Here is a 72,089-nt window from a genome sequence, read left to right on the forward strand (position 1 = left end):
CCATCCCTAACAGCGCAGTGGGTGTACCTAGACCAAAGGGGACAGAATCCTGGAACACCCCACCTAACAGCTCCGTGGGTGTACCTACACCACAGGGGACAAAATCCTGGAACTCCCTCCCTAACAGTGCCATGTGTGTACCTACACCAAAGGGGACAAAATCCTGGAACACCCTACCTAACAGCACCGTGGGTGTACCTACACCACAGGGAACAAAATCCTGGAACTCCGTCACTAACAGCGCTGTGGGTGTACCTACACCACAGGGAACAAAATCCTGGAACTCCCTCCCTAACTGCGCTGTGGGTGTACCTACACCACAGGAACAAAATCCTGGAACTCCCTCCCTAACAGCGCCGTGGGTGTACCTACAACACAGGGGACAAAATCCTGGAACTCCCTCCCTAACAGCGCTGTGGGTGTACCTACACCACAGGGGACAAAATCCTGGAACTCCCTCCCTAACAGCGCCGTGGGTGTACCTACACCACAGGGACAAAATCCTGGAACTCCCTCCCCAACAGCGCTGTGGGTGCACCTACACCACATGGACAAAATCCTGGATCTCGCACCCTAACAGCGCTGTGGGTGTAACTACAACACAGGGGACAAAATCCTGGAACATCCTCCCTAACAGCGCTGTGGGTGTACCTACACAACAGGGAGAAAATCCTGGATCTCACTCCCTAACAGCGCTGTGGGGGTACCTACACCACAGGGGACAAAATCTTGGAATCGCCTCCCAAACAGCGCCGTGGGTGTTCCTACACCATTTGGATTAAATCCTGGAACTCAGTCCCTAACATCGCTGTGGGTGTACCTATACCACACAGGGGACAAAATCCTGGAACTCCCACCCTAACAGCCCGTGGGTGTACCTATGCCAAACAGGGGACAATATCCTAGATCTCCCTCCCTAACAGCGCTGTGAGTGTACCTACACCACAGGGGACAAAATCCTGGAAATCCCTCCCTAACAGCGCTGTGAGTGTACCTACACCACAGGGACAAAATCCTGGAACTCCCTCCCTAACATCACTGTGGGTGTACCTACACCACAGGGACAAAATCCTGGAACTCCCTCCCTAACAGCACTGTGGGTGTACCTACACCACAGGGACAAAATCCTGCAACTCACTCACTAAGAGCAATGTGGGTGTACCTACACCAAAGGGACAAAATCCTGGAACTCCCTCCCTAACAGCGCCGTGGCTGTACCTACACCGCAGGGGACAAAATCCTGGAAATCCCTCCCTAACAATACGGTGGGTGTACCGACACCACACAGGGGACAAAATGCTGGAACTCCCTCCCTAACAGCACCGTGGGTGTACCTACACCACAGGGACAAAATCCTGGAACTCCCTCCCTAAAAGCACCGTGGGTGTACCTACACCACACAGGGGATAAAATCCTGGAACTCCCTCCCTAACAGCGCCATGGGTGTACCTACACCACAGGGGACAAAATCCTGGAACTCCCTCCCTAACAGCGCTGTGGGTGTACCTACACCACATGGACAAAATCCTGGAACTCCCTCCCTAACAGCGCTGTGGGTGTACCTACACCACAGGGGACAAAATCCTGGAACTCCCTCCCTAACAGCGCTGTGGGTGTACCTACACAGCAGGGGAAAATATCCGGGAACTCCCTCCCTAACAGCGCTGTGGGTGTACCTACACCACAGGGGACAAAATCCTGGAACTCCCTCCCTAACAGCGCTGTGGGTGTATCTACATCACAGGGACAAAATCCTGGAACTCGCTCCCTAACAGCACTGTGGGTATGACTACACCACAGGGGACAAAATCCTGGAACTCCCTCCCTAACAGCGCTGTGGATGTACCTACACCACACAGACAAAATACTGGAACTCCCTCCATAACAGCACTGTGGGTATACCTACACCACAGGGGACAAAATCCTGGAACTCCCTCCCTAACAGCGCTGTGGGTGTACCAACACCGCAGTGGAAAATATCCGGGAACTCCCTCCCTAACAGCGCTGTGGGTGTACCTACACCACAGGGGACAAAATCCTGGAAGTCCCTCCCTAACAGCGCTGTGGGTGTACCTACATCACAGGGACAAAATCCTGGAACTCGCTCCCTAACATCACTGTGGGTATAACTACACCACAGGGGACAAAATCCTGGAACTCCCTCCCTAACAACGCTGTGGATGTACCTACACCACACAGACAAAATACTGGAACTCCCTCCATAACAGCACTGTGGGTATACCTACCCCACAGGGGACAAAATCCTGGAACTCCCAACCTAACACTGCTGTGGCTTTACCTAAACAGGGAGAAAATCCTGGAACTCCCTAACAGCGCTGTGAGTGTACCTAAATCACAAAGACAAAATCCTGGAACACTCTCCCTTACAGCGCTGTGGGTGTACCTACACCAAAGGGGACACAATCCTGGAACTCCCTCCCAAACAGCACTATGGGTGTACCTGCACCACAAAGACAAAATCCTGGAACACGCTCCCTAACAGCGGTGTGGGTGTACCTACACCACACAGACAAAATCCTGGAACTCCCTCCCAACCAGCGCTGTGGGTGTACCCACACCACACGGACAAATTCCTGAAACTCCCTACCTAACAGCGCTGTGGGTGTACCTACACCACACGGGACAAAATCCTGGAACACGCTCCATATCAGCACCGTGGGTTTATCTACACAACATGGACAATATCCTGGAACTCCCTCCATAATAGCTCTGTGGGTGTACCTATACCAAAGGGGACAAAATGCTTGAACTCCCTCCCTAACAGCGCTGTGGTTGTACCTACGCCACACGGACAAAATCCTGGAACTCCCTCCCTAATATCATTGTGCGTGTACCTTCACTACAGGGACAAAATTCTGGAACTCCCTCCCTAACAGTGCAGTGGGTGTACCTACACCACAGGGGACAAAATCCTGGAACTCCCACCCTAACAGTAGCGTGTGTGTACCTACACCAAAGGGGACAAAAATGTTGAAAACCATACCTAACAGCACAATGGGTGCACCTACACCACAGGGACAAAATCCTGGAACTCCCTTCCTAACCGCGCTGTGGGTGTACCTACACCACAGGGGACAAAAACCTGGAACTCCTTCCCTAACAGCACCGTGGGTGTACCTACACCACAGGGACAAAATCCTCGAACTCCCTCCCTAACAGCGCTGTGGGCGTACCTGCACCACAGAGGACAAAATCCTGGAACTCCTTCCCTAACAGCACTGTGAGGTGTACCTACACCACAGGGACAAATTCCTAGAACTCCATTCCTAACAGCACCGTGGGTGTACCTACACCACAGGAACAAAATCCTGGAACTCGCTCCCAAACAGCGCCGTGGGTGTACCTACACCACAGGGACAAAATCCTGGAACTCCCTCCCTAATAGCGCTGTGGGTGTACCTACACCACAGGGACAAAATCCTGGAACTCCCTCCGTAACAGCGCTGTGGGTGTACCTACACAACAGGGAGAAAATCCTGTATCTCACTCCCTAACAGCGCTGTGGGTGTACCTACAAAACAGGGAGAAAATCCTGTATCTCACTCCCTAACAGCGCCGTGGGTGTACCTACACCACAGGGACAAAATCCTGGAACTCCCTCCCTAATAGCGCTGTGGGTGTACCTACACCACAGGGACAAAATCCTGGAACTCCCTCCGTAACAGCGCTGTGGGTGTACCTACACAACAGGGAGAAAATCCTGTATCTCACTCCCTAACAGCGCTGTGGGTGTACCTACACAACAGGGAGAAAATCCTGTATCTCACTCCCTAACAGCGCTGTGGGGGTACCTACACTACATGGGACAAATTCTTGGAATCGCCTCCCTAACAGAGCTGCGGGTGTACCTACACCACGGGGACATAATCCTGGAACTCCCTCCCCAACAGCGCCATGGATGTACCTACACCACAGGGACAATATCCTGGAACTCCCTCCCTAACAGCGCTGTGGGTGTACCTACACCATGGGGGGCAAAATTCTGGAACTCCCTCCCTAACAGCGCTGTGGGTGTCACTACACCATTTGGATAAAATCCTGGAACTCAGTCCCTAACAGCGCTGTGGGTGTAGCTACACCACATTGACAAAATCCTGGATCTCCCACCCTAACAGCGCTGTGGCTGTACCTACACCAGAGGGACAAAATCCTCAAACTCCCTCCCTAACAGCGCAGTGGGTGTAGCTACCCCACACGGACAAAATCCTGGAACTCCCTCCCTAACAGCACCGTGGGTGTACCTACACCACAGGGACAAAATCATGGAACTCCCTCCCTAACTGCGCCATGTGTGTACCTACACCACAGGGGACAATATCCTGGAACACCCTACCTAACAGCACCGTGGGTGTAACTACACCACAGGGGACAAAATCCTGGAACTCCCTCCCTAACAGCGCTGTGGGTGTACCTACACTACAGGGACAAAATCCTGGAACTCACTCCCTAACAGCGCCGTGGGTGTAACTACACCACAGGGACAAAATCCTGGAACTCCCTCCCTAATATCCCTGTGGGTGTACCTACACCACAGGGGACAAATCCTGGAACTCCCTCCCTAACAGCACTGTGGGTGTACCTAAACTACAGGGACAAAATTCTGGAACGCCCTCCCTACCAGCGCTGTGGTGAACCTACACCAAAGGGGACAAATTCCTGGAACACCCTACATAACAGCACCGTGGGTGTACCTATACCACAGGGACAAAATCCTGGAACTCCCTCCCTATCAGGGCCGTGGGTGTACCTACACCAAACAGGGGACAAAATCCTGGAACTCCCTCCCTAACAGCACTGTGGATGTACCTACACCACAGGGGACAAAATCCTGAAACTACCTCCCTAACAGCACTGTGGGTGTACCTACACCAAAGGAGACAAATTCCTGGAACACACTACCTAACAGCACTGTGGGTGTACCTACGCTACAGGGACAAAATTCTGGAACTCCCTCCCTAACAGTGCCGTGGGTGTACCTACACCACAGGGGACAAAATCCTGGAACTCCCACTCTAACAGCAGCGTGTGTGTACCTACACCACAGGGACAAAATCCTCGAACTCCCTCCCTAACAGCGCTGTGGACGTACCTACACCACAGGGGACAAAATCCTGGAACTCCTTCCCTAACAGCACTGTGAGGTGTACCTACACCACGGGGACAAACTCCTGGAACTCCATTCCTAACAGCACCGCGGGTGTACCTACACCACAGGGAAAAATTCCTGGAACTCCCTCCCTAACAGCGCTGTGGGTGTAGCTACACAACACGGACAAAATACTGGTACTCCCTCACTAACAGCATCATGGATGTGCCTACACCACAGAGAAAAAATCCCGGAACTCCCCCACTAACAGTGCCATCTGCGAACCTACACCAAAGGTGACAAAATCCAATGAATCCCTCCCTGTCAGCACTGTGGGTGTACCTACACCACAGGGACAAAATCCTGAAACTCCTTCCATAACAACGCCGTAGATGTACCTACACCACAGGGGACAAAAACCTGGAACTCCTTCCCTAACATCACCGTGGGTGTACCTACACCACAGGGACAAAATCCTGGAACTCCTTCCCTAACAGCACTGTGAGGTGTACCTACACCACAGGGACAAATTCCTGGAACTCCATTCCTAACAGCACCGTGGGTGTACCTACACCACAGGAACAAAATCCTGGAACTCCCTCCCAAACAGCACCGTGGGTGTACCTACACCACAGGGACAAAATCCTGGAACTCCCTCCCTAATAGCGCTGTGGGTGTACCTACACCACAGGGACAAAATCCTGGAACTCCCTCCGTAACAGCGCTGTGGGTGTACCTACACAACAGGGAGAAAATCCTGTATCTCACTCCCTAACAGCGCTGTGGGTGTACCTACAAAACAGGGAGAAAATCCTGTATCTCACTCCCTAACAGCGCCGTGGGTGTACCTACACCACAGGGACAAAATCCTGGAACTCCCTCCCTAATAGCGCTGTGGGTGTACCTACACCACAGGGACAAAATCCTGGAACTCCCTCCGTAACAGCGCTGTGGGTGTACCTACACAACAGGGAGAAAATCCTGTATCTCACTCCCTAACAGCGCTGTGGGTGTACCTACACAACAGGGAGAAAATCCTGTATCTCACTCCCTAACAGCGCTGTGGGGGTACCTACACTACATGGGACAAATTCTTGGAATCGCCTCCCTAACAGAGCTGCGGGTGTACCTACACCACGGGGACATAATCCTGGAACTCCCTCCCCAACAGCGCCATGGATGTACCTACACCACAGGGACAATATCCTGGAACTCCCTCCCTAACAGCGCTGTGGGTGTACCTACACCATGGGGGGCAAAATTCTGGAACTCCCTCCCTAACAGCGCTGTGGGTGTCACTACACCATTTGGATAAAATCCTGGAACTCAGTCCCTAACAGCGCTGTGGGTGTAGCTACACCACATTGACAAAATCCTGGAACTCCCACCCTAACAGCGCTGTGGCTGTACCTACACCAGAGGGACAAAATCCTCGAACTCCCTCCCTAACAGCGCAGTGGGTGTAGCTACCCCACACGGACAAAATCCTGGAACTCCCTCCCTAACAGCACCGTGGGTGTACCTACACCACAGGGACAAAATCATGGAACTCCCTCACTAACTGCGCCGTGTGTGTACCTACACCACAGGGGACAATATCCTGGAACACCCTACCTAACAGCACCGTGGGTGTAACTACACCACAGGGGACAAAATCCTGGAACTCCCTCCCTAACAGCGCTGTGGGTGTAACTACACCACAGGGACAAAATCCTGGAACTCCCTCCCTAATATCCCTGTGGGTGTACCTACACCACAGGGGACAAATCCTGGAACTCCCTCCCTAACAGCACTGTGGGTGTACCTAAACTACAGGGACAAAATTCTGGAACGCCCTCCCTACCAGCGCTGTGGTGTACCTACACCAAAGGGGACAAATTCCTGGAACACCCTACATAACAGCACCGTGGGTGTACCTACACCACAGGGACAAAATCCTGGAACTCCCTCCCTATCAGGGCCGTGGGTGTACCTACACCAAACAGGGGACAAAATCCTGGAACTCCCTCCCTAACAGCACTGTGGATGTACCTACACCACAGGGGACAAAATCCTGTAACTACCTCCCTAACAGCACTGTGGGTGTACCTACACCAAAGGGGACAAATTCCTGGAACACACTACCTAACAGCACTGTGGGTGTACCTACGCTACAGGACAAAATTCTGGAACTCCCTCCCTAACAGTGCCGTGGGTGTACCTACACCACAGGGGACAAAATCCTGGAACTCCCACCCTAACAGCAGCGTGTGTGTACCTACACCACAGGGACAAAATCCTCGAACTCCCTCCCTAACAGCGCTGTGGGCGTACCTACACCACAGGGGACAAAATCCTGGAACTCCTTCCCTAACAGCACTGTGAGGTGTACCTACACCACGGGGACAAACTCCTGGAACTCCATTCCTAACAGCACCGCGGGTGTACCTACACCACAGGGAAAAATTCCTGGAACTCCCTCCCTAACAGCGCTGTGGGTGTAGCTACACAACACGGACAAAATACTGGTACTCCCTCACTAACAGCGTCATGGATGTGCCTACACCACAGAGAAAAAATCCCGGAACTCCCCCACTAACAGTGCCATCTGCGAACCTACACCAAAGGTGACAAAATCCAATGAATCCCTCCCTGTCAGCACTGTGGGTGTACCTACACCACAGGGACAAAATCCTGAAACTCCTTCCATAACAACGCCGTAGATGTACCTACACCACAGGGGACAAAAACCTGGAACTCCTTCCCTAACATCACCGTGGGTGTACATACACCACAGGGACAAAATCCTCGAACTCCCTCCCTAACAGCGCTGTGGGCGTACCTGCACCACAGAGGACAAAATCCTGGAACTCCTTCCCTAACAGCACTGTGAGGTGTACCTACACCACAGGGACAAATTCCTGGAACTCCATTCCTAACAGCACCGCGGGTGTACCTACACCACAGGGAAAAATTCCTGGAACTCCCTCCCTAACAGCGCTGTGGGTGTAGCTACACAACAAGTTCTGTCGAAGGGTCATGAGGACTCGAAACGTCAACTCTTTTCTTCTCCGCCGATGCTGCCAGACCTGCTGAGTTTTTCCAGGTAATTCTGTTTTTGTTACGGACAAAATACTGGTACTCCCTCACTAACAGCATCATGGATGTGCCTACACCACAGAGAAAAAATCCCGGAACTCCCCCACTAACAGTGCCATCTGCGAAACTACACCAAAGGTGACAAAATCCAATGAATCCCTCACTGTCAGCACTGTGGGTGTACCTACACCACAGGGACAAAATCCTGAAACTCCTTCCATAACAACGCCGTAGATGTACCTATACCACAGGGACAAAATCCTGGAACACCCTCCCTAACAGCGCCGTGGGTGTACCTACACCACAGGGACAAAATCCTGGAACTCCCTCCCTAATAGCGCTGTGGGTGTACCTACACCACAGGGACAAAATCCTGGAACTCCCTCCGTAACAGCGCTGTGGGTGTACCTACACAACAGGGAAAAAAATCCTGTATCTCAATCCCTAACAGCGCTGTGGGGGTACCTACACCACAGGGGACAAATTCTTGGAATCGCCTCCCTAACAGAGCTGCGGGTGTACCTATACCACGGGGACATAATCCTGGAACTCCCTCCCCAACAGCACCATGGATGTACCTACACCACAGGGACAATATCCTGGAACTCCCTCCATAACAGCGCTGTGGGTGTACCTACACCATGGGGGGCAAAATTCTGGAACTCCCACCCTAACAGCGCTGTGGGTGTCACTACACCATTTGGATAAAATCCTGGAACTCAGTCCCTAACAGCGATGTGGGTGTAGCTACACCACATTGACAAAATACTGGAACTCCCACCCTAACAGCCTGTGGGTGCACCTACACCACGCAGGGGACAAAATCCAGGAACTCCCTCCCTAACAGCGCTGTGGCTGTACCTACACCAGAGGGACAAAATCCTCGAACTCCCTCCCTAACAGCGCAGTGGGTGTAGCTACCCGACAGGGACAAAATCCTGGAACTCCCTCCCTAAAAGCAACGTGGGTGTAACTACACGACAGAGGACAAAATCCTGGAAGTCCATCCCTAACAGCACCGTGGGTGTACCTACACCACAGGGACAAAATCATGGAACTCCCTCCCTAATAGCGCTGTGGGTGTACCTACACCACAGGGGACAATATCCTGGAACACCCTACCTAACAGCACCGTGGGTGTAACTACACCACAGGGGACAAAATCCTGGAACACCCTCCCTAACAGCGCTGTGGGTGTACCTACACTACAGGGACAAAATCCTGGAACTCAATCCCTAACAGCGCCGTGGGTGTAACTACACCACAGGGACAAAATCCTGGAACTCCCTCCCTAATATCCCTGTGGGTGTACCTACACCACAGGGGACAAATCCTGGAACTCCCTCCCTAACAGCACTGTGGGTGTAGCTAAACTACAGGGACAAAATTCTGGAACGCTTTCCCTACCAGCGCTGTGGTGTACCTACACCAAAGGGGACAAATTCCTGGAACACCCTACATAACAGCACCGTGGGTGTACCTACACCACAGGGACAAAATCCTGGAACTCCCTCCCTAGCAGCGCCGTGGGTGTACCTACAACAAACAGGGGACAAAATCCTGGAACTCCCTCCCTAACAGCACTGTGGATGTACCTACACCACAGGGGACAAAATCCTGAAACTACCTCCCTAACAGCACTGTGGGTGTACCTACACCAAAGGGGACAAATTCCTGGAACACCCTACCTAACAGCACCGTGGGTGTACCTACACCACAGGGAACAAAATCCTGGAACTCCACCCCTAACAGCGCCGTGGGTGTACCTAGACCAAAGGGGACAGAATCCTGGAACACCCTACCTAACAGCTCCGTGGGTGTACCTACACCACAGGGGACAAAATCCTGGAACTCCCTCCCTAACAGTGCCATGTGTGTACCTACACCAAAGGGGACAAAATCCTGGAACACCCTACCTAACAGCACCGTGGGTGTACCTAAACCACAGGGGACAACATCCAGGAACTCCCTCCCTAAAAGCACCGTGGGTGTACCTACATCACAGGGAACAAAATCCTGGAAATCCGTCCCTAACAGCGCTGTGGGTGTAACTACACCACAGGGAACAAAATCCTGGAACTCCCTCCCTAACAGCGCTGTGGGTGTAACTACACCACAGAGAACAAAATCCTGGAACTCCCTCCCTAACAGCGCCGTGGGTGTACCTACACCACAGGGGACAAAATCCTGGAACTCCCTCCCTAACAGCGCTGTGGGTGTACCTACACCACAGGGGACAAAATCCTGGAACTCCCTCCTTAACAGCGCCGTGGGTGTACCTACACCACAGGGACAAAATCCTGGAACTCCCTCCCTAACAGCGCTGTGGGTGTACCTACACCACATGGACAAAATCCTGGATCTCGCTCCCTAACAGCGCTGTGGGTGTAACTACAACACAGGGGACAAAATCCTGGAACATCCTCCCTAACAGCGCTGTGGGTGTACCTACACAACAGGGAGAAAATCCTGGATCTCACTCCCTAACAGAGCTGTGGGGGTACCTACACCACAGGGGACAAAATCTTGGAATCGCCTCCCAAACAGCGCCGTGGGTGTTCCTACACCATTTGGATTAAATCCTGGAACTCAGTCCCTAACATCGCTGTGGGTGTACCTATACCACACAGGGGACAAAATCCTGGAACTCCCACCCTAACAGCCCGTGGGTGTACCTATGCCAAACAGGGGACAATATCCTAGATCTCCCTCCCTAACAGCGCTGTGAGTGTACCTACACCACAGGGGACAAAATCCTGGAAATCCCTCCCTAACAGCGCTGTGAGTGTACCTACACCACAGGGACAAAATCCTGGAACTCCCTCCCTAACATCACTGTGGGTGTACCTACACCACAGGGACAAAATCCTGGAACTCCCTCCCAAACAGCAATGTGGGTGTACCTACACCAAAGGGACAAAATCCTGGAACTCCCTCCCTAACAGCGCCGTGGCTATACCTACACCACAGGGGACAAAATCTTGGAAATCCCTCCCTAACAGCACGGTGGGTGTACCTACACCACACAGGGGACAAAATGCTGGAACTCCCTCCCTAACAGCACCGTGGGTGTACCTACATCACAGGGGACAAAATCCTTGAACTCCCTCCCTAACAGCACTGTGGGTGTACCTACATCACAGGGAACAAAATTCTGAAACTCCGACCCTAACAGCGCCGTGGGTGTACCTACACAGCAGGGGAAAATATCCGGGAACTCCCTCCCTAACAGCGCTGTGGGTGTACCTACACCACAGGGGACAAAATCCTGGAACTCCCTCCCTAACAGCGCTGTGGGTGTACCTACACCACAGGGACAAAATCCTGGAACTCGCTCCCTAACAGCACTGTGGGTATACTTACACCACAGGGTACAAAATCCTGGAACTCCCTCCCTAACAGCGCTGTGGATGTACCTACACCACACAGACAAAATACTGGAACTCCCTCCATAACAGCACTGTGGGTATACCTACACCACAGGGGACAAAATCCTGGAACTCCCTCCCTAACAGCGCTGTGGGTGTACCTACACCGCAGTGGAAAATATCCTGGAAATCCCTCCCTAACAGCGCTGTGGGTGTACCTACACCACAGGGGACAAAATCCTGGAACTCCCTACCTAACGCTGCTGTGGCTTTACCTAAACAGGGAGAAAATCCTGGAACTCCCTAACAGCGCTGTGAGTGTACCTAAATCACAAAGACAAAATCCTGGAACACTCTCCTTTACAGCGCTGTGGGTGTACCAACACCAAAGGGGACAAAATCCTGGAAAACCCTCCCTAACCGCGCTGTGGGTGTACCTACACCACAGGGACAAAATCCTGGAACTCGCTCCCTAACAGCACTGTGGGTATACTTACACCACAGGGTACAAAATCCTGGAACTCCCTCCCTAACAGCGCTGTGGATGTACCTACACCACACAGACAAAATACTGGAACTCCCTCCATAACAGCACTGTGGGTATACCTACACCACAGGGGACAAAATCCTGGAACTCCCTCCCTAACAGCGCTGTGGGTGTACCTACACCGCAGTGGAAAATATCCTGGAAATCCCTCCCTAACAGTGCTGTGGGTGTACCTACACCACAGGGGACAAAATCCTGGAACTCCCTACCTAACGCTGCTGTGGCTTTACCTAAACAGGGAGAAAATCCTGGAACTCCCTAACAGCGCTGTGAGTGTACCTAAATCACAAAGACAAAATCCTGGAACACTCTCCTTTACAGCGCTGTGGGTGTACCAACACCAAAGGGGACAAAATCCTGGAAAACCCTCCCTAACCGCGCTGTGGGTGTACCTACACCACAGGGGACAAAAACCTGGAACTCCTTCCCTAACAGCACCGTGGCTGTACCTACACCACAGGGACAAAATCCTCGAACTCCCTCCCTAACAGCGCTGTGGGCGTACCTACACCACAGGGGACAAAATCCTGGAACTCCTTCCCTAACAGCACTGTGAGGTGTACCTACACCACAGGGACAAATTCCTGGAACTCCATTCCTAACAGCACCGTGGGTGTACCTACACCACAGGGAAAAAGTCCTGGAACTCCCTCCCTAACAGCGCTGTGGGTGTAGCTACACAACACGGACAAAATACTGGAACTCCCTCCCTAACAGCACTGTGGGCGTACCTACACCACAGGGGACAAAATCCTGGAACTCCCTCCCTAACATCGCCGTGGGTGTACCGACACAACAGGGAGAACATCCTGGAACTCCCTCCCTAACAGCGCTGTGGGGGTACCTACACCACAGGGGACAAATTCTTGGAATCGCCTCCCTAACAGAGCTGCGGGTGTACCTACACCATGGGGACATAAACCTGGAACTCCCTCCCCAACAGCGCCGTGGATGTACCTACACCACAGGGACAATATCCTGGAACTCCCTCCGTAACAGCGCTGTCTGTGTACCTACACACGGGGGGCAAAATTCTGGAACTCCCTCCCTAACAGCGCTGTGGGTGTCACTACACCACATTGACAAAATAATGGAACTCCCACCCTAACAGCCTGTGGGTGTACCTACACCCAACAGGGGACAATATCATAGATCTACTTCACTAACAGCGTCATGGGTGTACCTACACCACACAGGGGACAAAATCCTGGAACTCCCTCCCTAACAGCGCCGTGGCTGTACCTACACCAGAGGGACAAAATCCTCAAACTCCCTCCCTAACAGCGCAGTGGGTGTAGCTAACCCACACGGACAAAATCCTGGAACTCCATTCCTAACAGCACCGTGGGTGTACCTACACCACAGGGGACAAATCCTGGAACTCCCTCCCTAACAGCACTGTTTGTGTACCTAAACTACAGGGACAAAATTCTGGAACGCCCTCCCTACCAGCGCTGTGGTGTACCTACACCAAAGGGGACAAATTCCTGGAACACTCTACCTAACAGCACCGTGGGTGTACCTACACCACAGGGGACAACATCCAGGAACTCCCTCCCTAACAGCACCGTGGGTGTACCTACATCACAAGGAACAAAATCCTGGAACTCCGTCCCTAACAGCGCTGTGGGTGTAACTACACCACAGGGAACAAAATACTGGAACTCCCTCCCTAACAGCGCCGTGGGTGTACCTACACCACAGGGGACAAAATCCTGGAACTCCCTCCCTAACAGCACTGTGGGTGTACCTACACTACAGGGACAAATTCCTGGAACACCCTACCTAACAGCACCGTGGGTGTACCTACACCACAGGGGACAAAATCCTGAAACGACCTCCCTAACAGCAATGTGGGTGTACCTACACCAAAGGGGACAAATTCCTGGAACACCCTACCTAACAACAATGTGGGTGTACCTACACCACATGGAACAAAATCCTGGAACTCCATCCCTAACAGCGCCGTGGGTGTACCTAGACCAAGGGGGACAAAATTCTGGAACACCCTACCTAACAGCACCGTGGGTGTAACTACACCACAGGGGACAAAATCCTGGAACTCCCTCCCTAACAGCGCTGTGGGTGTACCTACACCACAGGGGACAAAATCCTGGAACTCCCTCCCTAACAGCGCCGTGGCTGTACCTACACCAGAGGGACAATATCCTCGACCTCCCTCCCTAACAGCGCAGTGGGTGTAGCTACCCCACTCGGACAAAATCCTGGAACTCCCTCCCTAACAGCACCGTGGGTGTAACTACACGACAGAGGACAAAATCCTGGAACTCCCTCCCTAACTGCGCTGAGGGTGTACCTACACCACAGGAACTAAATCCTGGAACTCCCTCCCTAACAGCGCCGTGGGTGTACCTACACCACAGGGGACAAAATCCTAGAACTCCCTCCCTAACAGCACTGTGGGTGTACCTACACCACAGGGACAAAATCCTGGAACTCCCTCCCTAACAACGCTGTGGGTGTACCTACACCACATGGACAAAATCCTGGATCTCACTCCCTAACAGCGCTGTAGGTGTACCTACAACACAGGGGACAAAATCCTGGAACATCCTCCCTAACAGCGCTGTGGGTGTACCTACACAACAGGGAGAAAATCCTGGATCTCACTCACTAACAGCGCTGTGGGGGTACCTACACCACAGGGGACTAAATCTTGGAATCGCCTCCCTAACAGCGCCGTGGGTGTTCCTACACCATTTGGATTAAATCCTGGAACTCAGTCCCTAGCATCGCTGTGGGTGTACCTACACCACGGGGGGCAAAATTCTGGAAATCCCACCTTAACAGCGCTGTGGGTGTCACTACACCATTTCGATTAAATCCTGGAACTCAGTCCCTAGCATCACTGTGGGTGTACCTACACCAAAGGGGACAAATTCCTGGAACACCCTACCTAACAGCACCGTGGGTGTAACTACACCACAGGGGACAAAATCCTGGAACTCCCTCCCTAACAGCGCTGTGGGTGTACCTACACTACAGGGACAAAATCCTGGAACTCACTCCCTAACAGCGCCGTGGGTGTAACTACACCACAGGGACAAAATCCTGGAACTCCCTCCCTAATATCCCTGTGGGTGTACCTACACCACAGGGGACAAATCCTGGAACTCCCTCCCTAACAGCACTGTGGGTGTACCTAAACTACAGGGACAAAATTCTGGAACGCCCTCCCTACCAGCGCTGTGGTGTACCTACACCAAAGGGGACAAATTCCTGGAACACCCTACATAACAGCACCGTGGGTGTACCTACACCACAGGGACAAAATCCTGGAACTCCCTCCCTATCAGGGCCGTGGGTGTACCTACACCAAACAGGGGACAAAATCCTGGAACTCCCTCCCTAACAGCACTGTGGATGTACCTACACCACAGGGGACAAAATCCTGAAACTACCTCCCTAACAGCACTGTGGGTGTACCTACACCAAAGGGGACAAATTCCTGGAACACACTACCTAACAGCACTGTGGGTGTACCTACGCTACAGGGACAAAATTCTGGAACTCCCTCCCTAACAGTGCCGTGGGTGTACCTACACCACAGGGGACAAAATCCTGGAACTCCCACCCTAACAGCAGCGTGTGTGTACCTACACCACAGGGACAAAATCCTCGAACTCCCTCCCTAACAGCGCTGTGGGCGTACCTACACCACAGGGGACAAAATCCTGGAACTCCTTCCCTAACAGCACTGTGAGGTGTACCTACACCACGGGGACAAACTCCTGGAACTCCATTCCTAACAGCACCGCGGGTGTACCTACACCACAGGGAAAAATTCCTGGAACTCCCTCCCTAACAGCGCTGTGGGTGTAGCTACACAACACGGACAAAATACTGGTACTCCCTCACTAACAGCGTCATGGATGTGCCTACACCACAGAGAAAAAATCCCGGAACTCCCCCACTAACAGTGCCATCTGCGAACCTACACCAAAGGTGACAAAATCCAATGAATCCCTCCCTGTCAGCACTGTGGGTGTACCTACACCACAGGGACAAAATCCTGAAACTCCTTCCATAACAACGCCGTAGATGTACCAATACCACAGGGACAAAATCCTGGAACACCATCCCTAACAGCGCCGTGGGTGTACCTACACAACAGCGACAAAATCCTGGAACTCCCTCCCTAATAGCGCTGTGGGTGTACCTACACCACAGGGACAAAATCCTGGAACTCCCTCCGTAACAGCGCTGTGGGTGTACCTACACAACAGGGAAAAAATCCTGTATCTCAATCCCTAACAGCGCTGTGGGGGTACCTACACCACAGGGGACAAATTCTTGGAATCGCCTCCCTAACAGAGCTGCGGGTGTACCTATACCACGGGGACATAATCCTGGAACTCCCTCCCCAACAGCACCATGGATGTACCTACACCACAGGGACAATATCCTGGAACTCCCTCCCTAACAGCGCTGTGGGTGTACCTACACCATGGGGGGCAAAATTCTGGAACTCCCTCCCTAACAGCGCTGTGGGTGTCACTACACCATTTGGATAAAATCCTGGAACTCAGTCCCTAACAGCGATGTGGGTGTAGCTACACCACATTGACAAAATACTGGAACTCCCACCCTAACAGCCTGTGGGTGTACCTACACCACACAGGGGACAAAATCCAGGAACTCCCTCCCTAACAGCGCTGTGGCTGTACCTACACCAGAGGGACAAAATCCTCGAACTCCCTCCCTAACAGCGCAGTGGGTGTAGCTACCCGACACGGACAAAATCCTGGAACTCCCTCCCTAAAAGCAACGTGGGTGTAACTACACGACAGAGGACAAAATCCTGGAAGTCCCTCCCTAACAGCACCGTGGGAGTACCTACACCACAGGGACAAAATCATGGAACTCCCTCCCTAATAGCGCTGTGGGTGTACCTACACCACAGGGGACAATATCCTGGAACACCCTACCTAACAGCGCCGTGGGTGTACCAACACCGCAGGGGACAAAATCCTGGAACACCCTCCCTAACAGCGCTGTGGGTGTAACTACACTACAGGGACAAAATCCTGGAACTCAATCCCTAACAGCGCCGTGGGTGTAACTACACCACAGGGACAAAATCCTGGAACTCCCTCCCTAATATCCCTGTGGGTGTACCTACACCACAGGGGACAAATCCTGGAACTCCCTCCCTAACAGCACTGTGGGTGTACCTAAACTACAGGGACAAAATTCTGGAACGCCCTCCCTACCAGCGCTGTGGTGTACCTACACCAAACGGGACAAATTCCTGGAACACCCTACATAACAGCACCGTGGGTGTACCTACACCACAGGGACAAAATCCTGGAACTCCCTCCCTAGCAGCGCCGTGGGTGTACCTACACCAAACAGGGGACAAAATCCTGGAACTCCCTCCCTAACAGCACTGTGGATGTACCTACACCACAGGGGACAAAATCCTGAAACTACCTCCCTAACAGCACTGTGGGTGTACCTACACCAAAGGGGACAAATTCCTGGAACACCCTACCTAACAGCACCGTGGGTGTACCTACACCAGAGGGAACAAAATCCTGGAACTCCATCCCTAACAGCACCGTGGGTGTACCTAGACCAAAGGGTCAGAATCCTGGAACACCCTACCTAACAGCTCCGTGGGTGTACCTACACCACAGGGGACAAAATCCTGGAACTCCCTCCCTAACAGTGCCATGTGTGTACCTACACCAAAGGGGACAAAATCCTGGAACACCCTACCTAACAGCACCGTGGGTGTACCTACACCACAGGGGACGACATCCAGGAACTCCCTCCCTAAAAGCACCGTGGGTGTACCTACATCACAGGGAACAAAATCCTGGAACTCCGTCCCTAACAGCGCTGTGGGTGTAACTACACCACAGGGAACAAAATCCTGGAACTCCCTCCCTAACAGCGCTGTGGGTGTAACTACACCACAGGGAACAAAATCCTGGAACTCCCTCCCTAACTGCACTGTGGGTGTACCTACACCACAGGAACAAAATCCTGGAACTCCCTCCCTAACAGCGCCGTGGGTGTACCTACACCACAGGGGACAAAATCCTGGAACTCCCTCCTTAACAGCGCCGTGGGTGTACCTACACCACAGGGACAAAATCCTGGAACTCCCTCCCTAACAGCGCTGTGGGTGTACCTACACCACATGGACAAAATCCTGGATCTCGCTCCCTAACAGCGCTGTGGGTGTAACTACAACACAGGGGACAAAATCCTGGAACATCCTCCCTAACAGCGCTGTGGGTGTACCTACACAACAGGGAGAAAATCCTGGATCTCACTCCCTAACAGCGCTGTGGGGGTACCTACACCACAGGGGACAAAATCTTGGAATCGCCTCCCAAACAGCGCCGTGGGTGTTCCTACACCATTTGGATTAAATCCTGGAACTCAGTCCCTAACATCGCTGTGGGTGTACCTATAACACACAGGGGACAAAATCCTGGAACTCCCACCCTAACAGCCCGTGGGTGTACCTATGCCAAACAGGGGACAATATCCTAGATCTCCCTCCCTAACAGCGCTGTGAGTGTACCTACACCACAGGGGACAAAATCCTGGAAATCCCTCCCTAACAGCGCTGTGAGTGTACCTACACCACAGGGACAAAATCCTGGAACTCCCTCCCTAACAGCACTGTGGGTGTACCTACACCACAGGGACAAAATCCTGGAACTCCCTCCCAAACAGCACTGTGGGTGTACCTACACCACAGGGACAAAATCCTGCAACTCACTCCCTAAGAGCAATGTGGGTGTACCAACACCAAAGGGACAAAATCCTGGAACTCCCTCCCTAACAGCGCCGTGGCTATACCTACACCACAGGGGACAAAATCCTGGAAATCCCTCCCTAACAGCACGGTGGCTGTACCTACACCACAGGGACAAAATCCTCGAACTCCCTCCCTAACAGCGCTGTGGGCGTACCTACACCACAGGGGACAAAATCCTGGAACTCCTTCCCTAACAGCACTGTGAGGTGTACCTACACCACAGGGACAAATTCCTGGAACTCCATTCCTAACAGCACCGTGGGTGTACCTACACCACAGGGAAAAAGTCCTGGAACTCCCTCCCTAACAGCGCTGTGGGTGTAGCTACACAACACGGACAAAATACTGGAACTCCCTCCCTAACAGCACTGTGGGCGTACCTACACCACAGGGGACAAAATCCTGGAACTCCCTCCCTAACATCGCCGTGGGTGTACCGACACAACAGGGAGAACATCCTGGAACTCCCTCCCTAACAGCGCTGTGGGGGTACCTACACCACAGGGGACAAATTCTTGGAATCGCCTCCCTAACAGAGCTGCGGGTGTACCTACACCATGGGGACATAAACCTGGAACTCCCTCCCCAACAGCGCCGTGGATGTACCTACACCACAGGGACAATATCCTGGAACTCCCTCCGTAACAGCGCTGTCTGTGTACCTACACACGGGGGGCAAAATTCTGGAACTCCCTCCCTAACAGCGCTGTGGGTGTCACTACACCACATTGACAAAATAATGGAACTCCCACCCTAACAGCCTGTGGGTGTACCTACACCCAACAGGGGACAATATCATAGATCTACTTCACTAACAGCGTCATGGGTGTACCTACACCACACAGGGGACAAAATCCTGGAACTCCCTCCCTAACAGCGCCGTGGCTGTACCTACACCAGAGGGACAAAATCCTCAAACTCCCTCCCTAACAGCGCAGTGGGTGTAGCTAACCCACACGGACAAAATCCTGGAACTCCATTCCTAACAGCACCGTGGGTGTACCTACACCACAGGGGACAAATCCTGGAACTCCCTCCCTAACAGCACTGTTTGTGTACCTAAACTACAGGGACAAAATTCTGGAACGCCCTCCCTACCAGCGCTGTGGTGTACCTACACCAAAGGGGACAAATTCCTGGAACACCCTACCTAACAGCACCGTGGGTGTACCTACACCACAGGGGACAACATCCAGGAACTCCCTCCCTAACAGCACCGTGGGTGTACCTACATCACAAGGAACAAAATCCTGGAACTCCGTCCCTAACAGCGCTGTGGGTGTAACTACACCACAGGGAACAAAATACTGGAACTCCCTCCCTAACAGCGCCGTGGGTGTACCTACACCACAGGGGACAAAATCCTGGAACTCCCTCCCTAACAGCACTGTGGGTGTACCTACACTACAGGGACAAATTCCTGGAACACCCTACCTAACAGCACCGTGGGTGTACCTACACCACAGGGGACAAAATCCTGAAACGACCTCCCTAACAGCAATGTGGGTGTACCTACACCAAAGGGGACAAATTCCTGGAACACCCTACCTAACAACAATGTGGGTGTACCTACACCACAGGGAACAAAATCCTGGAACTCCATCCCTAACAGCGCCGTGGGTGTACCTAGACCAAGGGGGACAAAATTCTGGAACACCCTACCTAACAGCACCGTGGGTGTAACTACACCACAGGGGACAAAATCCTGGAACTCCCTCCCTAACAGCGCTGTGGGTGTACCTACACCACAGGGGACAAAATCCTGGAACTCCCTCCCTAACAGCGCCGTGGCTGTACCTACACCAGAGGGACAATATCCTCGACCTCCCTCCCTAACAGCGCAGTGGGTGTAGCTACCCCACACGGACAAAATCCTGGAACTCCCTCCCTAACAGCACCGTGGGTGTAACTACACGACAGAGGACAAAATCCTGGAACTCCCTCCCTAACTGCCCTGAGGGTGTACCTACACCACAGGAACTAAATCCTGGAACTCCCTCCCTAACAGCGCCGTGGGTGTACCTACACCACAGGGGACAAAATCCTAGAACTCCCTCCCTAACAGCACTGTGGGTGTACCTACACCACAGGGACAAAATCCTGGAACTCCCTCCCTAACAACGCTGTGGGTGTACCTACACCACATGGACAAAATCCTGGATCTCACTCCCTAACAGCGCTGTAGGTGTACCTACAACACAGGGGACAAAATCCTGGAACATCCTCCCTAACAGCGCTGTGGGTGTACCTACACAACAGGGAGAAAATCCTGGATCTCACTCACTAACAGCGCTGTGGGGGTACCTACACCACAGGGGACTAAATCTTGGAATTGCCTCCCTAACAGCGCCGTGGGTGTTCCTACACCATTTGGATTAAATCCTGGAACTCAGTCCCTAGCATCGCTGTGGGTGTACCTACACCACGGGGGGCAAAATTCTGGAAATCCCACCTTAACAGCGCTGTGGGTGTCACTACACCATTTCGATTAAATCCTGGAACTCAGTCCCTAGCATCACTGTGGGTGTACCTACACCAAAGGGGACAAATTCCTGGAACACCCTACCTAACAGCACCGTGGGTGTAACTACACCACAGGGGACAAAATCCTGGAACTCCCTCCCTAACAGCGCTGTGGGTGTACCTACACTACAGGGACAAAATCCTGGAACTCACTCCCTAACAGCGCCGTGGGTGTAACTACACCACAGGGACAAAATCCTGGAACTCCCTCCCTAATATCCCTGTGGGTGTACCTACACCACAGGGGACAAATCCTGGAACTCCCTCCCTAACAGCACTGTGGGTGTACCTAAACTACAGGGACAAAATTCTGGAACGCCCTCCCTACCAGCGCTGTGGTGTACCTACACCAAAGGGGACAAATTCCTGGAACACCCTACATAACAGCACCGTGGGTGTACCTACACCACAGGGACAAAATCCTGGAACTCCCTCCCTATCAGGGCCGTGGGTGTACCTACACCAAACAGGGGACAAAATCCTGGAACTCCCTCCCTAACAGCACTGTGGATGTACCTACACCACAGGGGACAAAATCCTGAAACTACCTCCCTAACAGCACTGTGGGTGTACCTACACCAAAGGGGACAAATTCCTGGAACACACTACCTAACAGCACTGTGGGTGTACCTACGCTACAGGGACAAAATTCTGGAACTCCCTCCCTAACAGTGCCGTGGGTGTACCTACACCACAGGGGACAAAATCCTGGAACTCCCACCCTAACAGCAGCGTGTGTGTACCTACACCACAGGGACAAAATCCTCGAACTCCCTCCCTAACAGCGCTGTGGGCGTACCTACACCACAGGGGACAAAATCCTGGAACTCCTTCCCTAACAGCACTGTGAGGTGTACCTACACCACGGGGACAAACTCCTGGAACTCCATTCCTAACAGCACCGCGGGTGTACCTACACCACAGGGAAAAATTCCTGGAACTCCCTCCCTAACAGCGCTGTGGGTGTAGCTACACAACACGGACAAAATACTGGTACTCCCTCACTAACAGCGTCATGGATGTGCCTACACCACAGAGAAAAAATCCCGGAACTCCCCCACTAACAGTGCCATCTGCGAACCTACACCAAAGGTGACAAAATCCAATGAATCCCTCCCTGTCAGCACTGTGGGTGTACCTACACCACAGGGACAAAATCCTGAAACTCCTTCCATAACAACGCCGTAGATGTACCAATACCACAGGGACAAAATCCTGGAACACCATCCCTAACAGCGCCGTGGGTGTACCTACACAACAGCGACAAAATCCTGGAACTCCCTCCCTAATAGCGCTGTGGGTGTACCTACACCACAGGGACAAAATCCTGGAACTCCCTCCGTAACAGCGCTGTGGGTGTACCTACACAACAGGGAAAAAATCCTGTATCTCAATCCCTAACAGCGCTGTGGGGGTACCTACACCACAGGGGACAAATTCTTGGAATCGCCTCCCTAACAGAGCTGCGGGTGTACCTATACCACGGGGACATAATCCTGGAACTCCCTCCCCAACAGCACCATGGATGTACCTACACCACAGGGACAATATCCTGGAACTCCCTCCCTAACAGCGCTGTGGGTGTACCTACACCATGGGGGGCAAAATTCTGGAACTCCCTCCCTAACAGCGCTGTGGGTGTCACTACACCATTTGGATAAAATCCTGGAACTCAGTCCCTAACAGCGATGTGGGTGTAGCTACACCACATTGACAAAATACTGGAACTCCCACCCTAACAGCCTGTGGGTGTACCTACACCACACAGGGGACAAAATCCAGGAACTCCCTCCCTAACAGCGCTGTGGCTGTACCTACACCAGAGGGACAAAATCCTCGAACTCCCTCCCTAACAGCGCAGTGGGTGTAGCTACCCGACACGGACAAAATCCTGGAACTCCCTCCCTAAAAGCAACGTGGGTGTAACTACACGACAGAGGACAAAATCCTGGAAGTCCCTCCCTAACAGCACCGTGGGAGTACCTACACCACAGGGACAAAATCATGGAACTCCCTCCCTAATAGCGCTGTGGGTGTACCTACACCACAGGGGACAATATCCTGGAACACCCTACCTAACAGCGCCGTGGGTGTACCAACACCGCAGGGGACAAAATCCTGGAACATCCTCCCTAACAGCGCTGTGGGTGTACCTACACAACAGGGAGAAAATCCTGGATCTCACTCCCTAACAGCGCTGTGGGGGTACCTACACCACAGGGGACAAAATCTTGGAATCGCCTCCCAAACAGCGCCGTGGGTGTTCCTACACCATTTGGATTAAATCCTGGAACTCAGTCCCTAACATCGCTGTGGGTGTACCTATACCACACAGGGGACAAAATCCTGGAACTCCCACCCTAACAGCCCGTGGGTGTACCTATGCCAAACAGGGGACAATATCATAGATCTCCCTCCCTAACAGCGCTGTGAGTGTACCTACACCACAGGGGACAAAATCCTGGAAATCCCTCCCTAACAGCACTGTGAGTGTACCTACACCACAGGGACAAAATCCTGGAACTCCCTCCCTAACATCACTGTGGGTGTACCTACACCACAGGGACAAAATCCTGGAACTCCCTCCCTAACAGCACTGTGGGTGTACCTACACCACAGGGACAAAATCCTGCAACTCACTCACTAAGAGCAATGTGGGTGTACCTACACCAAAGGGACAAAATCCTGGAACTCCCTCCCTAACAGCGCCGTGGCTGTACCTACACCGCAGGGGACAAAATCCTGGAAATCCCTCCCTAACAATACGGTGGGTGTACCGACACCACACAGGGGACAAAATGCTGGAACTCCCTCCCTAACAGCACCGTGGGTGTACCTACACCACAGGGGACAAAATCCTTGAACTCCCTCCCTAACAGCACTGTGGTGTACCTACACCACAGGGGACAAAATCCTGGAACTCCCTCCCTAACAGCGCTGTGGGTGTACCAACACCGCAGTGGAAAATATCCGGGAACTCCCTCCCTAACAGCGCTGTGGGTGTACCTACACCACAGGGGACAAAATCCTGGAACTCCCTCCCTAACAGCGCTGTGGGTGTACCTACATCACAGGGACAAAATCCTGGAACTCGCTCCCTAACAGCACTGTGGGTATGACTACACCACAGGGGACAAAATCCTGGAACTCCCTCCCTAACAGCGCTGTGGATGTACCTACACCACACAGACAAAATACTGGAACTCCCTCCATAACAGCACTGTGGGTGTACCTACCCCACAGGGGACAAAATCCTGGAACTCCCAACCTAACACTGCTGTGGCTTTACCTAAACAGGGAGAAAATCCTGGAACTCCCTAACAGCGCTGTGAGTGTACCTAAATCACAAAGACAAAATCCTGGAACACTCTCCCTTACAGCGCTGTGGGTGTACCTACACCAAAGGGGACACAATCCTGGAACTCCCTCCCAAACAGCACTATGGGTGTACCTGCACCACAAAGACAAAATCCTGGAACACGCTCCCTAACAGCGGTGTGGGTGTACCTACACCACACAGACAAAATCCTGGAACTCCCTCCCAACCAGCGCTGTGGGTGTACCCACACCACACGGACAAATTCCTGAAACTCCCTACCTAACAGCGCTGTGGGTGTACCTACACCACACGGGACAAAATCCTGGAACACGCTCCATATCAGCACCGTGGGTTTATCTACACAACATGGACAATATCCTGGAACTCCCTCCATAATAGCTCTGTGGGTGTACCTATACCAAAGGGGACAAAATGCTTGAACTCCCTCCCTAACAGCGCTGTGGTTGTACCTACGCCACACGGACAAAATCCTGGAACTCCCTCCCTAATATCATTGTGCGTGTACCTTCACTACAGGGACAAAATTCTGGAACTCCCTCCCTAACAGTGCAGTGGGTGTACCTACACCACAGGGGACAAAATCCTGGAACTCCCACCCTAACAGTAGCGTGTGTGTACCTACACCAAAGGGGACAAAAATGTTGAAAACCATACCTAACAGCACAATGGGTGCACCTACACCACAGGGACAAAATCCTGGAACTCCCTTCCTAACCGCGCTGTGGGTGTACCTACACCACAGGGGACAAAAACCTGGAACTCCTTCCCTAACAGCACCGTGGGTGTACCTACACCACAGGGACAAAATCCTCGAACTCCCTCCCTAACAGCGCTGTGGGCGTACCTGCACCACAGAGGACAAAATCCTGGAACTCCTTCCCTAACAGCACTGTGAGGTGTACCTACACCACAGGGACAAATTCCTAGAACTCCATTCCTAACAGCACCGTGGGTGTACCTACACCACAGGAACAAAATCCTGGAACTCGCTCCCAAACAGCGCCGTGGGTGTACCTACACCACAGGGACAAAATCCTGGAACTCCCTCCCTAATAGCGCTGTGGGTGTACCTACACCACAGGGACAAAATCCTGGAACTCCCTCCGTAACAGCGCTGTGGGTGTACCTACACAACAGGGAGAAAATCCTGTATCTCACTCCCTAACAGCGCTGTGGGTGTACCTACAAAACAGGGAGAAAATCCTGTATCTCACTCCCTAACAGCGCCGTGGGTGTACCTACACCACAGGGACAAAATCCTGGAACTCCCTCCCTAATAGCGCTGTGGGTGTACCTACACCACAGGGACAAAATCCTGGAACTCCCTCCGTAACAGCGCTGTGGGTGTACCTACACAACAGGGAGAAAATCCTGTATCTCACTCCCTAACAGCGCTGTGGGTGTACCTACACAACAGGGAGAAAATCCTGTATCTCACTCCCTAACAGCGCTGTGGGGGTACCTACACTACATGGGACAAATTCTTGGAATCGCCTCCCTAACAGAGCTGCGGGTGTACCTACACCACGGGGACATAATCCTGGAACTCCCTCCCCAACAGCGCCATGGATGTACCTACACCACAGGGACAATATCCTGGAACTCCCTCCCTAACAGCGCTGTGGGTGTACCTACACCATGGGGGGCAAAATTCTGGAACTCCCTCCCTAACAGCGCTGTGGGTGTCACTACACCATTTGGATAAAATCCTGGAACTCAGTCCCTAACAGCGCTGTGGGTGTAGCTACACCACATTGACAAAATCCTGGATCTCCCACCCTAACAGCGCTGTGGCTGTACCTACACCACAGGGGACAAAATCCTCGAACTCCCTCCCTAACAGCGCAGTGGGTGTAGCTACCCCACACGGACAAAATCCTGGAACTCCCTCCCTAACAGCACCGTGGGTGTACCTACACCACAGGGACAAAATCATGGAACTCCCTCCCTAACTGCGCCATGTGTGTACCTACACCACAGGGGACAATATCCTGGAACACCCTACCTAACAGCACCGTGGGTGTAACTACACCACAGGGGACAAAATCCTGGAACTCCCTCCCTAACAGCGCTGTGGGTGTACCTACACTACAGGGACAAAATCCTGGAACTCACTCCCTAACAGCGCCGTGGGTGTAACTACACCACAGGGACAAAATCCTGGAACTCCCTCCCTAATATCCCTGTGGCTGTACCTACACCACAGGGGACAAATCCTGGAACTCCCTCCCTAACAGCACTGTGGGTGTACCTAAACTACAGGGACAAAATTCTGGAACGCCCTCCCTACCAGCGCTGTGGTGAACCTACACCAAAGGGGACAAATTCCTGGAACACCCTACATAACAGCACCGTGGGTGTACCTATACCACAGGGACAAAATCCTGGAACTCCCTCCCTATCAGGGCCGTGGGTGTACCTACACCAAACAGGGGACAAAATCCTGGAACTCCCTCCCTAACAGCACTGTGGATGTACCTACACCACAGGGGACAAAATCCTGAAACTACCTCCCTAACAGCACTGTGGGTGTACCTACACCAAAGGGGACAAATTCCTGGAACACACTACCTAACAGCACTGTGGGTGTACCTACGCTACAGGGACAAAATTCTGGAACTCCCTCCCTAACAGTGCCGTGGGTGTACCTACACCACAGGGGACAAAATCCTGGAACTCCCACTCTAACAGCAGCGTGTGTGTACCTACACCACAGGGACAAAATCCTCGAACTCCCTCCCTAACAGCGCTGTGGGCGTACCTACACCACAGGGGACAAAATCCTGGAACTCCTTCCCTAACAGCACTGTGAGGTGTACCTACACCACGGGGACAAACTCCTGGAACTCCATTCCTAACAGCACCGCGGGTGTACCTACACCACAGGGAAAAATTCCTGGAACTCCCTCCCTAACAGCGCTGTGGGTGTAGCTACACAACACGGACAAAATACTGGTACTCCCTCACTAACAGCGTCATGGATGTGCCTACACCACAGAGAAAAAATCCCGGAACTCCCCCACTAACAGTGCCATCTGCGAACCTACACCAAAGGTGACAAAATCCAATGAATCCCTCCCTGTCAGCACTGTGGGTGTACCTACACCACAGGGACAAAATCCTGAAACTCCTTCCATAACAACGCCGTAGATGTACCTACACCACAGGGGACAAAAACCTGGAACTCCTTCCCTAACATCACCGTGGGTGTACCTACACCACAGGGACAAAATCCTCGAACTCCCTCCCTAACAGCGCTGTGGGCGTACCTGCACCACAGAGGACAAAATCCTGGAACTCCTTCCCTAACAGCACTGTGAGGTGTACCTACACCACAGGGACAAATTCCTGGAACTCCATTCCTAACAGCACCGTGGGTGTACCTACACCACAGGAACAAAATCCTGGAACTCCCTCCCAAACAGCACCGTGGGTGTACCTACACCACAGGGACAAAATCCTGGAACTCCCTCCCTAATAGCGCTGTGGGTGTACCTACACCACAGGGACAAAATCCTGGAACTCCCTCCGTAACAGCGCTGTGGGTGTACCTACACAACAGGGAGAAAATCCTGTATCTCACTCCCTAACAGCGCTGTGGGTGTACCTACAAAACAGGGAGAAAATCCTGTATCTCACTCCCTAACAGCGCCGTGGGTGTACCTACACCACAGGGACAAAATCCTGGAACTCCCTCCCTAATAGCGCTGTGGGTGTACCTACACCACAGGGACAAAATCCTGGAACTCCCTCCGTAACAGCGCTGTGGGTGTACCTACACAACAGGGAGAAAATCCTGTATCTCACTCCCTAACAGCGCTGTGGGTGTACCTACACAACAGGGAGAAAATCCTGTATCTCACTCCCTAACAGCGCTGTGGGGGTACCTACACTACATGGGACAAATTCTTGGAATCGCCTCCCTAACAGAGCTGCGGGTGTACCTACACCACGGGGACATAATCCTGGAACTCCCTCCCCAACAGCGCCATGGATGTACCTACACCACAGGGACAATATCCTGGAACTCCCTCCCTAACAGCGCTGTGGGTGTACCTACACCATGGGGGGCAAAATTCTGGAACTCCCTCCCTAACAGCGCTGTGGGTGTCACTACACCATTTGGATAAAATCCTGGAACTCAGTCCCTAACAGCGCTGTGGGTGTAGCTACACCACATTGACAAAATCCTGGAACTCCCACCCTAACAGCGCTGTGGCTGTACCTACACCAGAGGGACAAAATCCTCGAACTCCCTCCCTAACAGCGCAGTGGGTGTAGCTACCCCACACGGACAAAATCCTGGAACTCCCTCCCTAACAGCACCGTGGGTGTACCTACACCACAGGGACAAAATCATGGAACTCCCTCCCTAACTGCGCCGTGTGTGTACCTACACCACAGGGGACAATATCCTGGAACACCCTACCTAACAGCACCGTGGGTGTAACTACACCACAGGGGACAAAATCCTGGAACTCCCTCCCTAACAGCGCTGTGGGTGTACCTACACTACAGGGACAAAATCCTGGAACTCACTCCCTAACAGCGCCGTGGGTGTAACTACACCACAGGGACAAAATCCTGGAACTCCCTCCCTAATATCCCTGTGGGTGTACCTACACCACAGGGGACAAATCCTGGAACTCCCTCCCTAACAGCACTGTGGGTGTACCTAAACTACAGGGACAAAATTCTGGAACGCCCTCCCTACCAGCGCTGTGGTGTACCTACACCAAAGGGGACAAATTCCTGGAACACCCTACATAACAGCACCGTGGGTGTACCTACACCACAGGGACAAAATCCTGGAACTCCCTCCCTATCAGGGCCGTGGGTGTACCTACACCAAACAGGGGACAAAATCCTGGAACTCCCTCCCTAACAGCACTGTGGATGTACCTACACCACAGGGGACAAAATCCTGAAACTACCTCCCTAACAGCACTGTGGGTGTACCTACACCAAAGGGGACAAATTCCTGGAACACACTACCTAACAGCACTGTGGGTGTACCTACGCTACAGGACAAAATTCTGGAACTCCCTCCCTAACAGTGCCGTGGGTGTACCTACACCACAGGGGACAAAATCCTGGAACTCCCACCCTAACAGCAGCGTGTGTGTACCTACACCACAGGGACAAAATCCTCGAACTCCCTCCCTAACAGCGCTGTGGGCGTACCTACACCACAGGGGACAAAATCCTGGAACTCCTTCCCTAACAGCACTGTGAGGTGTACCTACACCACGGGGACAAACTCCTGGAACTCCATTCCTAACAGCACCGCGGGTGTACCTACACCACAGGGAAAAATTCCTGGAACTCCCTCCCTAACAGCGCTGTGGGTGTAGCTACACAACACGGACAAAATACTGGTACTCCCTCACTAACAGCGTCATGGATGTGCCTACACCACAGAGAAAAAATCCCGGAACTCCCCCACTAACAGTGCCATCTGCGAACCTACACCAAAGGTGACAAAATCCAATGAATCCCTCCCTGTCAGCACTGTGGGTGTACCTACACCACAGGGACAAAATCCTGAAACTCCTTCCATAACAACGCCGTAGATGTACCTACACCACAGGGGACAAAAACCTGGAACTCCTTCCCTAACATCACCGTGGGTGTACATACACCACAGGGACAAAATCCTCGAACTCCCCCCCTAACAGCGCTGTGGGCGTACCTGCACCACAGAGGACAAAATCCTGGAACTCCTTCCCTAACAGCACTGTGAGGTGTACCTACACCACAGGGACAAATTCCTGGAACTCCATTCCTAACAGCACCGCGGGTGTACCTACACCACAGGGAAAAATTCCTGGAACTCCCTCCCTAACAGCGCTGTGGGTGTAGCTACACAACAAGTTCTGTCGAAGGGTCATGAGGACTCGAAACGTCAACTCTTTTCTTCTCCGCCGATGCTGCCAGACCTGCTGAGTTTTTCCAGGTAATTCTGTTTTTGTTACGGACAAAATACTGGTACTCCCTCACTAACAGCATCATGGTGTGCCTACACCACAGAGAAAAAATCCCGGAACTCCCCCACTAACAGTGCCATCTGCGAAACTACACCAAAGGTGACAAAATCCAATGAATCCCTCACTGTCAGCACTGTGGGTGTACCTACACCACAGGGACAAAATCCTGAAACTCCTTCCATAACAACGCCGTAGATGTACCTATACGACAGGGACAAAATCCTGGAACACCCTCCCTAACAGCGCCGTGGGTGTACCTACACCACAGGGACAAAATCCTGGAACTCCCTCCCTAATAGCGCTGTGGGTGTACCTACACCACAGGGACAAAATCCTGGAACTCCCTCCGTAACAGCGCTGTGGGTGTACCTACACAACAGGGAAAAAAATCCTGTATCTCAATCCCTAACAGCGCTGTGGGGGTACCTACACCACAGGGGACAAATTCTTGGAATCGCCTCCCTAACAGAGCTGCGGGTGTACCTATACCACGGGGACATAATCCTGGAACTCCCTCCCCAACAGCACCATGGATGTACCTACACCACAGGGACAATATCCTGGAACTCCCTCCATAACAGCGCTGTGGGTGTACCTACACCATGGGGGGCAAAATTCTGGAACTCCCACCCTAACAGCGCTGTGGGTGTCACTACACCATTTGGATAAAATCCTGGAACTCAGTCCCTAACAGCGATGTGGGTGTAGCTACACCACATTGACAAAATACTGGAACTCCCACCCTAACAGCCTGTGGGTGCACCTACACCACGCAGGGGACAAAATCCAGGAACTCCCTCCCTAACAGCGCTGTGGCTGTACCTACACCAGAGGGACAAAATCCTCGAACTCCCTCCCTAACAGCGCAGTGGGTGTAGCTACCCGACATGGACAAAATCCTGGAACTCCCTCCCTAAAAGCAACGTGGGTGTAACTACACGACAGAGGACAAAATCCTGGAAGTCCATCCCTAACAGCACCGTGGGTGTACCTACACCACAGGGACAAAATCATGGAACTCCCTCCCTAATAGCGCTGTGGGTGTACCTACACCACAGGGGACAATATCCTGGAACACCCTACCTAACAGCACCGTGGGTGTAACTACACCACAGGGGACAAAATCCTGGAACACCCTCCCTAACAGCGCTGTGGGTGTACCTACACTACAGGGACAAAATCCTGGAACTCAATCCCTAACAGCGCCGTGGGTGTAACTACACCACAGGGACAAAATCCTGGAACTCCCTCCCTAATATCCCTGTGGGTGTACCTACACCACAGGGGACAAATCCTGGAACTCCCTCCCTAACAGCACTGTGGGTGTAGCTAAACTACAGGGACAAAATTCTGGAACGCTTTCCCTACCAGCGCTGTGGTGTACCTACACCAAAGGGGACAAATTCCTGGAACACCCTACATAACAGCACCGTGGGTGTACCTACACCACAGGGACAAAATCCTGGAACTCCCTCCCTAGCAGCGCCGTGGGTGTACCTACACCAAACAGGGGACAAAATCCTGGAACTCCCTCCCTAACAGCACTGTGGATGTACCTACACCACAGGGGACAAAATCCTGAAACTACCTCCCTAACAGCACTGTGGGTGTACCTACACCAAAGGGGACAAATTCCTGGAACACCCTACCTAACAGCACCGTGGGTGTACCTACACCACAGGGAACAAAATCCTGGAACTCCATCCCTAACAGCGCCGTGGGTGTACCTAGACCAAAGGGGACAGAATCCTGGAACACCCTACCTAACAGCTCCGTGGGTGTACCTACACCACAGGGGACAAAATCCTGGAACTCCCTCCCTAACAGTGCCATGTGTGTACCTACACCAAAGGGGACAAAATCCTGGAACACCCTACCTAACAGCACCGTGGGTGTACCTAAACCACAGGGGACAACATCCAGGAACTCCCTCCCTAAAAGCACCGTGGGTGTACCTACATCACAGGGAACAAAATCCTGGAAATCCGTCCCTAACAGCGCTGTGGGTGTAACTACACCACAGGGAACAAAATCCTGGAACTCCCTCCCTAACAGCGCTGTGGGTGTAACTACACCACAGAGAACAAAATCATGGAACTCCCTCCCTAACAGCGCCGTGGGTGTACCTACACCACAGGGGACAAAATCCTGGAACTCCCTCCCTAACAGCGCTGTGGGTGTACCTACACCACAGGGGACAAAATCCTGGAACTCCCTCCTTAACAGCGCCGTGGGTGTACCTACACCACAGGGACAAAATCCTGGAACTCCCTCCCTAACAGCGCTGTGGGTGTACCTACACCACATGGACAAAATCCTGGATCTCGCTCCCTAACAGCGCTGTGGGTGTAACTACAACACAGGGGACAAAATCCTGGAACATCCTCCCTAACAGCGCTGTGGGGGTACCTACACCACAGGGGACAAAATCTTGGAATCGCCTCCCAAACAGCGCCGTGGGTGTTCCTACACCATTTGGATTAAATCCTGGAACTCAGTCCCTAACATCGCTGTGGGTGTACCTATACCACACAGGGGACAAAATCCTGGAACTCCCACCCTAACAGCCCGTGGGTGTACCTATGCCAAACAGGGGACAATATCCTAGATCTCCCTCCCTAACAGCGCTGTGAGTGTACCTACACCACAGGGGACAAAATCCTGGAAATCCCTCCCTAACAGCGCTGTGAGTGTACCTACACCACAGGGACAAAATCCTGGAACTCCCTCCCTAACATCACTGTGGGTGTACCTACACCACAGGGACAAAATCCTGGAACTCCCTCCCAAACAGCAATGTGGGTGTACCTACACCAAAGGGACAAAATCCTGGAACTCCCTCCCTAACAGCGCCGTGGCTATACCTACACCACAGGGGACAAAATCTTGGAAATCCCTCCCTAACAGCACGGTGGGTGTACCTACACCACACAGGGGACAAAATGCTGGAACTCCCTCCCTAACAGCACCGTGGGTGTACCTACATCACAGGGGACAAAATCCTTGAACTCCCTCCCTAACAGCACTGTGGGTGTACCTACATCACAGGGAACAAAATTCTGAAACTCCGACCCTAACAGCGCCGTGGGTGTACCTACACAGCAGGGGAAAATATCCGGGAACTCCCTCCCTAACAGCGCTGTGGGTGTACCTACACCACAGTGGACAAAATCCTGGAAATCCCTCCCTAACAGCGCTGTGGGTGTACCTACACCACAGGGACAAAATCCTGGAACTCGCTCCCTAACAGCACTGTGGGTATACTTACACCACAGGGTACAAAATCCTGGAACTCCCTCCCTAACAGCGCTGTGGATGTACCTACACCACACAGACAAAATACTGGAACTCCCTCCATAACAGCACTGTGGGTATACCTACACCACAGGGGACAAAATCCTGGAACTCCCTCCCTAACAGCGCTGTGGGTGTACCTACACCGCAGTGGAAAATATCCTGGAAATCCCTCCCTAACAGTGCTGTGGGTGTACCTACACCACAGGGGACAAAATCCTGGAACTCCCTACCTAACGCTGCTGTGGCTTTACCTAAACAGGGAGAAAATCCTGGAACTCCCTAACAGCGCTGTGAGTGTACCTAAATCACAAAGACAAAATCCTGGAACACTCTCCTTTACAGCGCTGTGGGTGTACCAACACCAAAGGGGACAAAATCCTGGAAAACCCTCCCTAACCGCGCTGTGGGTGTACCTACACCACAGGGACAAAATCCTGGAACTCGCTCCCTAACAGCACTGTGGGTATACTTACACCACAGGGTACAAAATCCTGGAACTCCCTCCCTAACAGCGCTGTGGATGTACCTACACCACACAGACAAAATACTGGAACTCCCTCCATAACAGCACTGTGGGTATACCTACACCACAGGGGACAAAATCCTGGAACTCCCTCCCTAACAGCGCTGTGGGTGTACCTACACCGCAGTGGAAAATATCCTGGAAATCCCTCCCTAACAGTGCTGTGGGTGTACCTACACCACAGGGGACAAAATCCTGGAACTCCCTACCTAACGCTGCTGTGGCTTTACCTAAACAGGGAGAAAATCCTGGAACTCCCTAACAGCGCTGTGAGTGTACCTAAATCACAAAGACAAAATCCTGGAACACTCTCCCTTACAGCGCTGTGGGAATACCAACACCAAAGGGGACAAAATCCTGGAAAACCCTCCCTAACTGCGCTGTGGGTGTACCTACACCACAGGGGACAAAAACCTGGAACTCCTTCCCTAACAGCACCGTGGCTGTACCTACACCACAGGGACAAAATCCTCGAACTCCCTCCCTAACAGCGCTGTGGGCGTACCTACACCACAGGGGACAAAATCCTGGAACTCCTTCCCTAACAGCACTGTGAGGTGTACCTACACCACAGGGACAAATTCCTGGAACTCCATTCCTAACAGCACCGTGGGTGTACCTACACCACAGGGAAAAAATCCTGGAACTCCCTCCCTAACAGCGCTGTGGGTGTAGCTACACAACACGGACAAAATACTGAAACTCCCTCCCTAACAGCGCTGTGGGCGTACCTACACCACAGGGGACAAAATCCTGGAACTCCCTCCCTAACATCGCCGTGGGTGTACCTACACCACAGGGACAAAATCCTGGAACTCCCTCCCTACCAGCGCTGTGGGTGTACCTACATCACAGGGGACAAAATCCTGGAACATCCTGCATAACAGCGCTGTGGGTGTACCGACACAACAGGGAGAACATCCTGTATCTCACTCCCTAACAGCGCTGTGGGGGTACCTACACCACAGGGGACAAATTCTTGGAATCGCCTCCCTAACAGAGCTGCGGGTGTACCTACACCATGGGGACATAAACCTGGAACTCCCTCCCCAACAGCGCCGTGGATGTACCTACACCACAGGGACAATATCCTGGAACTCCCTCCGTAACAGCGCTGTGGGTGTACCTACACCACGGGGGGCAAAATTCTGGAACTCCCTCCCTAACAGCGCTGTGGGTGTCACTACACCACATTGACAAAATAATGGAACTCCCACCCTAACAGCCTGTGGGTGTACCTACACCCAACAGGGGACAATATCATAGATCTACTTCACTAACAGCGTCATGGGTGTACCTACACCACACAGGGGACAAAATCCTGGAACTACCTCCCTAACAGCGCCGTGGCTGTACCTACACCAGAGGGACAAAATCCTCAAACTCCCTCCCTAACAGCGCAGTGGGTGTAGCTAACCCACACGGACAAAATCCTGGAACTCCATTCCTAACAGCACCGTGGGTGTACCTACACCACAGGGGACAAATCCTGGAACTCCCTCCCTAACAGCACTGTTTGTGTACCTAAACTACAGGGACAAAATTCTGGAACGCCCTCCCTACCAGCGCTGTGGTGTACCTACACCAAAGGGGACAAATTCCTGGAACACCCTACCTAACAGCACCGTGGGTGTACCTACACCACAGGGGACAACATCCAGGAACTCCCTCCCTAACAGCACCGTGGGTGTACCTACATCACAAGGAACAAAATCCTGGAACTCCGTCCCTAACAGCGCTGTGGGTGTAACTACACCACAGGGAACAAAATACTGGAACTCCCTCACTAACAGCGCCGTGGGTGTACCTACACCACAGGGGACAAAATCCTGGAACTCCCTCCCTAACAGCACTGTGGGTGTACCTACACTACAGGGACAAAATTCTGGAACTCCCTCCCTACCAGCACTGTGGGTGTACCTACATTACAGGGACAAAATTCTGGAACTCCCTCCCTACCAGCGCTGTGGGTGTACCTACACCAAAGGGGACAAATTCCTGGAACACCCTACCTAACAGCACCGTGGGTGTAACTACACCACAGGGGACAAAATCCTGGAACTCCCTCCCTAATAGCGCTGTGGGTGTACCTACACCACAGGGACAAAATCCTGGAACTCCCTCCGTAACAGCGCTGTGGGTGTACCTACACAACAGGGAAAAAAATCCTGTATCTCAATCCCTAACAGCGCTGTGGGGGTACCTACACCACAGGGGACAAATTCTTGGAATCGCCTCCCTAACAGAGCTGCGGGTGTACCTATACCACGGGGACATAATCCTGGAACTCCCTCCCCAACAGCACCATGGATGTACCTACACCACAGGGACAATATCCTGGAACTCCCTCCATAACAGCGCTGTGGGTGTACCTACACCATGGGGGGCAAAATTCTGGAACTCCCACCCTAACAGCGCTGTGGGTGTCACTACACCATTTGGATAAAATCCTGGAACTCAGTCCCTAACAGCGATGTGGGTGTAGCTACACCACATTGACAAAATACTGGAACTCCCACCCTAACAGCCTGTGGGTGCACCTACACCACGCAGGGGACAAAATCCAGGAACTCCCTCCCTAACAGCGCTGTGGCTGTACCTACACCAGAGGGACAAAATCCTCGAACTCCCTCCCTAACAGCGCAGTGGGTGTAGCTACCCGACACGGACAAAATCCTGGAACTCCCTCCCTAAAAGCAACGTGGGTGTAACTACACGACAGAGGACAAAATCCTGGAAGTCCATCCCTAACAGCACCGTGGGTGTACCTACACCACAGGGACAAAATCAGGGAACTCCCTCCCTAATAGCGCTGTGGGTGTACCTACACCACAGGGGACAATATCCTGGAACACCCTACCTAACAGCACCGTGGGTGTAACTACACCACAGGGGACAAAATCCTGGAACACCCTCCCTAACAGCGCTGTGGGTGTACCTACACTACAGGGACAAAATCCTGGAACTCAATCCCTAACAGCGCCGTGGGTGTAACTACACCACAGGGACAAAATCCTGGAACTCCCTCCCTAATATCCCTGTGGTTGTACCTACACCACAGGGGACAAATCCTGGAACTCCCTCCCTAACAGCACTGTGGGTGTACCTAAACTACAGGGACAAAATTCTGGAACGCTTTCCCTACCAGCGCTGTGGTGTACCTACACCAAAGGGGACAAATTCCTGGAACACCCTACATAACAGCACCGTGGGTGTACCTACACCACAGGGACAAAATCCTGGAACTCCCTCCCTAGCAGCGCCGTGGGTGTACCTACACCAAACAGGGGATAAAATCCTGGAACTCCCTCCCTAACAGCACTGTGGATGTACCTACACCACAGGGGACAAAATCCTGAAACTACCTCCCTAACAGCACTGTGGGTGTACCTACACCAAAGGGGACAAATTCCTGGAACACCCTACCTAACAGCACCGTGGGTGTACCTACACCACAGGGAACAAAATCCTGGAACTCCATCCCTAACAGCGCCGTGGGTGTACCTAGACCAAAGGGGACAGAATCCTGGAACACCCTACCTAACAGCTCCGTGGGTGTACCTACACCACAGGGGACAAAATCCTGGAACTCCCTCCCTAACAGTGCCATGTGTGTACCTACACCAAAGGGGACAAAATCCTGGAACACCCTACCTAACAGCACCGTGGGTGTACCTAAACCACAGGGGACAACATCCAGGAACTCCCTCCCTAAAAGCACCGTGGGTGTACCTACATCACAGGGACCAAAATCCTGGAAATCCGTCCCTAACAGCGCTGTGGGTGTAACTACACCACAGGGAACAAAATCCTGGAACTCCCTCCCTAACAGCGCTGTGGGTGTAACTACACCACAGAGAACAAAATCCTGGAACTCCCTCCCTAACTGCGCTGTGGGTGTACCTACACCACAGGAACAAAATCCTGGAACTCCCTCCCTAACAGCGCCGTGGGTGTACCTACACCACAGGGGACAAAATCCTGGAACTCCCTCCCTAACAGCGCTGTGGGTGTACCTACACCACAGGGGACAAAATCCTGGAACTCCCTCCTTAACAGCGCCGTGGGTGTACCTACACCACAGGGACAAAATCCTGGAACTCCCTCCCTAACAGCGCTGTGGGTGTACCTACACCACATGGACAAAATCCTGGATCTCGCTCCCTAACAGCGTTGTGGGTGTAACTACAACACAGGGGACAAAATCCTGGAACATCCTCCCTAACAGCGCTGTGGGTGTACCTACACAACAGGGAGAAAATCCTGGATCTCACTCCCTAACAGAGCTGTGGGGGTACCTACACCACAGGGGACAAAATCTTGGAATCGCCTCCCAAACAGCGCCGTGGGTGTTCCTACACCATTTGGATTAAATCCTGGAACTCAGTCCCTAACATCGCTGTGGGTGTACCTATACCACACAGGGGACAAAATCCTGGAACTCCCACCCTAACAGCCCGTGGGTGTACCTATGCCAAACAGGGGACAATATCCTAGATCTCCCTCCCTAACAGCGCTGTGAGTGTACCTACACCACAGGGGACAAAATCCTGGAAATCCCTCCCTAACAGCGCTGTGAGTGTACCTACACCACAGGGACAAAATCCTGGAACTCCCTCCCTAACATCACTGTGGGTGTACCTACACCACAGGGACAAAATCCTGGAACTCCCTCCCAAACAGCAATGTGGGTGTACCTACACCAAAGGGACAAAATCCTGGAACTCCCTCCCTAACAGCGCCGTGGCTATACCTACACCACAGGGGACAAAATCTTGGAAATCCCTCCCTAACAGCACGGTGGGTGTACCTACACCACACAGGGGACAAAATGCTGGAACTCCCTCCCTAACAGCACCGTGGGTGTACCTACATCACAGGGGACAAAATCCTTGAACTCCCTCCCTAACAGCACTGTGGGTGTACCTACATCACAGGGAACAAAATTCTGAAACTCCGACCCTAACAGCGCCGTGGGTGTACCTACACAGCAGGGGAAAATATCCGGGAACTCCCTCCCTAACATCGCTGTGGGTGTACCTACACCACAGGGGACAAAATCCTGGAACTCCCTCCCTAACAGCGCTGTGGGTGTACCTACATCACAGGGACAAAATCCTGGAACTCGCTCCCTAACAGCACTGTGGGTATACTTACACCACAGGGGACAAAATCCTGGAACTCCCTCCCTAACAGCGCTGTGGATGTACCTACACCACACAGACAAAATACTGGAACTCCCTCCATAACAGCACTGTGGGTATACCTACACCACAGGGGACAAAATCCTGGAACTCCCTCCCTAACAGCGCTGTGGGTGTACCTACACCGCAGTGGAAAATATCCTGGAAATCCCTCCCTAACAGTGCTGTGGGTGTACCTACACCACAGGGGACAAAATCCTGGAACTCCCTACCTAACACTGCTGTGGCTTTACCTAAACAGGGAGAAAATCCTGGAACTCCCTAACAGCGCTGTGAGTGTACTTAAATCACAAAGACAAAATCCTGGAACACTCTCCTTTACAGCGCTGTGGGTGTACCAACACCAAAGGGGACAAAATCCTGGAAAACCCTCCCTAACCGCGCTGTGGGTGTACCTACACCACAGGGGACAAAAACCTGGAACTCCTTCCCTAACAGCACCGTGGCTGTACCTACACCACAGGGACAAAATCCTCGAACTCCCTCCCTAACAGCGCTGTGGGCGTACCTACACCACAGGGGACAAAATCCTGGAACTCCTTCCCTAACAGCACTGTGAGGTGTACCTACACCACAGGGACAAATTCCTGGAACTCCATTCCTAACAGCACCGTGGGTGTACCTACACCACAGGGAAAAAGTCCTGGAACTCCCTCCCTAACAGCGCTGTGGGTGTAGCTACACAACACGGACAAAATACTGGAACTCCCTCCCTAACAGCACTGTGGGCGTACCTACACCACAGGGGACAAAATCCTGGAACTCCCTCCCTAACATCGCCGTGGGTGTACCGACACAACAGGGAGAACATCCTGGAACTCCCTCCCTAACAGCGCTGTGGGGGTACCTACACCACAGGGGACAAATTCTTGGAATCGCCTCCCTAACAGAGCTGCGGGTGTACCTACACCATGGGGACATAAACCTGGAACTCCCTCCCCAACAGCGCCGTGGATGTACCTACACCACAGGGACAATATCCTGGAACTCCCTCCGTAACAGCGCTGTCTGTGTACCTACACCACACAGGGGACAAAATGCTGGAACTCCCTCCCTAACAGCACCGTGGGTGTACCTACATCACAGGGGACAAAATGCTTGAACTCCCTCCCTAACAGCACTGTGGGTGTACCTACATCACAGGGAACAAAATTCTGAAACTCCGACCCTAACAGCGCCGTGGGTGTACCTACACAGCAGGGGAAAATATCCGGGAACTCCCTCCCTAACAGCGCTGTGGGTGTACCTACACCACAGGGGACAAAATCCTGGGACTCCCTCCCTAACAGCGCTGTGGGTGTACCTACACCACAGGGACAAAATCCTGGAACTCGCTCCCTAACAGCACTGTGGGTATACTTACACCACAGGGGACAAAATCCTGGAACTCCCTCCCTAACAGCGCTGTGGATGTACCTACACCACACAGACAAAATACTGGAACTCCCTCCATAACAGCACTGTGGGTATACCTACACCACAGGGGACAAAATCCTGGAACTCCCTCCCTAACAGCGCTGTGGGTGTACCTACACCGCAGTGGAAAATATCCTGGAAATCCCTCCCTAACAGTGCTGTGGGTGTACCTACACCACAGGGGACAAAATCCTGGAACTCCCTACCTAACACTGCTGTGGCTTTACCTAAACAGGGAGAAAATCCTGGAACTCCCTAACAGCGCTGTGAGTGTACCTAAATCACAAAGACAAAATCCTGGAACACTCTCCTTTACAGTGCTGTGGGTGTACCAACACCAAAGGGGACAAAATCCTGGAAAACCCTCCCTAACCGCGCTGTGGGTGTACCTACACCACAGGGGACAAAAACCTGGAACTCCTTCCCTAACAGCACCGTGGCTGTACCTACACCACAGGGACAAAATCCTCGAACTCCCTCCCTAACAGCGCTGTGGGCGTACCTACACCACAGGGGACAAAATCCTGGAACTCCTTCCCTAACAGCACTGTGAGGTGTACCTACACCACAGGGACAAATTCCTGGAACTCCATTCCTAACAGCACCGTGGGTGTACCTACACCACAGGGAAAAAGTCCTGGAACTCCCTCCCTAACAGCGCTGTGGGTGTAGCTACACAACACGGACAAAATACTGGAACTCCCTCCCTAACAGCACTGTGGGCGTACCTACACCACAGGGGACAAAATCCTGGAACTCCCTCCCTAACATCGCCGTGGGTGTACCGACACAACAGGGAGAACATCCTGGAACTCCCTCCCTAACAGCGCTGTGGGGGTACCTACACCACAGGGGACAAATTCTTGGAATCGCCTCCCTAACAGAGCTGCGGGTGTACCTACACCATGGGGACATAAACCTGGAACTCCCTCCCCAACAGCGCCGTGGATGTACCTACACCACAGGGACAATATCCTGGAACTCCCTCCGTAACAGCGCTGTCTGTGTACCTACACCACGGGGGGCAAAATTCTGGAACTCCCTCCCTAACAGCGCTGTGGGTGTCACTACACCACATTGACAAAATAATGGAACTCCCACCCTAACAGCCTGTGGGTGTACCTACACCCAACAGGGGACAATATCATAGATCTACTTTACTAACAGCGTCATGGGTGTACCTACACCACACAGGGGACAAAATCCTGGAACTCCCTCCCTAACAGCGCCGTGGCTGTACCTACACCAGGGGGACAAAATCCTCAAACTCCCTCCCTAACAGCGCAGTGGGTGTAGCTAACCCACACGGACAAAATCCTGGAACTCCATTCCTAACAGCACCGTGGGTGTACCTACACCACAGGGGACAAATCCTGGAACTCCCTCCCTAACAGCACTGTTTGTGTACCTAAACTACAGGGACAAAATTCTGGAACGCCCTCCCTACCAGCGCTGTGGTGTACCTACACCAAAGGGGACAAATTCCTGGAACACCCTACCTAACAGCACCGTGGGTGTACCTACACCACAGGGGACAACATCCAGGAACTCCCTCCCTAACAGCACCGTGGGTGGACCTACATCACAAGGAACAAAATCCTGGAACTCCGTCCCTAACAGCGCTGTGGGTGTAACTACACCACAGGGAACAAAATACTGGAACTCCCTCCCTAACAGCGCCGTGGGTGTACCTACACCACAGGGGACAAAATCCTGGAACTCCCTCCCTAACAGCACTGTGGGTGTACCTACACTACAGGGACAAATTCCTGGAACACCCTACCTAACAGCACCGTGGGTGTACCTACACCACAGGGGACAAAATCCTGAAACGACCTCCCTAACAGCAATGTGGGTGTACCTACACCAAAGGGGACAAATTCCTGGAACACCCTACCTAACAACAATGTGGGTGTACCTACACCACAGGGAACAAAATCCTGGAACTCCATCCCTAACAGCGCCGTGGGTGTACCTAGACCAAGGGGGACAAAATTCTGGAACACCCTACCTAACAGCACCGTGGGTGTAACTACACCACAGGGGACAAAATCCTGGAACTCCCTCCCTAACAGCGCTGTGGGTGTACCTACACCACAGGGGACAAAATCCTGGAACTCCCTCCCTAACAGCGCTGTGGGTGTACCTACACCACAGGGGACAAAATCCTGGAACTCCCTCCCTAACAGCGCCGTGGCTGTACCTACACCAGAGGGACAATATCCTCGACCTCCCTCCCTAACAGCGCAGTGGGTGTAGCTACCCCACACGGACAAAATCCTGGAACTCCCTCCCTAACAGCACCGTGGGTGTAACTACACGACAGAGGACAAAATCCTGGAACTCCCTCCCTAACTGCGCTGAGGGTGTACCTACACCACAGGAACTAAATCCTGGAACTCCCTCCCTAACAGCGCCGTTGGTGTACCTACACCACAGGGGACAAAATCCTAGAACTCCCTCCCTAACAGCACTGTGGGTGTACCTACACCACAGGGACAAAATCCTGGAACTCCCTCCCTAACAACGCTGTGGGTGTACCTACACCACATGGACAAAATCCTGGATCTCACTCCCTAACAGCGCTGTAGGTGTACCTACAACACAGGGGACAAAATCCTGGAACATCCTCCCTAACAGCGCTGTGGGTGTACCTACACAACAGGGAGAAAATCCTGGATCTCACTCACTAACAGCGCTGTGGGGGTACCTACACCACAGGGGACTAAATCTTGGAATCGCCTCCCTAACAGCGCCGTGGGTGTTCCTACACCATTTGGATTAAATCCTGGAACTCAGTCCCTAGCATCGCTGTGGGTGTACCTACACCACGGGGGGCAAAATTCTGGAAATCCCACCTTAACAGCGCTGTGGGTGTCACTACACCATTTCGATTAAATCCTGGAACTCAGTCCCTAGCATCACTGTGGGTGTACCTACACCAAAGGGGACAAATTCCTGGAACACCCTACCTAACAGCACCGTGGGTGTAACTACACCACAGGGAACAAAATCCTGGAACTCCCTCCCTAACAGCGCTGTGGGTGTACCTACACTACAGGGACAAAATCCTGGAACTCACTCCCTAACAGCGCCGTGGGTGTAACTACACCACAGGGACAAAATCCTGGAACTCCCTCCCTAATATCCCTGTGGGTGTACCTACACCACAGGGGACAAATCCTGGAACTCCCTCCCTAACAGCACTGTGGGTGTACCTAAACTACAGGGACAAAATTCTGGAACGCCCTCCCTACCAGCGCTGTGGTGTACCTACACCAAACGGGACAAATTCCTGGAACACCCTACATAACAGCACCGTGGGTGTACCTACACCACAGGGACAAAATCCTGGAACTCCCTCCCTATCAGGGCCGTGGGTGTACCTACACCAAACAGGGGACAAAATCCTGGAACTCCCTCCCTAACAGCACTGTGGATGTACCTACACCACAGGGGACAAAATCCTGAAACTACCTCCCTAACAGCACTGTGGGTGTACCTACACCAAAGGGGACAAATTCCTGGAACACACTACCTAACAGCACTGTGGGTGTACCTACGCTACAGGGACAAAATTCTGGAACTCCCTCCCTAACAGTGCCGTGGGTGTACCTACACCACAGGGGACAAAATCCTGGAACTCCCACCCTAACAGCAGCGTGTGTGTACCTACACCACAGGGACAAAATCCTCGAACTCCCTCCCTAACAGCGCTGTGGGCGTACCTACACCACAGGGGACAAAATCCTGGAACTCCTTCCCTAACAGCACTGTGAGGTGTACCTACACCACGGGGACAAACTCCTGGAACTCCATTCCTAACAGCACCGCGGGTGTACCTACACCACAGGGAAAAATTCCTGGAACTCCCTCCCTAACAGCGCTGTGGGTGTAGCTACACAACACGGACAAAATACTGGTACTCCCTCACTAACAGCGTCATGGATGTGCCTACACCACAGAGAAAAAATCCCGGAACTCCCCCACTAACAGTGCCATCTGCGAACCTACACCAAAGGTGACAAAATCCAATGAATCCCTCCCTGTCAGCACTGTGGGTGTACCTACACCACAGGGACAAAATCCTGAAACTCCTTCCATAACAACGCCGTAGATGTACCTATACCACAGGGACAAAATCCTGGAACACCCTCCCTAACAGCGCCGTGGGTGTACCTACACCACAGGGACAAAATCCTGGAACGCCCTCCCTAATAGCGCTGTGGGTGTACCTACACCACAGGGACAAAATCCTGGAACTCCCTCCGTAACAGCGCTGTGGGTGTACCTACACAACAGGGAAAAAATCCTGTATCTCAATCCCTAACAGCGCTGTGGGGGTACCTACACCACAGGGGACAAATTCTTGGAATCGCCTCCCTAACAGAGCTGCGGGTGTACCTATACCACGGGGACATAATCCTGGAACTCCCTCCCCAACAGCACCATGGATGTACCTACACCACAGGGACAATATCCTGGAACTCCCTCCCTAACAGCGCTGTGGGTGTACCTACACCATGGGGGGCAAAATTCTGGAACTCCCTCCCTAACAGCGCTGTGGGTGTCACTACACCATTTGGATAAAATCCTGGAACTCAGTCCCTAACAGCGATGTGGGTGTAGCTACACCACATTGACAAAATACTGGAACTCCCACCCTAACAGCCTGTGGGTGTACCTACACCACACAGGGGACAAAATCCAGGAACTCCCTCCCTAACAGCGCTGTGGCTGTACCTACACCAGAGGGACAAAATCCTCGAACTCCCTCCCTAACAGCGCAGTGGGTGTAGCTACCCGACACGGACAAAATCCTGGAACTCCCTCCCTAAAAGCAACGTGGGTGTAACTACACGACAGAGGACAAAATCCTGGAAGTCCCTCCCTAACAGCACCGTGGGAGTACCTACACCACAGGGACAAAATCATGGAACTCCCTCCCTAATAGCGCTGTGGGTGTACCTACACCACAGGGGACAATATCCTGGAACACCCTACCTAACAGCACCGTGGGTGTAACTACACCACAGGGGACAAAATCCTGGAACACCCTCCCTAACAGCGCTGTGGGTGTACCTACACTACAGGGACAAAATCCTGGAACTCAATCCCTAACAGCGCCGTGGGTGTAACTACACCACAGGGACAAAATCCTGGAACTCCCTCCCTAATATCCCTGTGGGTGTACCTACACCACAGGGGACAAATCCTGGAACTCCCTCCCTAACAGCACTGTGGGTGTACCTAAACTACAGGGACAAAATTCTGGAACGCCCTCCCTACCAGCGCTGTGGTGTACCTACACCAAACGGGACAAATTCCTGGAACACCCTACATAACAGCACCGTGGGTGTACCTACACCACAGGGACAAAATCCTGGAACTCCCTCCCTAGCAGCGCCGTGGGTGTACCTACACCAAACAGGGGACAAAATCCTGGAACTCCCTCCCTAACAGCACTGTGGATGTACCTACACCACAGGGGACAAAATCCTGAAACTACCTCCCTAACAGCACTGTGGGTGTACCTACACCAAAGGAGACAAATTCCTGGAACACCCTACCTAACAGCACCGTGGGTGTACCTACACCAGAGGGAACAAAATCCTGGAACTCCATCCCTAACAGCACCGTGGGTGTACCTAGACCAAAGGGTCAGAATCCTGGAACACCCTACCTAACAGCTCCGTGGGTGTACCTACACCACAGGGGACAAAATCCTGGAACTCCCTCCCTAACAGTGCCATGTGTGTACCTACACCAAAGGGGACAAAATCCTGGAACACCCTACCTAACAGCACCGTGGGTGTACCTACACCACAGGGGACGACATCCAGGAACTCCCTCCCTAAAAGCACCGTGGGTGTACCTACATCACAGGGAACAAAATCCTGGAACTCCGTCCCTAACAGCGCTGTGGGTGTAACTACACCACAGGGAACAAAATCCTGGAACTCCCTCCCTAACAGCGCTGTGGGTGTAACTACACCACAGGGAACAAAATCCTGGAACTCCCTCCCTAACTGCACTGTGGGTGTACCTACACCACAGGAACAAAATCCTGGAACTCCCTCCCTAACAGCGCCGTGGGTGTACCTACACCACAGGGGACAAAATCCTGGAACTCCCTCCTTAACAGCGCCGTGGGTGTACCTACACCACAGGGACAAAATCCTGGAACTCCCTCCCTAACAGCGCTGTGGGTGTACCTACACCACATGGACAAAATCCTGGATCTCGCTCCCTAACAGCGCTGTGGGTGTAACTACAACACAGGGGACAAAATCCTGGAACATCCTCCCTAACAGCGCTGTGGGTGTACCTACACAACAGGGAGAAAATCCTGGATCTCACTCCCTAACAGCGCTGTGGGGGTACCTACACCACAGGGGACAAAATCTTGGAATCGCCTCCCAAACGGCGCCGTGGGTGTTCCTACACCATTTGGATTAAATCCTGGAACTCAGTCCCTAACATCGCTGTGGGTGTACCTATAACACACAGGGGACAAAATCCTGGAACTCCCACCCTAACAGCCCGTGGGTGTACCTATGCCAAACAGGGGACAATATCCTAGATCTCCCTCCCTAACAGCGCTGTGAGTGTACCTACACCACAGGGGACAAAATCCTGGAAATCCCTCCCTAACAGCGCTGTGAGTGTACCTACACCACAGGGACAAAATCCTGGAACTCCCTCCCTAACATCACTGTGGGTGTACCTACACCACAGGGACAAAATCCTGGAACTCCCTCCCAAACAGCACTGTGGGTGTACCTACACCACAGGGACAAAATCCTGCAACTCACTCCCTAAGAGCAATGTGGGTGTACCTACACCAAAGGGACAAAATCCTGGAACTCCCTCCCTAACAGCGCCGTGGCTATACCTACACCACAGGGGACAAAATCCTGGAAATCCCTCCCTAACAGCACGGTGGGTGTACCTACACCACACAGGGGACAAAATGCTGGAACTCCCTCCCTAACAGCACTGTGGGTGTACCTACATCACAGGGAACAAAATTCTGAAACTCCGACCCTAACAGCGCCGTGGGTGTACCTACACAGCAGGGGAAAATATCCGGGAACTCCCTCCCTAACAGCGCTGTGGGTGTACCTACACCACAGGGGACAAAATCCTGGAACACCCTCCCTAACAGCACTGTGGGTATACCTACACCACAGGGGACAAAATCCTGGAACTCCCTCCCTAACAGCGCTGTGGATGTACCTACACCACACAGACAAAATACTGGAACTCCCTCCATAACAGCACTGTGGGTATACCTACACCACAGGGGACAAAATCCTGGAACTCCCTCCCTAACAGCGCTGAGGGTGTACCTACACCGCAGTGGAAAATATCCTGGAAATCCCTCCCTAACAGTGCTGTGGGTGTACCTACACCACAGGGGACAAAATCCTGGAACTCCCTACCTAACACTGCTGTGGCTTTACCTAAACAGGGAGAAAATCCTGGAACTCCCTAACAGCGCTGTGAGTGTACCTAAATCACAAAGAAAAAAATCCTGGAACACTCTCCCTTACAGCGCTGTGGGAATACCAACACCAAAGGGGACAAAATCCTGGAAAACCCTCCCTAACTGCGCTGTGGGTGTACCTACACCACAGGGGACAAAAACCTGGAACTCCTTCCCTAACAGCACCGTGGCTGTACCTACACCACAGGGACAAAATCCTCGAACTCCCTCCCTAACAGCGCTGTGGGCGTACCTACACCACAGGGGACAAAATCCTGGAACTCCTTCCCTAACAGCACTGTGAGGTGTACCTACACCACAGGGACAAATTCCTGGAACTCCATTCCTAACAGCACCGTGGGTGTACCTACACCACAGGGAAAAAATCCTGGAACTCCCTCCCTAACAGCGCTGTGGGTGTAGCTACACAACACGGACAAAATACTGAAACTCCCTCCCTAACAGCGCTGTGGGCGTACCTACACCACAGGGGACAAAATCCTGGAACTCCCTCCCTAACATCGCCGTGGGTGTACCTACACCACAGGGACAAAATCCTGGAACTCCCTCCCTAACAGCGCTGTGGGTGTACCTACATCACAGGGGACAAAATCCTGGAACATCCTGCATAACAGCGCTGTGGGTGTACCGACACAACAGGGAGAACATCCTGTATCTCACTCCCTAACAGCGCTGTGGGGGTACCTACACCACAGGGGACAAATTCTTGGAATCGCCTCCCTAACAGAGCTGCGGGTGTACCTACACCATGGGGACATAAACCTGGAACTCCCTCCCCAACAGCGCCGTGGATGTACCTACACCACAGGGACAATATCCTGGAACTCCCTCCGTAACAGCGCTGTGGGTGTACCTACACCACGGGGGGCAAAATTCTGGAACTCCCTCCCTAACAGCGCTGTGGGTGTCACTACACCACATTGACAAAATAATGGAACTCCCACCCTAACAGCCTGTGGGTGTACCTACACCCAACAGGGGACAATATCATAGATCTACTTCACTAACAGCGTCATGGGTGTACCTACACCACACAGGGGACAAAATCCTGGAACTACCTCCCTAACAGCGCCGTGGCTGTACCTACACCAGAGGGACAAAATCCTCAAACTCCCTCCCTAACAGCGCAGTGGGTGTAGCTAACCCACACGGACAAAATCCTGGAACTCCATTCCTAACAGCACCGTGGGTGTACCTACACCACAGGGGACAAATCCTGGAACTCCCTCCCTAACAGCACTGTTTGTGTACCTAAACTACAGGGACAAAATTCTGGAACGCCCTCCCTACCAGCGCTGTGGTGTACCTACACCAAAGGGGACAAATTCCTGGAACACCCTACCTAACAGCACCGTGGGTGTACCTACACCACAGGGGACAACATCCAGGAACTCCCTCCCTAACAGCACCGTGGGTGTACCTACATCACAAGGAACAAAATCCTGGAACTCCGTCCCTAACAACGCTGTGGGTGTAACTACACCACAGGGAACAAAATACTGGAACTCCCTCCCTAACAGCGCCGTGGGTGTACCTACACCACAGGGGACAAAATCCTGGAACTCCCTCCCTAACAGCACTGTGGGTGTACCTACACTACAGGGACAAAATTCTGGAACTCCCTCCCTACCAGCACTGTGGGTGTACCTACATTACAGGGACAAAATTCTGGAACTCCCTCCCTACCAGCGCTGTGGGTGTACCTACACCAAAGGGGACAAATTCCTGGAACACCCTACCTAACAGCACCGTGGGTGTACCTACACCACAGGGGACAAAATCCTGAAACGACCTCCCTAACAGCAATGTGGGTGTACCTACACCAAAGGGGACAAATTCCTGGAACACCCTACCTAACAGCAACGTGGGTGTACCTACACCACAGGGAACAAAATCCTGGAACTCCATCCCTAACAGCGCCGTGGGTGTACCTAGAACAAGGGGGACAAAATTCTGGAACACCCTACCTAACAGCACCGTGGGTGTAACTACACCACAGGGGACAAAATCCTGGAACTCCCTCCCTAACAGCGCTGTGGGTGTACCTACACCACAGGGGACAAAATCCTGGAACTCCCTCCCTAACAGCGCCGTGGCTGTACCTACACCAGAGGGACAATATCCTCGACCTCCCTCCCTAACAGCGCAGTGGGTGTAGCTACCCCACACGGACAAAATCCTGGAACTCCCTCCCTAACAGCACCGTGGGTGTAACTACACGACAGAGGACAAAATCCTGGAACTCCCTCCCTAACTGCGCTGAGGGTGTACCTACACCACAGGAACTAAATCCTGGAACTCCCTCCCTAACAGCGCCGTGGGTGTACCTACACCACAGGGGACAAAATCCTAGAACTCCCTCCCTAACAGCACTGTGGGTGTACCTACACCACAGGGACAAAATCCTGGAACTCCCTCCCTAACAGCGCCGTGGGTGTACCTACACCACAGGGGACAAAATCCTGGAACTCCCTCCCTAACAGCACTGTGGGTGTACCTACACCACAGGGACAAAATCCTGGAACTCCCTCCCTAACAACGCTGTGGGTGTACCTACACCACATGGACAAAATCCTGGATCTCACTCCCTAACAGCGCTGTAGGTGTAACTACAACACAGGGGACAAAATCCTGGAACATCCTCCCTAACAGCGCTGTGGGTGTACCTACACAACAGGGAGAAAATCCTGGATCTCACTCACTAACAGCGCTGTGGGGGTACCTACACCACAGGGGACTAAATCTTGGAATCGCCTCCCTAACAGCGCCGTGGGTGTTCCTACACCATTTGGATTAAATCCTGGAACTCAGTCCCTAGCATCGCTGTGGGTGTACCTACACCACGGGGGGCAAAATTCTGGAACTCCCACCTTAACAGCGCTGTGGGTGTCACTACACCATTTCGATTAAATCCTGGAGCTCAGTCCCTAGCATCTCTGTGGGTGTACCTACACTACGGGGGACAAAATCCTGGAACTCCCTCCCTAGCATCGCTGTGGGTGTACCTACAACACGGGGGACAAAATCCTGGAACTCCCTCCCTAACAGCGCTGTGGGTGTACCTACACTACAGGGACAAAATCCTGGAACTCACTCCCTAATATCCCTGGGAGTGTACCTACACCACAGGGACAAATTCCTGGAACTCCATTCCTAACAGCACCGTGGGTGTACCTCCACCACAGGGAAAAAATCCTGGAACTCCCTCCCTAACAGCGCTATGGGTGTAGCTACACAACACGGTCAAAATACTGGTACTCCCTCCCTAACAGCACCGTGGGTGTACCTACACCACAGGGGACAATATCCTGGAACGCCCTACCTAACAGCACCGTGGGTGTAACTACACCAAAGGGGACAAAATCCTCGAACTCCCTCCCTAACAGCGCTGTGGGCGTACCTACACCACAGGGGACAAAATCCTGGAACTCCTTCCCTAACAGCACTGTGAGGTGTACCTACACCACAGGGACAAATTCCTGGAACTCCATTCCTAACAGCGCCTTGGATGTACCTACACCACAGGGAAAAAATCCTGGAACTCCCTCCCTAACAGCGCTGTGGGTGTAGCTACACAACACGGAAAAAATACTGGTACTCCCTCCCTAACAGCGCCATGGATGTGCCTACACCACAGAGAAAAAATCCCGGAACTCCCCCACGAACAGCGCCATCTGTGAACCTACACCAAAGGCGACAAAATCCAATGAATCCCTCCCTGACAGCGCTGTGGGTGTACCTACACCACAGGGACAAAATCCCGGAACTCCTTCCATAACAACGCCGTAGATGTACCTATACCACAGGGACAAAATCCTGGAACACCCTCCCTAACAGCGCCGTGGGTGTACCTACACCACAGGAACAAAATCCTGGAACACCCTCCCTAACAGCGCCGTGGGTGTAACTACACCACAGGGACAAAATCCTGGAACCCCCTCCCTAACAGCGCTGTGGGTGTACCTACACCACAGGGGACAAAATCCTGGAACTCCCTCCCTAACAGCGCTGTGGCTGTACCTACACCAGAGGGACAAAATCCTCGAACTCCCTCCCTAACAGCGCAGTGGGTGTAGCTACCCCACACGGACAAAATCCTGGAACTCCCTCCCTAACAGCACCGTGGGTGTAACTACACGACAGAGGACAAAATCCTGGAACTCCCTCCCTAACAGCGCTGTGGGTGTACCTACACCACAGGGGACAATATCCTGGAACACCCTACCTAACAGCACCGTGGGTGTAACTACACCACAGGGGACAAAATCCTGGAACTCACTCCCTAATATCCCTGGTGGTGTACCTACACCATAGGGACAAAATCCTGGAACTCCCTCCCTAATATCCCTGTGGGTGTACCTACACCACAGGGGACAAAATTCTGGAACGCCCTCCCTACCAGCGCTGTGGTGTACCTACACCAAAGGGGACAAATTCCTGGAACACCCTACCTAACAGCACCGTGGGTGTACCTACACCACAGGGGACAACATCCAGGAACTCCCTCCCTAACAGCACCGTGGGTGTACCTACATCACAGGGAACAAAATCCTGGAACTCTGTCCCTAATAGCGCTGTGGGTGTAACTACACCACAGGGAACAAAATCCTGGAACTTCCTCCCTAACTGCGCTGTGGGTGTACCTACACCACAGAAACAAAATACTGGAACTCCCTCCCTAACAGAGCTGTGGGTGTACCTACACCACAGGGACAAAATCCTGGAACTCCCTCCCTAACAGCACTGTTGGTGTGCCTACACCACAGGAACAAAATCCTGGAACTCCCTCCCTAACAGCGCCGTGGGTGTACCTACACCACAGGGGACAAAATCCTGGAACTCCCTCCCTAACAGCACTGTGGGTGTACCTACACTACAGGGACAAAATTCTGGAACTCCCTCCCTACCAGCACTGTGGGTGTACCTACAGTACAGGGACAAAATTCTGGAACTCCCCCCCTACCAGCGCTGTGGGTGAACCTACACCAAAGGGGACAAATTCCTGGAACACCCTACATAACAGCACCGTGGGTGTACCTACACCACAGGGACAAAATACTGGAACTCCCTCCCTATCAGGGCCGTGGGTGTACCTACAACAAACAGGGGACAAAATCCTGGAACTCCCTCCCTAACAGCACTGTGGGTGTACCTACACCACATGGACAAAATCCTGGATCTCACTCCCTAACAGCGCTGTGGGTGTACCTACACCACAGGGGACAAAATCCTGGAAATCCCTCCCCAACAGCGCTGTAGGTGTAACTACAACACAGGGGACAAAATCCTGGAACATCCTCCCTAACAGCGCTCTGGGTGTACCTACACAACAGGGAGAAAATCCTGGATCTCACTCACTAACAGCGCTGTGGGGGTACCTACACCACAGGGGACAAAATCTTGGAATCGCCTCCCTAACAGCGCCGTGGGTGTTCCTACACCATTTGGATTAAATTCTGGAACTCAGTCCCTAGCATCGCTGTGGGTGTACCTACACCACGGGGGGCAAAATTCTGGAACTCCCACCTTAACAGCGCTGTGGGTGTCACTACACCATTTGGATTAAATCCTGGAACTCAGTCCCTAACATCGCTGTGGGTGCACCGATACCACACAGGGGACAAAATCCTGGAACTCCCACCCTAACAGCCCGTGGGTGTACCTATGCCAAACAGGGGACAATATCCTAGATCTCCCTCCCTAACAACGTCGTGGGTGTACCTACACCACACAGGGGACAAAATCCTGGAAATCCCTCCCTAACAGCGCCGTGGCTGTACCTACACCAGAGGGACAAAATCCTCGAACTCCCTCCCTAACAGCGCTGTGGGAGTACATACACAACAGGGACAAAATCCTGGAACTCCCTCCCTAACAGCACCATGGGTGTAACTACACCACAGAGGACAAAATCCTGGAACTCCCTCCCTAACAGCATCGTGGGTGTAACAACACCACAGGGTACAAAATCCTGTAACTCCCTCCCTAACAGCGCTGTGGGTGTACCTACACCACAGGGACAAAATCCTGGAACTCCCTCCCTAACAGAACTGTGGGTGTACCTACACCACATGGACAAAATCCTGGATCTCACTCCCTAACAGCGCTGTGGGTGTACCTACACCACAGGGGACAAAATCCTGGAACTCCCTCCCCAACAGCGCTGTAGGTGTAACTACAACACAGGGGACAAAATCCTGGAACATCCTCCCTAACAGCGCTCTGGGTGTACCTACACAACAGGGAGAAAATCCTGGATCTCACTCCCTAACAGCGCTGTGGGGGTACCTACACCACAGGGGACAAAATCTTGGAATCGCCTCCCTAACAGCGCCGTGGGTGTTCCTACACCATTTGGATTAAATTCTGGAACTCAGTCCCTAGCATCGCTGTGGGTGTACCTACACCACGGGGGGCAAAATTCTGGAACTCCCACCTTAACAGCGCTGTGGGTGTCACTACACCATTTGGATTAAATCCTGGAACTCAGTCCCTAACATCGCTGTGGGTGCACCGATACCACACAGGGGACAAAATCCTGGAACTCCCACCCTAACAGCCCGTGGGTGTACCTATGCCAAACAGGGGACAATATCCTAGATCTCCCTCCCTAACAACGTCGTGGGTGTACCTACACCACACAGGGGACAAAATCCTGGAAATCCCTCCCTAACAGCGCCGTGGTTGTACCTACACCAGAGGGACAAAATCCTCGAACTCCCTCCCTAACAGCGCTGTGGGAGTACATACACAACAGGGACAAAATCCTGGAACTCCCTCCCTAACAGCACCATGGGTGTAACTACACCACAGGGGACAAAATCCTGGAACTCCCTCCCTAACAGCATCGTGGGTGTAACAACACCACAGGGGACAAAATCCTGTAACTCCCTCCCTAACAGCACTGTGGGTGTACCTACACTACAGGGACAAAATCCTGGAACTCCCTCCCTAATATCCCTGAGGGTGAACCTACACCAAAGGGGACAAATTCCTGGAACACCCTACATAACAGCACCGTGGGTGTACCTACACCACAGGGACAAAATCCTGGAACTCCCTCCCTAACAGGGCCGTGGGTGTAGCTACACCACACAGGGGACAAAATCCTGGAACTCCCTCACTAACAGCGCCATGTGTGTACCTACATCACAGGGAACAAAATCCTGGAACTCTGTCCCTAACAGCGCTGTGGGTGTAACTACACCACAGCGAACAAAATCCTGGAACTCCCCCTCTAACAGCGCGGTGGGTGTACCTACACCACAGGGACAAAATCCTGGAACTCCCTCCCTAACAGCGCGGTGGGTGTACCTACACCACAGGGACAAAATCCTGGAACTCCTTCCCTAACAGCGCTGTGGGTGTACCTACACCACAGGGGACAAAATCCTGGTACTCCCATCCTTACAGCGCTGCGTGTGTACCTACAGCACAGGGGACAAAGTGCTGGAACTACTTCCCTAACAGCACTGTGGGTGTACCTACACCACAGGGACAAAATCATGGAAAAACCTACCTAACAGCACTGTGGGTGTAACTACACCACAGGGGACAAAATCCTGGTACTCCCATCCTTACAGCGCTGCGTGTGTACCTACAGCACAGGGGACAAAGTGCTGGAACTACTTCCCTAACAGCACTGTGGGTGTACCTACACCACAGGGACAAAATCATGGAAAAACCTACCTAACAGCACTGTGGGTGTAACTACACCACAGGGGACAAAATCCTGGAAATCCCACCCTAACAGCACTATGGGTCTAACCACACCACAGTTACAAAATCCTGGAACTCCCTACCTAACAGCGCCGTGGGAGTACCTACACCACTAGGGACAAAATCCTGGAACACCCTCCCTAACAGCGCTGTGGGTATACCTACACCACAGGGGACAAAATCCTGGAACTCCCTCCCTAACAGCGCTGTGGGTGTACCTACACCACGGGGACAAATTCCTTGAACTCCCTCCCTAAGAGCGCTGTGGCTGTACCTGCACCGAAGAGGACAAAATCCTGGTCCTCGCTCCCTAACAGCACTGTGGGTGAACCTACAGCACAGGGACAAAATCCTGGAACTCGCTCCCTAACAGCACTGTGGGTGTACCTACAGCAAAGGGACAAAATCCTGGAACTCGGTCCCTAACAGCGCTGTGGGTGTACCTACACCACAGGGGACATAATCCTTGAACTCCCTCCCTAACAGCGCTGTTGGTGTACCTACACCACAGGGACAAAATCCTGGAGCTCCCTCACAGCGCTGTGGGTGTACCTACACCACAGGAACAAAATCCTGGGACTCCCTCCCTAACAGTGCTGTGGGTGTACCTACACCACAGGGACAAAATCCTGAAATTCCCTCCCTAACAGCGCTGTGGGTGTACCTACACCATGCAGACAAAATGCTTGAACTCCCTCCCTATCAGCGCTGTGGGTGTGCCTACACAACAGGGACAAAATCCTGGAACTCCCTCCCTAACAGCGCCATGGGTGTTCCTACACCACAGGGGACAAAATCTTGGAACTCCTTCCCTAACAGTGCTGTGGCTGTACCTACACCACAGGGACAAAATCCTGGAACTCCCTCCCTAACAGCACTGTGGGTGTACCTTCACCACAGGGACAGAATCCTGGAACTCCCTCCCTTACAGCACTGTGGGTGTACCTTCACCACAGGGACAAAATCCTGGAACTCCCTCCCTAATAGCGCTGTGGGTGTACCTACACCACAGGGACACTTTCCGGGAACGCCCTCCCTAACAGCACGGTGGGTGTCACTACACCACAGGGAACAAAATCCAGGAACTCCCTCACTAACGGCGGCGTGGGTGTACTTACGCCATGCGGACAAATTCCTTGAACTCCCTCCCTAACAGCGCTGTGGGTTTACCGACACAACAGGGACAAAATCCTGGAACTCCCTCCCTAACGGCGCAGTGGGTGTACCTACACCACAGGGGAAAAAATCCTGGAACTCCCTCCCTAAAAGCGCTGTGGGTGTACCTACACCACAGGCACAAAATCTGGAACTCAATCCATAACAGCGCTGTGGTTGTACCTACAGCACAGGGGACAAAATCCTGGAACTCCCTCCCTAACAGCACTGTGGGACTACCTGCACCACAGGGACAAAATCATGGAAAACCCTACCTAACAGCACTGTGGGTGTACCTACACCACAGGGGACAAAATCCTGGAACACCCTACCTAACAGCGCCGTGGGAGTACCTACACCACTGGGGACAAAATCCTGGAACTCCCTCCCTAACAGCGCTGTGGGTGTACCTACACCACAGGGGACAAAATCCTGGAACTCACTCCCTAACAACGCTGTGTGTGTACCGACACCACAGGGACAAATTCTTGGAACATCCTACCTTACAGCACTGTGGCTTTACTTAAACAGGGAGAAAATCCTGGTACTCCCTAACAGCGCTGTGGGTGTACCTACACCGCAGGGGACTATATCCTGGGACTCCCACCCTAACAGCGCCGTGTATGTACCTACACTGCAGGGGACAAAATCCTGGAACTCCCTCCCTAACAGCGCTGTGGGTGTACCTACACCACGGGGGACAAAATCCTGGAACTCCCTCCCTAACAGCACCGTGGGTGTACCCACACCAAAGAGACAAAATCCCGGAACTCCCTCCCTAACAGTACCGTGGGTGTACCTACATCACAGAGACAAAATCCCGGAACTCCCTCCCTAACAGCACTGTGGGTGTACCTACACCACAGGGACACATTCCGGGAACGCCCTCCCTAACAGCACGGTGGGTGTACCTACACCACAGGGAACAAAATCCAGGAACTCCCTCACTAACGGCGCCGTGGGTGTACCTACGCCATGCGGACAAATTCCTTGAACTCCCTCCCTAACAGCGCTGTGGGTGTACCTACACAACAGGGACAAAATCCTGGAACTCCCTCCCTAACAGCGCAGTGGGTGTACCTACACCACAGGGGAAAAACTCCTGGATCTCCCTCCCTAACAGCGCTGCGGGTGTACCTACACCACAGGGACAACATCCTGGAACTCCCTCCCTAACAGCGCTGCGGGTGTACCTACAGCACAGGGGACAAAATCCTGGAACTCGCTGTGGGTGTACATACACCGCAGGGGACAATATCCTGGTACTCCCACAGCGCTCTTTGGGACTGAGTTCCAGGATTTTATCCCCTGTGGTGTAGGTACATCCACAGCGCTGTTAAGGAGGGAGTTCCAGGATTTTGTCCCCTGTGGTGTAGGTACACCCACTGCGCCGTTAGGGAGGAAGTTCAAGGAATTTGTCCGCATGCTGTAGGTACACCCAAGGCGCTGTTAGGGATGGCGATCCAGTATTTTGTCCCCTTTGGCGTAGGTACACCCACAGCGCTGTTAGGAAAGGAGTCCCAGGATTTTTTCCCCTGTGTGCAGGTACAACCACAGCGCTGTTAGGGAGGGGGTTCCAGGATTTTATCCCTATTGCGTAGGTACACCCACAGTGCTGTTAGGGAGGGAGTACCAGGATTTTTTTCCCTATGGTGTAGGTACACCCACAGCGCTGTTAGGGTGTGAGTTCCAGGATTGTGTTCCCTGTGGTGTAGGTACACCCACAGTGCTGTTAGGGAGTTCCAGGATTTTGTCCCTGTGGTGTGGGTACACCCACAGCACTGTTAGGGTGGGAGTTCCAGGATTTTATTCCCTGCGGTGTAGGTACACCCACAGCGCTGTTAGGGAGGGAGTTCCAGGATTTTGTCCCCTGTGGTGTAGGTACACACACGGCACTGTTAGGTAGGGAGTTCCAGGATTTTATCCCCTGTGGTGTAGGTACACCCACAGCGCTGTTAGGGAGGCAGTACCAGGATTTTATCCCCTGTGGTGTATGTACACCCACAGCGCTGTTAGGTAGGGAGTTCCAGGATTAGCTCCCTGCTGTGTAAGTACAGCCACAGTGCAGTTAGCGAGGGAACAAAATCCGGGAACTCACTCTCTAACAGGGCCTTGGGTTTACCTACACCACAGGGAAAAAATCCTGGAACTCCCTCCCTAACAACGCCGTGGGCGTAACTACACCATAGGGACAAAATCCTGGAACTCCCTCCCGAACAGCACCGTGGGTGTACCTACACCACACAGGGGACAAAATTCTGGAACTCCCTCCCTAACAGCACTGTGGGTGTACCTACAACACAGGGACACTTTCCGGGAACGCCCTCCCTAACGGCACGGTGGGAGTACCTACACCACAGGGAACAAAATCCTGGAACTCCCTCACTAATGGCGCCGTGGGTGTACCTACGCCATGCGGACAAATTCCTTGAACTCCCTTCCTAACAGCGCTGTGGGTGTACCTAAACAACAGGGACAAAATCCTGGAACTCCCACCCTAACAGCGCTGTGGGTGTACCTACGCCACAGGGCCAAAATCCTGGAACTCAATCCATAACAGCGCTGTGGGTGTACCTACACCACAGGGGACAAAATCCTGGAAATCCCTCCCAAACAGCACCACAGGTGTACCTACACCACACGGACTAAATCTTGGAACTCCCTCCCTAACAGCACTGTGGGTGTACCTACACAACCAGGACAAAATCCTGGAACTCCCTCCCTAACACAGTCGTGAATGTACCTACACCACAGGGGACAAAGTGCTGGAACTACTTCCCTAACAGCACTGTGGGTGCACCTACACCACAGGGACAAAATCATGGAAAACCCGACCTAACAGCACTGTGGGTCTAACCACACCACAGGGACAAAATCCTGGAACTCCCTACCTAACAGCGCCGTGGGAGTACCTACACCACTGGGAATAAAATCCTGGAACTCCCTCCCTAACAGCGCTGTGGGTGTACCTACACCACAGGGGACAAAATCCTGGCACTCCCTCCCTAACAGCGCTGTGGGTGTACCTACACCACAGGGACAAATTCCTTGAACTCCCTCCCTAAGAGCGCTGTGGCTGTACCTGCACCGAAGAGGACAAAAGCCTGGACGGCGCTCCCTAACAGCACTGTGGGTGTACCTACACCACAGGGACAAAATCCTGGAACTCGCTCCCTAACAGCACTGTGGGTGTACCTACGCCACAGGGACAAAATCCTGGAACTCAATCCATAACAGCACTGTGGGTGTAGCTACACCACAGGGACAAAATCCTGGAACTCCCTCCCTAACAGCGCTGTGGGTGAACCTACACCACAGGAACAAAATCCTGGAAATCCCTCCCTAACAGCACCACGGGTGTACCTACACCACAGGGACAAAATCATGGAAAACCCTACCTAACAGCACTGTGGGTGTAACTACACCACAAGCGACAAAATCCTGGAAATCCCACCCTAACAGCACTATGGGTCTAACCACACCACAGGGACAAAATCCTGGAACTCCCTACCTAACAGCGCCGTGGGAGTACCTACACCACTGGGGACAAAATCCTGGAACTCCCTCCCTAACAGCGCTGTGGGTGTACCTACACCACAGGGGACAAAATCCTGGAACTCCCTCCCTAACAGCGCTGTGGGTGTACCTACACCACAGGGACAAATTCTTGAACTCCCTCCCTAAGAGCGCTGTGGCTCTACCTGCACCGAAGAGGACAAAATCCTGGACCTCGCTCCCTAACAGCACTGTGGGGGTACCTACAGCACAGGGACAAAATCCTGGAACTCGGTCCCTAACAGCGCTGTGGGTGTACCTACACCACAGGGGACAAAATCCTTGAACTCCCTCCCTAACAGCGCTGTGGGTGTACCTACACCACAGGGACAAAATCCTGGAGCTCCCTCACTAACAGCGCTGTGGGTGTACCTACACCACAGGGACAAAATCCTGGGATTCCCTCCCTAACAGTGCTGTGGGTGTACCTACACCACAGGGACAAAATCCTGGAACTCCCTCCTTAACAGCGCTATGGGTGTACCTACACCATGCAGACAAAATGCTTGAACTCCCTCCCTATCAGCGCTGTGGGTGTACCTACACAACAGGGACAAAATCCTGGGACTCCCTCCATTATACCGCTGTGGGTGTACCTACAGAACCGGGATAAAATCCTGGATCTCCTTTCCAAACAGCGCTGTGGGTGTACCTACAAGACAGGGGACAAAATCCTGGAACTCCCTCCCTAACAGCGCTGTGGGAGCACCTACACAATGCGGACAAAATGCTTGAACACCCTCCCTATCAGCGCTGTGGGTGTACCTACACAACAGGGACAAAATCAAGGAACTCCCTCCCTAACAGCGCTGTGGATGTACCTATACCGCAGGGACAAATTCCTGGAGCTCCCTCCCTAACAGCGCTGAGCCTGTACCTGCACCGAAGAGGACAAAATCCTGGAACTCCCTCCCTAACAGCGCCGTGGGAGTACCTACACCACTGGGGACAAAATCCTGGAACTCCCTCCCTAACAGCGCTGTGGGTGTACCTACACCACAGGGGACAAAATCCTGGAACTCCCTCCCTAACAGCGCTGTGGGAGTAGCTACACAACACGGACAAAATACTGGTACTCCCTCACTAACAGCGCCATGGATGTGCCTACACCACAGAGAAAAAATCCCGGAACTCCCCCACTAACAGCGCCATCTGTGAACCTACCCCAAAGGCGACAAAATCCAATGAATCCCTCCCTGACAGCGCTGTGGGTGTACCTACACCACAGGGACAAAATCTTGGAACTCCTTCCATAACAACGCCGTAGATGTACCTATACCACAGGGACAAAATCCTGGAACACCCTCCCTAACAGCGCTGTGGGTGTACCTACACCACAGGAACAAAATCCTGGAAAACCCTCCCTAACAGCGCCGTGGGTGTAACTACACCACAGGGACAAAATCCTGGAACTCCCTCCCTAACAGCGCTGTGGGTGTACCTACACCACAGGGGACAAAATCCTGGAACTCCCTCCCTAACAGCGCTGTGGCTGTACCTACACCAGAGGGACAAAATCCTCGAACTCCCTCCCTAACAGCGCAGTGGGTGTAGCTACCCCACACGGACAAAATCCTGGAACTCCCTCCCTAACAGCGCTGTGGGTGTACCTACACCACAGGGGACAATATCCTGGAACACCCTACCTAACAGCACCGTGGGTGTAACTACACCACAGGGGACAAAATCCTGGAACTCACTCCCTAATATCCCTGGTGGTGTACCTACACCACAGGGACAAAATCCTGGAACTCCCTCCCTAATATCCCTGTGGGTGTACCTACACCACAGGGGACAAAATTCTGGAACGCCCTCCCTACCAGCGCTGTGGTGTACCTACACCAAAGGGGACAAATTCCTGGAACACCCTACCTAACAGCACCGTGGGTGTACCTACACCACAGGGGACAACATCCAGGAACTCCCTCCCTAACAGCACCGTGGGTGTACCTACATCACAGGGAACAAAATCCTGGAACTCCGTCCCTAACAGCGCTGTGGGTGTAACTACACCACAGGGAACAAAATCCTGGAACTCGCTCCCTAACTGCGCTGTGGGTGTACCTACACCACAGAAACAAAATACTGGAACTCCCTCCCTAACAGAGCTGTGGGTCTACCTACACCACAGGGACAAAATCCTGGAACTCCCTCCCTAACAGCGCTGTTGGTGTACCTACATCACAGGGACAAAATCCTGGAACTCCCTCCCTAACAGCGCTGTGGGTGTACCTACACCACAGGGACAAAATCCTGGAACTCCCTCCCTAACAGCGCCGTGGGTGTACCTACACCACAGGGGACAAAATCCTGGAACTCCCTCCCTAACAGCACTGTGGGTGTACTTACACTACAGGGACAAAATTCTGGAACTCCCTCCCTACCAGCACTGTGGGTGTACCTACAGTACAGGGACAAAATTCTGGAACTCCCCCCCTACCAGCGCTGTGGGTGTACCTACACCAAAGGGGACAAATTCCTGGAACACCCTACATAACAGCACCGTGGGTGTACCTACACCACAGGGACAAAATCCTGGAACTCCCTCCCTATCAGGGCCGTGGGTGTACCTACAACAAACAGGGGACAAAATCCTGGAACTCCCTCCCTAACAGCACTGTGGGTGTACCTACACTACAGGGACAAAATCCTGGAACTCCCTCCCTAATATCCCTGAGGGTGAACCTACACCAAAGGGGACAAATTCCTGGAACACCCTACATAACAGCACCGTGGGTGTACCTACACCACAGGGACAAAGTCCTGGAACTCCCTCCCTAACAGGGCCGTGGGTGTAGCTACACCACACAGGGGACAAAATCCTGGAACTCCCTCACTAACAGCGCCATGTGTGTACCTACATCACAGGGAACAAAATCCTGGAACTCTGTCCCTAACAGCGCTGTGGGTGTAACTACACCACAGGGAACAAAATCCTGGAACTCCCCCTCTAACAGCGCGGTGGGTGTACCTACACCACAGGGACAAAATCCTGGAACTCCCTCCCTAACAGCGCGGTGGGTGTACCTACACCACAGGGGACAAAATCCTGGTACTCCCATCCTTACAGCGCTGCGTGTGTACCTACAGCACAGGGGACAAAGTGCTGGAACTACTTCCCTAACAGCACTGTGGGTGTACCTACACCACAGGGACAAAATCATGGAAAAACCTACCTAACAGCACTGTGGGTGTAACTACACCACAGGGGACAAAATCCTGGAAATCCCACCCTAACAGCACTATGGGTCTAACCACACCACAGTTACAAAATCCTGGAACTCCCTACCTAACAGCGCCGTGGGAGTACCTACACCACTAGGGACAAAATCCTGGAACACCCTCCCTAACAGCGCTGTGGGTATACCTACACCACAGGGGACAAAATCCTGGAACTCCCTCCCTAACAGCGCTGTGGGTGTACCTACACCACGGGGACAAATTCCTTGAACTCCCTCCCTAAGAGCGCTGTGGCTGTACCTGCACCGAAGAGGACAAAATCCTGGTCCTCGCTCCCTAACAGCACTGTGGGTGAACCTACAGCACAGGGACAAAATCCTGGAACTCGCTCCCTAACAGCACTGTGGGTGTACCTACAGCAAAGGGACAAAATCCTGGAACTCGGTCCCTAACAGCGCTGTGGGTGTACCTACACCACAGGGGACAAAATCCTTGAACTCCCTCCCTAACAGCGCTGTTGGTGTACCTACACCACAGGGACAAAATCCTGGAGCTCCCTCACAGCGCTGTGGGTGTACCTACACCACTGGAACAAAATCCTGGGACTCCCTCCCTAACAGTGCTGTGGGTGTACCTACACCACAGGGACAAAATCCTGAAATTCCCTCCCTAACAGCGCTGTGGGTGTACCTACACCATGCAGACAAAATGCTTGAACTCCCTCCCTATCAGCGCTGTGGGTGTGCCTACACAACAGGGACAAAATCCTGGAACTCCCTCCCTAACAGCGCCATGGGTGTTCCTACACCACAGGGGACAAAATCTTGGAACTCCTTCCCTAACAGTGCTGTGGCTGTACCTACACCACAGGGACAAAATCCTGGAACTCCCTCCCTAACAGCACTGTGGGTGTACCTTCACCACAGGGACAGAATCCTGGAACTCCCTCCCTTACAGCACTGTGGGTGTACCTTCACCACAGGGACAAAATCCTGGAACTCCCTCCCTAATAGCGCTGTGGGTGTACCTACACCACAGGGACACTTTCCGGGAACGCCCTCCCTAACAGCACGGTGGGTGTCACTACACCACAGGGAACAAAATCCAGGAACTCCCTCACTAACGGCGGCGTGGGTGTACTTACGCCATGCGGACAAATTCCTTGAACTCCCTCCCTAACAGCGCTGTGGGTTTACCGACACAACAGGGACAAAATCCTGGAACTCCCTCCCTAACGGCGCAGTGGGTGTACCTACACCACAGGGGAAAAAATCCTGGAACTCCCTCCCTAAAAGCGCTGTGGGTGTACCTACACCACAGGCACAAAATCTGGAACTCAATCCATAACAGCGCTGTGGTTGTACCTACAGCACAGGGGACAAAATCCTGGAACTCCCTCCCTAACAGCACTGTGGGACTACCTGCACCACAGGGACAAAATCATGGAAAACCCTACCTAACAGCACTGTGGGTGTACCTACACCACAGGGACAAAATCATGGAAAACCCTACCTAACAGCACTGTGGGTGTACCTACACCACAGGGGACAAAATCCTGGAACACCCTACCTAACAGCGCCGTGGGAGTACCTACACCACTGGGGACAAAATCCTGGAACTCCCTCCCTAACAGCGCTGTGGGTGTACCTACACCACAGGGGACAAAATCCTGGAACTCACTCCCTAACAACGCTGTGTGTGTACCGACACCACAGGGACAAATTCTTGGAACATCCTACCTTACAGCACTGTGGCTTTACTTAAACAGGGAGAAAATCCTGGTACTCCCTAACAGCGCTGTGGGTGTACCTACACCGCAGGGGACTATATCCTGGGACTCCCACCCTAACAGCGCCGTGTATGTACCTACACTGCAGGGGACAAAATCCTGGAACTCCCTCCCTAACAGCGCTGTGGGTGTACCTACACCACGGGGGACAAAATCCTGGAACTCCCTCCCTAACAGCACCGTGGGTGTACCCACACCAAAGAGACAAAATCCCGGAACTCCCTCCCTAACAGTACCGTGGGTGTACCTACATCACAGAGACAAAATCCCGGAACTCCCTCCCTAACAGCACTGTGGGTGTACCTACACCACAGGGACACATTCCGGGAACGCCCTCCCTAACAGCACGGTGGGTGTACCTACACCACAGGGAACAAAATCCAGGAACTCCCTCACTAACGGCGCCGTGGGTGTACCTACGCCATGCGGACAAATTCCTTGAACTCCCTCCCTAACAGCGCTGTGGGTGTACCTACACAACAGGGACAAAATCCTGGAACTCCCTCCCTAACAGCGCAGTGGGTGTACCTACACCACAGGGGAAAAACTCCTGGAACTCCCTCCCTAACAGCGCTGCGGGTGTACCTACACCACAGGGACAACATCCTGGAACTCCCTCCCTAACAGCGCTGCCGGTGTACCTACAGCACAGGGGACAAAATCCTGGAACTCGCTGTGGGTGTACATACACCGCAGGGGACAATATCCTGGTACACCCACAGCGCTGTTTGGGACTGAGTTCCAGGATTTTATCCCCTGTGGTGTAGGTACATCCACAGCGCTGTTAAGGAGGGAGTTCCAGGATTTTGTCCCCTGTGGTGTAGGTACACCCACTGCGCCGTTAGGGAGGAAGTTCAAGGAATTTGTCCGCATGCTGTAGGTACACCCACGGCGCTGTTAGGGATGGCGATCCAGTATTTTGTCCCCTTTGGCGTAGGTACACCCAAGGCGCCGTTAGGGAGGGATTTCCTGGATTTTGTCCCCTGTGGTGTAGGTACACCCACAGCGCTGTTAGGAAAGGAGTCCCAGGATTTTTTCCCCTGTGTGCAGGTACAACCACAGCGCTGTTAGGGAGGGAGTTCCAGGATTTTATCCCTATTGCGTAGGTACACCCACAGTGCTGTTAGGGAGGGAGTACCAGGATTTTTTTCCCTATGGTGTAGGTACACCCACAGCGCTGTTAGGGTGTGAGTTCCAGGATTGTATTCCCTGTGGTGTAGGTACACCCACAGTGCTGTTAGGGAGTTCCAGGATTTTGTCCCTGTGGTGTGGGTACACCCACAGCACTGTTAGGGTGGGAGTTCCAGGATTTTATTCCCTGCGGTGTAGGTACACCCACAGCGCTGTTAGGGAGGGAGTTCCAGGATTTTGTCCCCTGTGGTGTAGGTACACGCACGGCACTGTTAGGTAGGGAGTTCCAGGATTTTATCCCCTGTGGTGTAGGTACACCCACAGCGCTGTTAGGGAGGCAGTACCAGGATTTTATCCCCTGTGGTGTATGTACACCCACAGCGCTGTTAGGTAGGGAGTTCCAGGATTAGCTCCCTGCTGTGTAAGTACAGCCACAGTGCAGTTAGCGAGGGAACAAAATCCGGGAACTCACTCTCTAACAGGGCCTTGGGTTTACCTACACCACAGGGACAAAATCCTGGAACTCCCTCCCTAACAACGCCGTGGGCGTAACTACACCATAGGGACAAAATCCTGGAACTCCCTCCCTAACAGCACCGTGGGTGTACCTACACCACACAGGGGACAAAATTCTGGAACTCCCTCCCTAACAGCACTGTGGGTGTACCTACAACACAGGGACACTTTCCGGGAACGCCCTCCCTAACGGCACGGTGGGAGTACCTACACCACAGGGAACAAAATCCTGGAACTCCCTCACTAATGGCGCCGTGGGTGTACCTACGCCATGCGGACAAATTCCTTGAACTCCCTTCCTAACAGCGCTGTGGGTGTACCTAAACAACAGGGACAAAATCCTGGAACTCCCTCCCTAACAGCGCTGTGGGTGTACCTACGCCACAGGGCCAAAATCCTGGAACTCAATCCATAACAGCGCTGTGGGTGTACCTACACCACAGGGACAAAATCCTGGAAATCCCTCCCAAACAGCACCACAGGTGTACCTACACCACACGGACTAAATCTTGGAACTCCCTCCCTAACAGCACTGTGGGTGTACCTACACAACCAGGACAAAATCCTGGAACTCCCTCCCTAACACTGTCGTGGATGTACCTACACCACAGGGGACAAAGTGCTGGAACTACTTCCCTAACAGCACTGTGGGTGCACCTACACCACAGGGACAAAATCATGGAAAACCCGACCTAACAGCACTGTGGGTGTAACTACACCACAGGGGACAAAATCCTGGAAATCCCACCCTAACAGCACTATGGGTCTAACCACACCACAGGGACAAAATCCTGGAACTCCCTACCTAACAGCGCCGTGGGAGTACCTACACCACTGGGAATAAAATCCTGGAACTCCCTCCCTAACAGCGCTGTGGGTGTACCTACACCACAGGGGACAAAATCCTGGCACTCCCTCCCTAACAGCGCTGTGGGTGTACCTACACCACAGGGACAAATTCCTTGAACTCCCTCCCTAAGAGCGCTGTGGCTGTACCTGCACCGAAGAGGACAAAAGCCTGGACGGCGCTCCCTAACAGCACTATGGGTGTACCTACACCACAGGGACAAAATCCTGGAACTCGCTCCCTAACAGCACTGTGGGTGTACCTACGCCACAGGGACAAAATCCTGGAACTCAATCCATAACAGCACTGTGGGTGTAGCTACACCACAGGGACAAAATCCTGGAACTCCCTCCCTAACAGCGCTGTGGGTGAACCTACACCACAGGAACAAAATCCTGGAAATCCCTCCCTAACAGCACCACGGGTGTACCTACACCACAGGGACAAAATCATGGAAAACCCTACCTAACAGCACTGTGGGTGTAACTACACCACAAGCGACAAAATCCTGGAAATCCCACCCTAACAGCACTATGGGTCTAACCACACCACAGGGACAAAATCCTGGAACTCCCTCCCTAACAGCGCCGTGGGAGTACCTACACCACTGGGGACAAAATCCTGGAACTCCCTCCCTAACAGCGCTGTGGGTGTACCTACACCACAGGGGACAAAATCCTGGAACTCCCTCCCTAACAGCGCTGTGGGTGTACCTACACCACAGGGACAAATTCTTGAACTCCCTCCCTAAGAGCGCTGTGGCTCTACCTGCACCGAAGAGGACAAAATCCTGGACCTCGCTCCCTAACAGCACTGTGGGTGTACCTACAGCACAGGGACAAAATCCTGGAACTCGCTCCCTAACAGCACTGTGGGGGTACCTACAGCACAGGGACAAAATCCTGGAACTCGGTCCCTAACAGCGCTGTGGGTGTACCTACACCACAGGGGACAAAATCCTTGAACTCCCTCCCTAACAGCGCTGTGAGTGTACCTACACCATGCAGACAAAATGCTTGAACTCCCTCCCTATCAGCGCTGTGGGTGTACCTACACAACAGGGACAAAATCCTGGGACTCCCTCCATTATACCGCTGTGGGTGTACCTACAGAACCGGGATAAAATCCTGGATCTCCTTTCCAAACAGCGCTGTGGGTGTACCTACAAGACAGGGGACAAAATCCTGGAACTCCCTCCCTAACAGCGCTGTGGGAGCACCTACACAATGCGGACAAAATGCTTGAACACCCTCCCTATCAGCGCTGTGGGTGTACCTACACAACAGGGACAAAATCAAGGAACTCCCTCCCTAACAGCGCTGTGGATGTACCTATACCGCAGGGACAAATTCCTGGAGCTCCCTCCCTAACAGCGCTGAGCCTGTACCTGCACCGAAGAGGACAAAATCCTGGAACTCCCTCCCTAACAGCGCCGTGGGAGTACCTACACCACTGGGGACAAAATCCTGGAACTCCCTCCCTAACAGCGCTGTGGGTGTACCTACACCACAGGGGACAAAATCCTGGAACTCCCTCCCTAACAGCGCTGTGGGTGTAGCTACACAACACGGACAAAATACTGGTACTCCCTCCCTAACAGCGCCATGGATGTGCCTACACCAGAGAAAAAATCCCGGAACTCCCCCACTAACAGCGCCATCTGTGAACCTACCCCAAAGGCGACAAAATCCAATGAATCCCTCCCTGACAGCGCTGTGGGTGTACCTACACCACAGCGACAAAATCTTGGAACTCCTTCCATAACAACGCCGTAGATGTACCTATACCACAGGGACAAAATCCTGGAACACCCTCCCTAACAGCGCTGTGGGTGTACCTACACCACAGGAACAAAATCCTGGAAAACCCTCCCTAACAGCGCCGTGGGTGTAACTACACCACAGGGACAAAATCCTGGAACTCCCTCCCTAACAGCGCTGTGGGTGTACCTACACCACAGGGGACAAAATCCTGGAACTCCCTCCCTAACAGCGCTGTGGCTGTACCTACACCAGAGGGACAAAATCCTCGAACTCCCTCCCTAACAGCGCAGTGGGTGTAGCTACCCCACACGGACAAAATCCTGGAACTCCCTCCCTAACAGCGCTGTGGGTGTACCTACACCACAGGGGACAATATCCTGGAACACCCTACCTAACAGCACCGTGGGTGTAACTACACCACAGGGGACAAAATCCTGGAACTCACTCCCTAATATCCCTGGTGGTGTACCTACACCACAGGGACAAAATCCTGGAACTCCCTCCCTAATATCCCTGTGGGTGTACCTACACCACAGGGGACAAAATTCTGGAACGCCCTCCCTACCAGCGCTGTGGTGTACCTACACCAAAGGGGACAAATTCCTGGAACACCCTACCTAACAGCACCGTGGGTGTACCTACACCACAGGGGACAACATCCAGGAACTCCCTCCCTAACAGCACCGTGGGTGTACCTACATCACAGGGAACAAAATCCTGGAACTCCGTCCCTAACAGCGCTGTGGGTGTAACTACACCACAGGGAACAAAATCCTGGAACTCACTCCCTAACAGCGCCGTGGGTGTACCTACACCACAGAAACAAAATCCTGGAACTCCCTCCCTAACAGCGCCGTGGGTGTACCTACACCACAGGGGACAAAATCCTGGAACTCCCTCCCTAACAGCACTGTGGGTGTACTTACACTACAGGGACAAAATTCTGGAACTCCCTCCCTACCAGCACTGTGGGTGTACCTACAGTACAGGGACAAAATTCTGGAACTCCCCCCCTACCAGCGCTGTGGGTGTACCTACACCAAAGGGGACAAATTCCTGGAACACCCTACATAACAGCACCGTGGGTGTACCTACACCACAGGGACAAAATCCTGGAACTCCCTCCCTATCAGGGCCGTGGGTGTACCTACAACAAACAGGGGACAAAATCCTGGAACTCCCTCCCTAACAGCACTGTGGGTGTACCTACACCACAGGGGACAAAATCCTGAAACGACCTCCCTAACAGCACTGTGGGTGTACCTACACCAAAGGGGACAAATTCCTGGAACACCCTACCTAACAGCACCGTGGGTGTACCTACACCACAGGGAACAAAATCCTGGAACTCCATCCCTAACAGCGCCGTGGGTGTACCTAGACCAAGGGGGACAAAATTCTGGAATACCCTACCTAACAGCACCGTGGGTGTAACTACACCACAGGGGACAAAATCCTGGAACTCCCTCCCTAACAGTGCCATGTGTGTACCTACACCAAAGGGGACAAAATCCTGGAACACGCTACCTAACAGCACCGTGGGTGTACCTACACCACAGGGGACAACATCCAGGAACTCCCTCCCTAAAAGCACCGTGGGTGTACCTACATCACAGGGAACAAAATCCTGGAACTCCCTCCCTATCTGCGCTGTGGGTGTACCTACACCACAGGAACAAAATCCTGGAACTCCCTCCCTAACAGCGCCGTGGGTGTACCTACACCACAGGGGACA

The sequence above is a fragment of the Carcharodon carcharias genome, chromosome 27 (assembly GCF_017639515.1).
Source record: "Carcharodon carcharias isolate sCarCar2 chromosome 27, sCarCar2.pri, whole genome shotgun sequence".
NCBI lineage: Eukaryota > Metazoa > Chordata > Chondrichthyes > Lamniformes > Lamnidae > Carcharodon > Carcharodon carcharias.